Here is a 72,089-nt window from a genome sequence, read left to right on the forward strand (position 1 = left end):
ATTTGTATCCTCCAACATAGAAAATATTTGAATAGAGCATCTCGCTAATCGACGAAAAGTTGTTGATGGTACATCTAAACCGAACATAATCTGTAGGTGGAGCATTATTCCCATTATTAGATGTATTTTTTGCTTGAGCTATATATATATAAATATATATATATATAATAAAGTCAGTCAACAAATATATGTATACATGATAATGTCTTCATTGCCACTAATAGTTTTACAATACAGGAGATAAAAAGCAAATCAAATTTTCAAAAGCTTTAATACAATTATAAATAATATATTTATATAAATATTTATATATATATATAGTTACCTTCCATGAGCCAGTCGAACAAGAAAACCTCTCTAGCTATTATCGACAATGTTTGCTTTGTTAACAGATATATTTGTTCCTTTTATTTCGGTACTAATGTATATATTTATATATTCCAAGAATTGGGAGAGAACTGAGAAGGCAGGGGTTTATCAATAAATGAGAGTGTACAATGACCAAATAAGCTTGTTTCGAAATATGAACGGACGATTATTACATATTTCGCCATCTTCATTAAATATGGTCAATAACAAAATAAGCTAGTTTTCCTATATTTGCTGTGGGAAATCGAAACGACCTTCTTTTATATGGATTACTAGGAAATATAACAGCTTGAGTGTGGGGAATTTAAATGTTTCATGGTTATTGAATATTTCTCCTTGAAATAAAAAAAAAAAAATGAAATTATGTATTTTAATATATACAAGTGATTAAATTATACAACTTAATAGATTGTGAAAGAGTGATTAAGTTTTTGACAGAATCAAAATAGATTATTACATGAATAAAAAATAAGTATATAAAAAAAATCAACACTAGAGATATTTTACGTAGTTTGAAAAACCTAGCCCACAAGCCACGTCGAGAGATGAAACTTAATAGTAAGGTATCACAAAGTACAAAATCACAATTTACATATACATAGATAGATTCCCTCTATACTTATGCCGCAAGCTTTTGTACAACTTTCAACAAATCCAGTTTCTTGATGAGACACCAACGCTCTTGAACTCCCTTCAAAGGTTGATAGTGATTTCTTCTTCCCGAAGAAAGTCTTAATAAGATCTTCTCCCAAAGATGGTTGAACTCATTATCAATAGATGAAACATGCTTCCACACGAAATAGATAAATACAAAAGGAAGCTACACAACTCCTAAACATTAGATTAATGTATCAACTCTCAATCTCACAAAAAGAACTCTCTCAAAAATACAAATGATATTAAAAAATGAGAAATGAAAGAGCTTAGATTTGTGGTTACTTGGTCCTCTATTTATAGTTGAAATAGTATTTCAAAGCATTCCACGAAATCTGCAAACATCAAAGAAAGATTTGCACAAATTTTTAATTTAGAGAATTCTGTCGGTTTGTTAGATTCTGTTATAACAGATTGAAAAATTGACTCAATGAATAATGTATATGGACAAACTAACAATCCAGATTCATTCCAAAGAATTTTTTGATTAATTGAAATTCGAATCATTTCATAGTTTAGCTCATGATCTGCAATAAATGATTAGAATACAATAAAATATTATTAAAATGAAGAAAGTTGAAATTTTTTTTTATATTACACAAAGTTTCATTTCGTCAAAAAAGAAACTACATTTTTTTAATCTTTCTTTTCACCCATTAATCAATTGACAAAAAGTCTCAAAGTCTAATTTTATTTAAAGAAAAATCTTCTTATAAATAAAATAATATTTTCTCAGTGAATATCAACATATATGAACGAAATATCAAGTAGAAAATTATCATAAACAGATATGATGATTTCTAGAGAATTAAGACTTAAGAAAACAAATCTAGAAAAATCAAGTTGTCGTGACAGATCATAAATCTGTCGGGACAACTGCTTAAACTTGTTAAAAAATATTTGTGAGTTATAAAATATATTGTCTATTTAAGATAGCCAATTTAGGAATTTACATTCTCTCCCTTTGGCATCTTTTTAGACAAAAATATCCTCACTCAAAAGTATGTGTAAAACACACATTAGTTGAAGCATAGAGTTTACTCAAAACTCCCTATGCACAAGATATAAAAAAAAAAAACAGGATACATAATAAAAAAAAAACATGTTCCAAACTCTATCAATTAGCACAAGAACATGCAAATTTTTCTACTCCCCCTAAATAACTCTTATCCCCCTTTTTTTCGATTAAAAGGGCCAAAGGAACATTGCCAGGGGCCAAACACACTTCCACCACAGTTCATCACCATAGTTGCCTGCACACATGTTAGATGAAAAACGAAACAAAGAAATAAGAAGAAGAAGAGAAAACGTAGTGGAAGAAAAAAAGAATAGGTAACAACCAAAACAACACAAAATTAGGAAAATAAAAAATGCAAACTTTTTCTTGTCTAAGAATATAATTTTCAATGCACAAAAGAAATTATCAATATTTCCACTTTTCCTACAAACGGTCAATCATTTTTTGTTTTTACTTTTATTTTTTGTATAATAACACAAAGGTATATATATAAATATAAAAATACCAAAATATCATTTTGTGACCAAAATCTTTCATGATTTGTCCATTGAGAAAGAACCAAACATTAGTACATTTTAACATATCATGCTTTTATTTGTCTTAAAAAAAAATAGTTAGTTTTATCTCATGAAATATTTAAAGTAAATGAGAGTTGACAATGACCAAATAAGCTTGTTTCAAAATATGAACGGACGATTATTACATATTTCGCCATCTTCATTAAATATGATTAATAACAAAATAAGCTAGTTTTCCTATATTTGCTGTTACATATTTCGCCATCTTCATTAAATATGGTCAATAACAAAATAAGCTAGTTTTCCTATATTTGCTGTGGGAAATCGAAACGACCTTCTTTTATATGGATTACTAGGAAATATAACAGCTTGAGTGTGGGGAATTTAAATGTTTCATGGTTATTGAATATTTCTCCTTAATGAGTGAAATAAAAAAAAAATGAAATTATGTATTTTAATATTTACAAGTGATTAAATTATACAACTTAATAGATTGTGAAAGAGTGATTAAGTTGTTTTGACAGAATCAAAATAGATTATTACATAAATAAAAAATGAGTATATAAAAAAATCAACACTAGAGATATTTTATGTGGTTTGAAAAACCTAGTCCACAAGCCACATCGAGAGATGAAACTGAATAGTAAGGTATCACAAAGTACAAAATCACAATTGACATATACATAAATAGATTCCCTCTATACTTATGCCGCAAGCTTTTGTACAACCTTCAACAAATCCGGTTTTTTGATAAGACACCAACGCTCTTGAACTCCTTTTAAAGGTTGATAATGATTTCTTCATCCCGAAGAAAGTCTTAATAAGATCTTCTCCCGAAGATGGTTGAACTCATTATCAATAGATGAAACCTGCTTTTACACGAAATAGATAAATACAAAAGGAAGCTACACAACTCCTAAATACTAGATTAATGTATCAACTCTCAAATACAAATGATATTAAAAAAATGAGAAATGAAAGAGCTAAGATTTGTGGTTGCTTGGTCCTCTATTTATAGTTGAAATAGTCTTTCAAAGCATTCCACGAAATCTGCAAACATCAAAGAAAGAATTGCACAAATTTTTTATTTAGAAAATTCTGTCAGTCTGTTATAACAGATTGAAAAATTGACTCAATGAATAATGTATATGGACAAACTAACAATCCAGATTCATTCCAAAGAATTTTTTGATTAATTGAAATTTGAATCATTTCATAGTTTAGCTTATGATCTGCAGTAAATGATTAGAATACAATAAAATATTATTAAAATGAAGAAAGTTGAAAATATTTTCTATATTACACAAAGTTTCATTTTCCCAAAAAAGAAACTACATTTTTTTGAATCTTTCTTTTCACCCATTACCACGAATTTTGTCGATAAAAATATTACTAAATATTATTTAATCAATTGACAAAAAGTCTCAAAGTCTAATTTTATTTAAAGAAAAATCTTCTTATAAATAAAATAATATTTTCTCAGTGAATATCAACATATATGAACGAAATATAAAGTAGAAAATTGTCATAAACAGATATGATGATTTCTAGAGAATTAAAACTTAAGAAAACAAATCTAGAAAAATCAAGTTGTCGTGACAGATCATAAATCTGTCGGGACAACTGCTTAAACTTGTCAAAAAATATTTGTGAGTTATAAAATATATTGTCCATTTAAGATAGTCAATTTAGGAATTTATATTCTCTCCCTTTGGCATCTTTTTAGACAAAAATATCCTCACTCAAAAGTATGTGCAAAACACACATTAGTTGAAGCATAGAGTTTACTCAAAACTCCCCATGCACAATATATATAAAAAAAAATAGGATACATAATAAAAAAAACATGTTCCAAACTCTATCAATTAGCACAAGAACATGCAAATTTTTCTACTCCCCCTAAATAACTCTTATCCCCCTTTTTTTCGATTAAAAGGGCCAAAGGAACATTGCCAGGGGCCAAACACACTTCCACCACAGTTCATCACCATGGTTGCCTGCACACATGTTAGATGAAAAACGAAACAAAGAAATAAGAAGAAGAAGAGAAAACGTAGTGGAAGAAAAAAAGAATGGGTAACAACCAAAACAACACAAAATTAGGAAAATAAAAAATGCAAACTTTTTCTTGTCTAAGAATATGATATTTAATGCACAAAAGAAATTGTCAATATTTCCACTATTCCCACAAACAGTTAATTATTTTTTGTTTTTACTTTTATTTTTTTGTATAATAACACAAAGGAATATATATAAATATAAAAATGCAAAATATCATTTTGTGACCAAAATCTTTCATGACTTGTCCATTGAGAAAGAACCAAACATTAGTACATTTTAACAAACTTTTACTATAATGTTTAGTAAATTTATTTAACATGTCATGCTTTTATTTGTCTCAAGAAAAATAGTTAGTCTTATCTCATGAAATATTTAAAGTAAATCAAATGGTGTGTATGAGTTTTAATATTTTTGTTTTACCACTAAAATTAGTCTTAAGCATTTGTGTGTGCATGTGAAAGCATGTGACATTGCCATTTGGTGGCAATATTTAGCCTTTTTCGCAAGTTGCATAAAGTACCCAATGTAGACGCTTTTACACTACATCGATGGTAACCCTTCTCACAAAGTAGAGTATCTTCTACATACACATATTGATTAACAAAAATATTAAATGGATAGACCTCTCTATAAAACCATGCGGACATGTAACACGATTTCATATTGTCAATAAAAGTAGTAGAAATCATTTAGTTTGACAATTGTGTTGCTTGCTTGTTTTATTACATGATTAATGAAATAATACGAACATTTATAAAATCCCGAACATATGGACAGTTACAATTATAGTGACTAGGTCACAGTGAATTATATTTTAAATAATATGTTCAAAAGAACGAGTCCTAGGATTAGATCAGTGCATTGGATTTTCACTGATTAGGCAATCTATGATATGATCTATTTACACATTCGGGGTGTGATGTTAGACATTGACCAAGTAGATAAATCATATGTATTTGGTTACATCGGACTATGATTGATATTGATTATTGATTGATAAATAAGTATTGTTGTTATTGAATCTAATCTATGTTACAAAGTTGGCTATAGGTTAAGTTGATCTTAATTCTGAGTGATAATATTATGCTAATTATATTATTTAAATCTTTTGACTTGTTTGTTACCAGCTTACCCTACGGTCTAGCCAATACTTACATCTTGGAGATTTAGCAGTGTAATTGAGTGGGAGTATTATTCATAGATATGAAATCTAGAACTTCTGTATGAGAAGTGAAAAGATGATTTCCTTAATTGCTTTGCTCAAAATGTTAAATGATTGAGATCTCATTTATGTGATTAAGTTCACAGAAATATTATTTATAAGGAACTTAGTGGGAGTTAAGGATAATATATTGATGAGGGGTAAAACGGTAATTTGCACCCAGCTTGTAATGCCCCAAAATCCCTGATGCAGTTTAATGGCTGGATTAGTAGGCTGGGAGGGCCATAACTATTTAATTAAGCCATTAAATGATTATATGCATGTTTTTGTGAATTATATTATAATATGATGTTAAATGCATGCATGTGGGTCCATATTTGATTATTGGGGTGTTTTGGTAATTTGGCCCGTTTAGGGCATATTTGTGTATTTTGGTACATATTGTGAGTTATGGATGAGATCTCATTATTATGGAGATATATTCGAGCTATTTGGCATGAGACGGTCTTATATTGTGAATTAGCGGTTTTGTCATAACGGGGTCATTTATTGAGATATGGAGCAATGAGAAATGTTTATTTGATGATAAATTGAGAGTTATTGAGATCAGGAGGAAATTTTGGAAGTTTTGACTATAATGTTCCTAGAGGTTTTTTCGGGACCCCGAGCACTAGGTTTTATTTGAGGTTACTTAAGTTTGAAGTAGCTTGTTAGATAGAACAGTACGTTAGAAAATACTTTTTCTCTTCCTGTTAGTTCCTTTTACCGTTTGAGACAATTTCAAAGGAATCTCGAGTTCTAGGAGTCGGAATCAAGCGAGGATCGAGACATAGCGATCCTAGGAAAGATTAGAAGCTTCTTGATCGAAGGATTAACAAGAAACAACCCAATCAAAGGTAATCTAAGTCTTAAGTTTTGAGTTTTTAGAGTTTCTAAGCTTAGAATTGGGTTTTGTGAATCATTGAGTTTTTGGTTCGTTTGAGCCTCGAAATTTGATGGTTTTGGATCATAGGGAAGTTTGGGAACTTTGATTTCTGGGTTTAGAAGTGTTTAGGTATGTTTTTGGAAGGTTTGGGATGAAGGACATTGGGTTTATGGCTGGTTCTGGGTGGGGGGCTGCGGCCTTAGCTCGAAGAAGCAGGTGGAGGCATTTTGGCCTTGATGGGCGCCGCGACCCTTGCTCCTGGTGTGGCTGAGGGCCGCGACTCAAGATGCTAGGGTCGCAGCTCTTGGGTAGTTTTGAGCCTGTTTGAGTGTTTTGACCTTGGGAACTTGGTTTTAGGCCTCGAGATTGTTCCTACTACCCGGATTAGTGGGGATTGATGTCCCAGAGGATAGATCTTGGTACAGGAACCTTTGTTATTCATTTTATTGATGGTGTCCCATTTTTGGTTATGACTAGGTGACTGTTAAGGAACTTAAAGGTTGGCCGTTCTCAATGGTCGTTCTTTTATTCATTCTCGCTCGAATCAGAGGTAAGAAAACTGCACCCTGTGTATATGTGACATGCATGGTTATTCTTGATGCATGTTGGATGCTTAAATGTGACACGCATGGTTATTGTTGAGGCATGTCAAGTGATTAAATGTGATGCATGTGTTGCTTGAGAAATATGTGATTAGGGCATGCTATGAGTATTGAATATGAGATTGTTCAGAGCTTGAGCCTCTGTGTTTATGCATGGTCCTAATTATGCTAGCAGTTGTTAAGTAAGCATGCTGAATGTCCTATATTCGGATATTTGACATATGATATATGTTTGGTAGCATTGCTTGCTTGTGTGTGGCACCAACTGTTCAGGATCGACACTGGTCGCGTATTACTGACCTGAGAGTTAGAAACGGCATAAGCGTCAAGGATGCAGAGCCGATAAAAGATTAGATCTAATCGATATCTGCATTGAATGACTCATATGGGGTATTAATGCTGGACCGACCTGAAGGTCGATGAAAATTATAAGCGCTTGTCTAGTCTAAGACTAGTTACTCAGAGCCAGGGCCAAAGGTCTAGGTGATTGTTTTGTCACATGGCTGAGGGAGCGGAATCCCATGTTAGTGACTTGGTAATTAGTGACTTGTTTAAAGGTATTGACCCCTTGTTAGTGACTTGATGATTAGTCACTCGTTTAAATGTACTGACCTCCTGTTAGTGACTTGATAATTAGTCACTTGTTAAAGGTATTGACCCCCTGTTAGTGACTTGATAATTAGTCGTTAAAGGTATTGACTCCCTGTTAGTGTAACGCCCTACTACCTTAGAGCCGTTACTAAGTGAGTTTAAAATAGAAATCGTGCTTTTGACTGACTCGAAGTGGTTTCTAAAACCAAAGTTGTGAATAAACCAGAGTTTAAGGCTGTACTCTTTAAAATGTTTAGTTTCATTGAAACGTTAAGTATAAAACATCTGGGATCCCAAAATAAGGTTTACAAAATATTTACAACTCAAAAATAGATTTACACTTGATCAACTATCAAAAGAATAGTTTAATACAGCCATATACAAAATGCCCCCAACCAAAGCAGTCGGGCAGGCCGAACATGTACGCGCCGCCCCCACGCTCTCCATACTCATGGCCGGTTGATTGATTCCTTGCTTTTACCTGCCACACGGAGCACCCGTGAGCCGAAGCCCAGCAAGAAAACCCAAATAGCACATAACATATGCAATTATTATAGCTGGCATAATTTGCTGATAAATAGAAAAACCATCAGATTAAACAAGCACGACCATGCCGCCCCAGAGGCCTTACCAAAGCTTGGGGTCTCGGTCCTCACCGTAGGATAACTCATGTATCCCTTGGGTCCCACCCTAGCTATAGCATCCCATGTGATGAGCGTTACTTCCGGCCCCACTGCCGTACCCGGCCTACGCCGCTCTCGGCCTTAGCCGTTCATTCCATTATAATCACACATATAATGCATTCAGAAATAACCATTCAAACATACAATAGTTCATCTAAGTTTACACACTTGCACACAATACAATCTAGGGCCGTGCCCTGCAATCACACAGTGGGCCCATGCCCTATTCTCGGGTGTTACGGTTTTCTTACCTTTAGATTCTGTAGCCTTGATCACCCGACTCCTTGAGCACGATCCTACCCGAGCCCTAGCGCTTACCTAAGCAAAATCCACAAGTCAAAGTCATCACCAACCTCAAGTCACAAACCTAGCCTCGGGACTAATCCCGAGCCCCCCGGGAAGTCCTAGATCCCCAAAACAAAGTGGCGGAATCAAGCCCCGAACCCTAGGTCAAAATCCCTTCACAAAAGCCCAAAAATCCCCTCTGTGAACAGTGCAGCGCTACAGCGCTCAAAAGAGGGCGCTGTAGCGCTACAAGCAGAACCACCCCATCAGAACAGGGGCTAGCGCTACAGCGCCCCCTGACCAGCGCTGTAGCGCTAGTTGCAGCCAGACCAAAACCAAAAATCGCATCTTGCGATTTTCTTCTCCCATTTCAACTCCAAACTTGCCCAAACCTTTTCCAAACCCAAAAACACACATATACACACCACACACTCATCCCAAGCATCCCATGAACTCAATCCCAAGCTCAAGCAACCCAAAACTCAAAATCTAACACAATGAACCCAAAAACCCGAAATTCACTCAAACAACAAAGATAGGGTCTTAGAAATCATACCGTGAGTGGAATTTCGACCTTGAATCAAACCCTAGACCTCCTTAGCTTGCACCTTCACAACCTTGACCTGTTTTCCCCAAAAACCCCATCCATTTAGCTCAAAAACACAATCCAAACCAGTCAAACCCTAAAACAGAAAATCCCCAAGAACTTACCTCAATTTCTGATGTGATCTTGCTAACCCCTTGCCAATCCTCAAGCCTAGCTTAGGATTCTTGATGCTCAGCCTACCCTAGCTCTCCACTGAGTTTGACTCCAAGAAAAATGAAGGAATTTGGTTGGGAGAGCCGCAAACCGATCTTTTGGAGAAAAAACCCCTTAAGCTCTTCTCTTTCTTTTTTTTCTTTTCAGCCTATAACTTTAACTCTACAAAATCCACTAAGTATAAAGCCCTTATTTAATTATCTCTTACAAGCCTAATGACCAAAATGCCCTCCCTTAATAACTCTAAACCTTTATGCCCATAAAGGGGCATTTTAGTCATATTACCCAAGTTCCCACTAATTCCTCAAGTGTTCCTAATAATTCCCGCTCGCTACCCAATACCTGAATAATCGTCAAATATACATTCCTCATCATCAAGATTAACATCAATATATTTCCAAATTCTCATTAAAACTCCCCGGGCTTAACCCAAGCCGGGTATAGATTCCCGCTTTGACTTTTCCGCTAACCCGCTCACTCTAGGATCGTCTCGAGTCATAGATCACAGGTATCAACATAGTGATGCCCAACATGGCCAAATTACAAGTATGCTCAATCAGGTCTACATGCATACTAATTCACATAGTCATGCACCACAATTAATCAAATAGTCATATAACGTGCATTAAATCATAATCATGCATTAAACTCATAAAAGTCACACACATAATCCCATTATGCCCTCCAAGCACACTACTCCAGGCCCTTAAGCCTTAATAGCGAATTTGGGGTCGTTACAGTTAGTGACTTGGTAATTAGTCACTTATTAAAAGGTACATGCCCCCTGTTAGTGACTTGTTGATCAGTCACTCGTTCATTGTTGGAACTTATTTGCCTGCTTGAATAGGGGTATATATGCTAGGCATGTGCCTTATGATTCGATGACATGTTATTACTGTTCATGAGCATATTGAGTTTTCTTGTTGGGCTTCGGCTCACGGGTGCTATGTGGTGCAGGTAAAGGCAAAAGAAAGCTGGACCATCCTTGAGTTGGAGAGCTTAGGTAACGATGTGTACATATGCGGCTGCTCATCTGCCACGGCCGAGGGTTGAAAGAGGAACTAGGGTTGAACCCTGTTTTGCTGCTTAGATCGGCTGGTTGTAAATATTTCCTTGTAATAGACCTTTAAATTATATTTTTGGGATCCCAATATATACAGTAAACGTTCTAATGAAATGTTATATCTTAACCAAAATTTTTAATTCCTAAATCGCTAATCATACTTAGTTACACGATTTTGGTCAAATGACTCGATTAGCAAGTTTAGCACACTTTACAAGGTACGCCGTAACGGTCCTTGGAGTTTAGGGCGTTACACAGCTCGATAGTAAGTCATCAATAGAGGATTGAATAATTGTAATGGTTATAATAATGGATAACATATTTATGATTTGGAAAATACGTTCTATGAATTCAAGAGTTCAATTCTCAGTCTATAGTGGAGTCACGGGGAATTAATAAGATAGTGAAATTATTCGTAAATAAATTCACGGTAACTTGTTGGAGCTTGATTTCATGGATCTATGGTCCCCGTATCACCTTTGTGTAAATCATCTAGAATGTCTCAATTAATTTATTTAATTATTGTTGACGGTGAGAACTCGTCAACCAAGTTAAGTTAGAAAAATTGAAATATAGAACTTATCAATGAAAAACTTCAAATATCTAATAAAAAACTCAAAGAACAGTTGCAGAAAGAAAATGGTGAAATGAACTTGTATTTCTTATGGTGTAGTGCTACAGTGTTTTTTCCAACCCCCTTCCATGTGGAAGCGTGGTTCCTTTTATAGTGGGCTCTAATGGCCCCTGATACATTGTGGTCTAGGGGACCAGATGGTACACAAGTACACTATTAGGAGAGTGGTGTCAGGGGTAGTGGTGATGGCTCAGTACATAGTCAGGTTTTGTGGGGATGTCTCCACTACTTAGCTAGTACGAGTGTCAGAGGAGTGGCTCCAGGCGTAGTGGTGTTGGTGGAGGTGTCGACTCTGACATCTGGTTAGAAACTCATAGGCCACATCCCTTCTCCTAGTGCTCCCACTACTTGCCCGGCATGAATATTTGGATCAGATGTACGGGGCCTTAAAGGTCGTACCTAGTACAATATCGTACTAGTACGATCCTTTTGAATTACTCTTGGGCTTTTACCTCTAAATGTTAGGGTCTCTATAGGTCTTCATAGGAGACACCCTCTTGAGGTGTAGGGTGTGAGACACCTGGTGCATGCATGGGTCATGGTGTGAGACAAAGCTCTTAGATCCTTGGCACAAGGCGCTCGGAGCACCTCAGGGCCACCCACGAGACGTAGATGGTAGGTGCGCGAGACGCCCTTTGCGAGGCCCTGCACGCACGCCACCGAAGGGGCGAGATGCCTCTCGCGAGGCCCTGCGTGTACAACACTAGTGGAGCGAGACGCCTCTCGCGAGGCCCTGCTGGTGCGAGGCGCTGATGGCGCGAGGTGCCTCTCGCGAGGCCCTACACGTGCGCCATTGATGGGGCGAGACACCTCTCGCGAGGCCCTGCACGCGCGACACTGGTGGAGTGAGACGCCTCTCGCAAGGCCCTACTGGTGCGAGGCGCTGATGGTGCAAGGTGCCTCTCGTGAGGCCCTATGCGCGCACCACTGATGGGGCGAGACGCCTTTTGCGAGGCCCTGCGCGCACGACACTGGTGGAGCGAGACGCCTTTAGTGAGGCCCTGTTGGTGCGAGGCGTTGATGGTGCGAGGCATTGATGGTGCGAAGCGCCTCTCGCGATGCCCTGCTGGTGCGAGGCGCCTCTCGCGAGGCCCTGCACGCGTGCCACCGATGGAGTGAGACGCCTCTCGCGAGGCCCTACGCGCGCGACACTGATGGAGCGAGACGCCTCCTCGCGAGGCCTTGCGCGCTCGCCACTGATGGAGCGAGACGCCTCCCGTGAGGCCTTGCGCGCGCGCCACTGACGGAGCGAGACACCTCCCGTGAGGCCTTGCGCGCGCACAGATTCAAGCGGTGCGGCACCGATGGGCGAGGCGCCCCTCGCGGTGCCTTGGTGGCGCAGCGTGTATTTATGCATTGTACGTATTAAGGAATTTTGGGGACCTTAGCATGTGCTTTGGGTCCTTTGCAAGCATGGAATTTTGAGCATCTACACTTGCCCCCCAGTCTATGAGAGAGTCTTCAGGCTCTCTTGTAGACTTTCTCTTTGATTCTTATAAATAGGCCATCATGCCTTGCCTATTATTTACACCTTCCTTAGCTTAGTGGTTTTGGGATCCTTGCTCCTTTCAAGAGGTGAGGGGTTCAATCCCCCCACAGTCTCATTTTTGTTATCTTTTCCCTTCTCTTTACTTTTTTTTATATATATTTGAGTTCATTTATTATATGTCTGTATCCATGCAGGCGTTTGAGGACTAAAACACCATTTTCCTTTGTTTTTCCAGACGCGTACTTTCGACCATTTGACTATTTTTTATCGTGTTGGTGCTTTTGGTCCTCAACCCCCTTTTGACCACGACAGCGTCTCATTTTACCTGCTTGAGGTATATTCTCTCTCTCTCTCTCTCTCTCTCTCTCTCTCTCTCTTTTTTATGTTCATTGGGTCCAAATTAGCACTACTCAGGATGGGGTATTTTGGCCTGGGATTGTCGTGAGTTAACCTTGTTGCATGCCCCTTTATTCATACCCCGTAGTGGGTCATTTGGAGCGTTTGTGCCTAGAGGTTTTGAGCCCATTCCTTTATGTTTTGTAGCAATCCTCCCATTTATACGTGAACCCTTTTTGCTTTCGGGACGAGGTCTCATGGCAGGTGAAGGTCCGTTCGGCATTCCTCCGGGGGTTGAGCTTGTTGACTTGTCTTCAGAGTCAGAGTCCCCTGAGGAAAATCCTTACCGTGACCATGATACTTTAAGGCAGGCCCGTATTCGTCATCTCGAGCACATGGCCGAACTTAGGCATAAAATTTGGGTGGTAGAGAGCGAAATTGACTCGGTGTTGAGGGGAGACGGAGTACCTTTCCCTCCTGACCTTAGTGACCATGTAGCGAACCTTAGGGTGACCCTTTTAGATTTCCAGGGGGAGTTGGAGTTTATGGAGGGACATCTTCCGCCTGAACCTCGTAGCCCGTCCTTGCCTAATGACTGTCATGGGGCCGCTTCGTCTTCTCTTCAGCCCTTATTTTCGATCTTCCCTAGTTTAGTGCTTCCACAGCTGGTGCTTCGGTGGAAGACTCTTGCTAGGAAGAAAAAATGGAGGGTAAAGTGTTCTGTCTCCTCCTCACCTTTTTCTTTTGCTTTTACAGATATGCCGTAGAGAGGACGACGACAGGTGTCCATTGATGACCGGGACGATGCCCCCCTATTGGCATCCACCCTAGTGTCCCACGTGTCTGAAAATAAATTGATGGAAATTGTAGAGCACTACCGTATTCCCCCGGAGTACGCATTATACACCCCTTCGGACAAGTGCCGGGCAAACTGCCCTAATACTGGCTTCGTGGCCCTTAGCGAGCATATCCTGAAGGCGGATGGTACAATCCCATTACACCCGTTCTTCGTTGCGGTTCTCAACTATTTTGACCTCGCTCCACTTCAGCTGGCACCCAACAGTTGGCTGACCTTGAGCTGCCTCTTTATCACGTTTATGGAACTCGTCTGCTGTGCTCCTATGGCCCAAGAGGTGCATTTCTTGTACAATTTCATGCCCTCTCCCAAATCCAAGGGCTTTTATTTCCTGCAAAAAGCCAATACTGCAGTCCCCTTGATAAATGGCGTAGTGTCCAACCCGGGGTCCTGGAAGCAGGACTTTTTCTTTGTGCAAGGCCCCATTTCTGTTCGTGAGCACTTTCGTTCTGCTCCTAGTAAGTACTTCGAGCCACCTTTTTTTTTCTTTTTGAAACTTATTGTTTTATAACTTATATTTGTGTTGACAATGGTGTGAATCGTGCAGAGCAATTCGCCATACCTGTAGTTGTTGGATCGGAGGCGGACATTATGAACACATTCCTCAGTGCTGACCGCGCCATGAGAAAGGCTACATACCTCTTCACTGTGGAAAAACTCAACCTTCACAAGTTGTCCCCGGTTTCAGATCCCGGGTTGCTGTGGACTCTTCCCGGGTCAAAGAAAACGAAGGATGCCTCGGCTGAGCCTTGCCCGGGTGAAGGTGAGGCCGAGTGTGTGCCGGAGGGAGTCTCCCTTGGACACGGGCAACCTCACCAGCCATCTCCGTCCCCCAGGGAATGCCCTCCCTTTCCCCCATTCAACCCTGACATGGCTTCCCAATCTCAGCACCTATAGGCCATGCCGAGGCATTTTGTTTGCCCCAATCTTGTGGACTTTGACGCTTTTCCTCAGGCTCCCCTCGACCCCAGTCCATCGGAGGCTTACTTTCCCGATCTTCCTACACCCCCTCCTGATCTTCCCGTGGCTCATTTTTCGATCTTCCTACGCCCCCCCTGTTTTGGCGAGCGGGTCGTCTGTCCTCACCCAGCCAGGTACCCTTGGCTCAGAAGTGGTGCCCTGGGTGGGCCGAATGGCGGCCTTTTATGGGCAGCGGTATGTCCAAATCGCCTTAGGCCTCCCTGAAGCTGATTAGAGTGGTCTTGGGAGTTTCACTATGTCGGAACTTGGGGAGACTCTTACACGCTCTATTGCCTGGGTGAGTTCAGGCATCTTATGTCGGCCTTATATCTTTTTATTCCCTTTTTTATGTTACTTATCACTGTTGTTGTTATTTTTCTTGTGCATGCCTATAACGTGGCTTAGTGGTTTGCCGACTCAGCTCACAACCTTTCCACGTCGAATGTCGAGAGGGACTGTTTTGCGGTTCGGGTCCAGGAGCTCGAGGGGGAGCTTTCTAAAACCAGGTCTAGGCTAGAAAAGGCTTTGGCAAAAAAATTTGCCTCATCGAAAAAGAAGAAGAGGGCGATTGCCAAGGCCACGATGTTGCAGGAAAGGGTCACCAGCCTAGAGGCCGAGCTCCAGGGTGCTAAGGCTACCGCGGCTGTGTCGCAGGAGAAGGTCGCTTCCATGGAGGGCGAACTTGAGGGTGCTAAGGCTACTGCAGTCGCATCACAGGAGAGGGTCGCTTCCTTAGAGGCGGACAAGGCAGCTATTGAGTATAGGTCCATAGAGCGCGCCCTTTACGGTGTATGGAGGCAGGATCCAAACTTTGATTTCTCCTCCTTTGGCGAGCACGCCGTTGCCCGGACGGCTAGGTGGAACGCCCATAGCAGGAGGCCTTGAGATCGTCACTTCATAATTTTTTCCAGTTAGTCCACTGTGAATGTATGCTCGTTCGAGCCTTATTGTGCTTGTAATAATTTTTTTTTAAATCTTGTCATGTTACCAAGACTCTCTTTTAATATATACATATGCGGTTATTCATCTCTTATTCTTCTGTGTTTAAGGTCTTTTTGAGCCCGTATGATGGGGTTTGGTAGGTTCCCCTCTTTTATTTATCAGGCTAAAGGTCCTTTGGAGCCCATGTGAAAGGGTTCAATGGGTCCTTTTTTGGTGCCTCTTGATTATTCTTATAAGGATATATTGACCCCTTGGGTTCTAGCTATCCTTTTTAATATTTTTGCGTGCGCTTATTATTTCTTGTGAGAAGCGTCCTTCTCGTCATTATTCATAGTACTATTTTTGCAAGGGTCTCTTTTAGGACCCTTTTTGGTTAGACGGCTTGGTGGCCGTTCTAGGCTTATTGGCGGGTGCTCTTTCTGGGGCTTCTCCCTTTGAGAGAGTATCTGCCTTTATTTGGAAGCTTTTTTTTTTTTTTTTTATAAGACCTTTTGGCCTCCTTGATGTTCGTAAGGGTAGCTAATCCTTGTGAACTTCAGGAGATGCCTTGCAAGGTCTCCTCCCTGTTTGTTAGGGTTCACCACACATTTTTTTTTAAAGAATTCGTTTAAGGCCCTGATACAAGGGGTCCTTTTGAGTTCCTCCTGATAGAGGGTCCTTTTTAGGATCTTCCTGATAGAGGGTCCTTTTTAGGAACCTCTTGATACAAGGAGTCCTTTTTAGGATCCTCCTGATACAAGGAGTCATTTTTAGGATCCTCCTTTTTAGGAGCCCTTTTTAGGATATGAGGATTCCTTTAAGAAACTCGTTTAAGGCCCTGATATAAGGGGTCCTTTTGGGTTCCTCCTGATAGAGGGTCCTTTTTAGGATCCTCCTGATACGAGGAGTCCTTTTTAGGATCCTTCTTTTTAGGAGCTCTTTTTAGGATATGAGGAGTCCCTTTAAGGAGCTCGTTTAAGGCCCTGATATAAGGGGTCCTTTTGGGTTCCTCCCTTTTAGGATCCTCCTGCTTGCTGTATGCTTTGCCTCCTGTCCTACCCCCCCAATTGTCTGGTGAAATTTATTTCGGCAGGCACTTTGGTTGATGCTCGTATAGAGAAGAAAAATAACATGCGAAGATGTCAACAGTTTCATTCATAGTAGGCAGGTTACAATGATATAAATATATATGAAAAGTTTACATCTACTTGGGAGGTTATCTAGGTAACCTCTTTGATTCATGTCTACTAAGCTAACATAACACGTAACAAACTAAGCACAGACACAGCTTGCATAGGATGTGGAGATCTCACTAGTAGTACTTCTTGAGGTGTTCCGCATTCTATGCTCGAGGCACGACGGTGTCGTCCATGCGCGCTAGCTTATAGGTGTTTGGTGGTATGCACAGAGCGACCTGGTAGGGTCCTTCCTAGTTCGCCCCCAGTACCCCCACCCCTAGGTCTCGCGTGTTGGGGAGTACCTTCTTCAATACTAAGTCTCCTACCCTGAACTTTCTCTCTCGCACCCTTGAATTGTAATACCTCGCTGCCCGTTGCTGATATGTGGCCAACCTTAGTTGTACCCTTTCTCTCTTGGCTTCCAGCAGGTCCAAGTTCCCGACCAATGCTGTGATGTTAGCCTGGTCATCGTATGCTTGCATGTGGAAGGAGTTAACCTTCATTTCTACCAGAAGGACAACTTCAAAGCCGTGGGCCAAGGCGAAAGGTGTCTCCCCAGTGGTGGAACGGAGGGTGGTCTTGTAGGCCCAAAGCACATTTGGGAGTTCCTCAGCCCAGACCCCTTTCAACTTTTCCAACTTAGTTTTCAAGTTCTTTTTCAAGATCTTGTTGATGGCCTCTACTTGCCCATTGACTTGGGGGTGTACTACTGTGGAGAAACTCCTCCTGATCCCTTTTGCCTTGCAGTAGTCCTAGAACACCCCTCCTTCAAATTGCGTTCCATTGTCGGAGATGATCTTGTAAGGTACTCCGAACCTGGAAACAATATATTTGTTGACGAAGGTGGTGATTTGCTTAGTCGTTATGTTGACTAAAGGCCCCGCTTCCACCCACTTAGTGAAATAGTCGACCGCTACCACCGCATACTTAGCTCCTCCTCTTCTGGTTGGCAGTTCCCCTATCAAATCAATCCCCCACACAGTGAAGGGCCACGGGCTGGTCATGGTCACTAGCTCATTTGGTGACTGTCATGGGTAAGTCGCATGCCTCTGGCACTTGTCACACCTTCTCGCGAGTCACTCGCGTCCTTCTCCATGGTAGGCCAATAATACCCTTGGCGGACGGCCTTTTTTGCTGTGGACTGCCCCCCAGCATGGTTTCCACATTCCCCTTCATGTATCTCTTGTAAAAAAATTTACGCCTCTCCCTTATCAATGCACCGCAGGAGTGGGGTAGAGAAGCCTCTCTTATACAAGATTCCATCTACTAGGGTGTACTGGGCGACTCTGTAAACCAGTATGCGGGCCTCTTTCTTATCCAAGGGCAAGGTCCCATCATTTAGGTACCTCCTAATGGGTGCAAACCATGGCTCCTCGGAGCTATTGACTTTGTTGATCCTCTCTTCGGATATGCTTGGCTTGGGGAGATATTCGACCGGTATAGACTCAAGCGTATCTTCGTCTCGTGTGGAGGCGAGTTTCATGAGTGCATCGGCGTTCTATCGTGTATTTTTTGAACTGATCCAAATACTCCTTCACCTTGGTAAGGTATGCAGCCATTTTTGGACCTCTAGCTTGGTATTCGCCCTTCACCTGAAACACTACCAGCTGTGAGTCACTAAAGACATGCAAGTGGGATACCTTTAACTCCTTAGCTAGCCGCAAGCCGGCCAACAGCATCTCATATTCTGCCTCATTATTGGAAGCCTCGAATCCAAATCTCAAGGCACAAAACATCTTGTGCCCTTCAGGTCCTGTCATCACTATGCCAGCGCCGGCTCCCCCTTCGTTAGATGCCCCATCTACATGGAGGCTCCATTCTTCGGGGTGCCTTTCCTCTTCGTGCGCCGGTTCATTCTCCTCTATTTCCCCCTCCTCTTGGGGTCGGTAGGCAAACTCGACTACAAAGTCTACAAGTACCTGCCCGTTGATTGAGGTCCTTGGGGTGTAAATGATGTCGTACTGACTCAATTCAATCGACCACTTTAACAATCTTCCTGAAGTTTCCGGCTTGTGCAAGACTTGACGCAGGGGGGTGTTGGTGAGCACCTCAATCGCATGAGCATGAAAATAGGGCCTCAATTTTTGAGAAGCCACTATCAGGGCATATGCTAACTTCTCTATTTCTGGGTACCGAGTTTTTGCGTCTACCAACCGCTTACTCACATAGTAGATAGGTTGTTGGTGCTTCTTTTCCCCCTTGACCAAGGCGGCGCTTATGGCATGCTCTGATACAGCTAGATACAGGTACAACTTATCCCCTTTTTTTGGCTTGGCCAAAAGGGGTGGCCTTCCAAGGTGTTCCTTCAGCTTGGTGAAGGCATCCTGGCCTTCGTTATCCCAAGCGAACTTTTTGCTCCCTTTTAGGATGTTAAAGAAATGGAGGCATTTGCCAGTCGACCTGGAGATGAATCTATCGAGGGCTTCCACTCTCCCCGTCAGGCATTGCACCTCTTTTTTGCTTCGTGGTGGGCTCATTTCCAGCAAGGCCTTGATTTTTTCAGGATTAGCCTCGATACCTCGGGAATTCACCATGAAACCCAAGAATTTTCCTGACGAAACTCCGAAGGTGCATTTGAGTGGATTCAGCTTCATTCTATATCTGCGAAGGGTGTTGAACATCTCCATGAGGTCGCTAGTGAGCTCTTCCACTTTCTTTGTCTTCACCAGCATATCGTCCACGCACACTTCCATGTTCCAACCTCTGATAAGTGGCACTTGCACTTTTTAAACCAAAGAGCATCACTTCATAGCAGTACAACCCCTTGTCCGTTACGAACGAAGTGTGCTCCTCGTCAGTAGGGTTCATGGGTATTTGGTTATACCCTGAATATGCATCCATGAAGCTAAGTAGCTCGTGTCCCGCTGTGGCATCTACCAATTGGTCTATCCTAGGAAGCGGGAAGTCGTCCTTAGGGTAGGCCTTGTTGAGGCTGGTAAAATCCACACAAGTCCTCCATTTTCCGTTGGGCTTCGGGACCAACACTGAGTTCGACACCCATAGTGGGTAAAATGCCTCTCGAATGAACCCGTTTGCCTTCAGCTTGTCAACCTCCTCTTTTAGGGCCGTGTATCTCTCTGGGTCTAGTGCTCTCCTTTTCTACCTCACCGGCCTTGCTTTCGGGTCGATGTTCAGATGGTGGCACATGACCGCTGGGTCTATCCCTACCATATCCTCGTGACTCCAGGCGAATACTTTGAGGTTGGCTTTTAGGAACTCTACTAGTTTCTCCTTCATGTCACCAACAAGGATTTTTCCTACCTTCAACTTCCTCAATGGCTCATTCATGACCGTTATTTCCTCCAATTCCTCTACCGGTTCAGCTCTGGGCTCTTCTGTGACTCATGGGTCCAACTCGCTTGGGTTTGCACCTTCATGCACAACCATCGCCATAGGTGCTGTCGGCTTTGTGGCTATGCAGAGGGATGTGTTATAGCATTCCCTCGCTTCCTTCTGCTTTCCTTTCATGCATGTTATTCCCCCGGGAGTTGGGAATTTCATAGCTAAATGGTATACAGAAGTTATCGCCTTCAATTCTCTTAGGAAAGGTTTCCCTAATACCTCGTTGAAGGCTGAGGCGCAATCTACCACAATGAAGTTTGCCATTATGGTGGTTTGTCTGGGCTGCTCTCCCATAGTAAGGGCTAACTCGATTGCCCCCAGGGGCTGTATCGAATCTCCCGTAAATCCATACAAAGAAGTAGTGCAAGGCTTTAGGTGGCGGAGGTTTAGTCCCATCTTCTCCAGCGCTGGGCGATACAAGATGTTCATAGAGCTTCCGTTATCTACCAAGGCTCGAAGCACCCTCATGTTGGCAAGCTGGACAGTCAACACTAGGGGGTCATTGTGGGGGAAGTGTACACCCCGAGCATCTTCTTCGGTGAAGGTTATTGACTCATTTTCACCCTTAAAACTCTTCGGGGGGCGTTGCTCTAGACTCAAGATGCACGGTGGAGGACTTCGTCTGGCCTCCCTGGCATATCTGTCTCGTCCCTTCCTTAATTCGCCCTCGAATCCTGGTCCTCCAATGATGGTCCTGACCTCTCCTTGCACTTCTAGGGCTACCTCTCGCGCCCGCGGTGAGGATGCTCCTTCTTCTGGCCTATGGTTCTCCTTGCACACATATCTGCCCAAATGCCCTCTGCGGATGAGCTCCTCAATTTCCACCTTCAAATGGTTGCATTCCGCAGTTGTGTGGCCTATATCTTTGTGATACTGGCAATACTTGCTGGGGTCTCTTTTAGACTGGTCTTTTTTCATTGGCGGGGGCCTTCTAAAAGGGACCTGGTTTTCGTTTGTAACGAAAATATGCTCTCTCGCATGGGTGAGGTCAGTATAAAAGGTCTAGGGGCCTTGTCTGCGCTCGTCAGAGCGCTGATGCTTCCGGGGTCGATCATCTCTTGCCCCCTCATAGACCCTTTTTTTCTTTGCATTACCTTGGCTCTCCTGTATTGAGGGCTTCGGTAAATTCTGATCTTTTCCGGCCTTGAGGCTTTCGTGACCATCTTCCAACGTGACCTACCTCTTGAGCATGTTATCCCATAACTTGCTTCCTGGGTGCACTCCAGCTGTGATGGACATTTTCAGCTCTCTGCAAGTCAAGCTCCCTACTTTAGCTGCCTCGATATTGAACCTGTGAATGTAGCTCTTTAGACTCTCATTTTCTCCTTGCTTCACATTGGCGAGGCTGGTGCCTGGCATTGTGTAGTCCCTCATGGCATGGTGTTGCTGGAGGAATTCATCACAAAACTGTTGCCAAGATCTGATGGACCCCGGTCTAAGTCTTTTGAACCATTTGTACACAGGTCCTTTCAATGTGACAGCGAACCAATGACATCTGGCCCCATACTAATTCCCCTCAGCTTCATCAGGTCGTTAAATGCATCTAGATGGTATTTCAGATCTGTGCTTCCTTCGTAGAGGGTCATATGGGGCTCCTTGAAGTTGGCCAGGAGCCGCATGGCTTGGATCTCCTTGATGAAGGGCGAGTCATGATCGAACTCATCCTCAAAAGCTTGACCTCCAGAGGCGGTGATGATTTTGCTTCGTAGGCTCCTCATTTCGGTGTCCAGGTCTTGTCTCCTCTTGCTTAGGGAGTCTCTTAGAGTGGATGGGTTAGGATCCCCCTTTCCTTTGCCTTCCTGGGGCGCCATAGGGGGTGTGGTCCTTTTACCCGCCCCCTTTTTGTTGAGTTCTTCTCGTAAATCTGAGGGTGTTCTCCTTCAGGTGACCTCATCATCATTATGAGGGGCAGCATTGGCCTTCGGCTCTGGCTTCTAAGGCTGTTTCGGTGGTCCGGGACGTTCGTACTGCTTCATCCGGGAGGTGTTATTAGTGGAGAGTCAGGTCCTTCCGACATCTAATGGGATGGTGGTTTCTACCCCCCTCTGGTCTCCCTCTTTCCGCTTAGGGAGTGTCACATTTGATCTCCCTTGCAACAGCCCATTTAGCACCTCTTGCATGTTTTCCAGGGTGGTTTCTAGCCTCTGATTCTTGCGGTGAAGTTCTCGTATCTTGTCTTTGTAGAATTGAGACTTCGAACTCGAGATGACGGAGTGGACCCGAGGGTGCTTGTCAGCCCGGTGCTTCGACGGGCCTGGATCCTGCCGACCGGGGTTTGGCACCTACGGCGGCCTTGGAGGCAGGAACTCATCGGCACCCCTTGCTGGGGCAGCCACCGACCTTGGGCAATCCTCCTTCGGTGGGACCACTGGGGATGAGGCCTCCCTTTCTTCTCTGGGAACCTCAGGCTCCCTTGGGACCTCTATGTTTGCAGGTGGAGGAGGATCCCTCATGGAGGCTTTTAGCTGATCTCCGTCAAGATGGACTTCCACCTCGCGCGGCTCTCTCAACCGTTTCGAACGTCATGACATTTTTTCCTATTAGAATCAACGGATAAACAGTGACTTGCAATCTATCCTTCCCACAGACGGTGTAAAACTGTTGACGGTGAGAAATCGTCAACCAAGTTAAGTTCGAAAAATTGAAATATAGAACTTATCAATGAAAAACTTCAAATATCTAATCAGAAACTCAAAGTACAGTTGTAGAAAGAAAATGGTGAAATGAACTTGTATTTCTTATGGTGTAGTGCTACAGTGTTTTTTCCAACCCCCTTCCATGTGGAAGTGTGGTTCCTTTTATAGTGGGCTCTAATGGCCCCTGATACATTATGGTCCAGGGGACCAGATGGTACGCAAGTACACTGTCAGAAGAGTGGTCTCAGGGGCAGTGGTGTTGGCTCCAGTACATAGTCAGGTTCTGTGGGGATGTCTCCACTACTTAGCTAGTACGAGAATCAGAGGAGTGGCTCCAGGTGTAGTGGTGTTGGCTCTGACATCTGGTTAGAAACTCACAGGCCACATCCCCTCTCCTAGTGCTCCTCTACTTACCCGTCATGAATATTTGGATCAGACGTACGGAGCCTTAAAGGTCGTACCCCGTACAATATCGTACTAGTACGATCCTTTTGAATTACGCTTGGGCTTTTACCTCTAAATGTTAGGGTCTCCATAGGTCTTCATAGGAGACACCCTCTTGAGGTGTAGGGTGTGAGACACCTGGTGCATGCAGGGGTCATGGTGCAAGACGAAGCTCTTGGATCCTTGGCACAAGGCACCCAAAGCACCTCAGGGCCACCCATGAGACGTAGATGGTAGGCACGCGAGACGCCCCTTGCGAGACCCTATGCGCACCACCGATGGGGCGAGACGCCTCTTGCGAGGCCCTGCGCCCACAGCACTGGTGGAGCGAGACGCCTCTCGCGAGGCCCTGCTGGTGCGAGGCGCTGATGGAGCGAGACGCCTCTCGCAAGGCCATGATGGTGTGAGGCGCTGATGGTACGAGGTACCTCTCGTGAGGCCCTACCCGCGTGCCACTGATGGGGCGAGACGCCTCTCACGAGGTCCTGCGTACACGACACTGGTGGAGCGAGACGCCTCTCGCGAGGTCCTGCTGGTGCAAGGCGTTGATGGTGCCAGGCGCCTCTCGCGAGGCCCTGTTGGTGCGAGGTGTCACGGGCTGACATTTTGACAGCGGAAATGCCTGTGCGGCACCTTGACTCCTCTGAGCCAAGGCCAGCCTTCCAACCATTCGAATAACAATGGGCACATTTTTCGCACGGTCGTGTGCCTTTGCACACTTCCGTCTCTCAAACAACTATCGCTGAGTCATGCTCTCAAGTATCTATGAGTGCAATCATGCATCAAGGCTATCTAGTCAAGAACCTTGTTGTCAACGTTACTAGCCTAGATTGTTTAACATCATCAGTTCCTTCAAATTGAGTTTGAAGGATTTCCCAAGCATCTTGGCAGACTCACAAGATGAAATCAATTTTATATAACTCTCACCAAAACCATTGAAATTTCATGTAAAGCTTTGTTATTATAAATTGACAATTTATCTTCTTTATTAGACCATTGAAGTTCAGATTTACCTGTGTCTTACCAGATTTTCAATCTGTCTCGACAGGTGGTGTCCAACTTGCCAATATTGATCTCCAAGTCTTTTCATGAAGAGATTTGAAAAAATCTTTCATCCTTACTTTCTAGTATGAATAGTTAGTATCATTCAGCAATGGAGGGCGAGTTATAGATCCATCTTCTGTAAAGAAAGACATTTCACAAGAAACAAAACAAACGGAAAACCACAAAATCTCACTAAGAGTTTAGTGACCCGCTCTAATACCAATTGAAATTATGTTTTTAGTAATTACCAAATTAATTAAATCAAGTAAATTAATGGCAATTAAATGTTTAAACATATTTCAGATCTGTCGGGACAGAATACAACCTTGTCACGACAGAAACTGAACACAATAAAAAGACAGTGCAAAAACAATAAAGAATACAATGAATTTTTACGAGGTTCAAAATCCCTTTCGGATAACCTACTCCTTGGGCCCACGCCTAGAGAATAAAACCAATTAATAAAGAATCGCAAGTGCAAAATATTGACTTAAACAAAACAAGACTCCCTCTTGAGATTTGCCACAACTTTGTTGTACTTCTCTTTACTAATTTGATCTTGATTGAAATGTTCAACCACTTGAACTCCCTTCAATGGTCAGCGAGTGCTTGCACCCTTCCGACACAAGACTTGCAAAAATCATCTCCCGAAGACTATAAGAATTGTGTTCAAATTATAACATGTATTCACTCATGAAAGTGGTATAAACTCACCACAAAAACTAAACACTCATTTTACTACAGGATCACATGAATACTATGATCTTGAATATAAACAAGGAACTCTCACAAATATTACAATTCACTCACGAACTATGCACCAAAGAGTTCACTTTTTCTCCCTGGAAAGTTCATGAAGGGATGAGCACATGGACGTATGAGTGATAAGCGAGGAAAATGGGAAAACAAAAGATCTAGTGGAGGTGGTGTGTGAGGTATCATTGGTTTTATCATAAGGAATATTTGGTTCAAGCTCTTAAGCTACCAATGATTTCAATAAGACTTTGTGGTATTTTCACTAAGGTAAAGTTCAAGTCGAAAGACACTTTACTTTAGGCACCAAAACTATTTGAGCTAGAGGTTAAGACTTGTATTTAACCAAGCGGGGGAATGTTATGATTGGTTAAATACAAAGGATAAGTGTTGTTATACAAGCTTGGTATAAAACACCTAATTATTCCACATAGTGAAGATGTGAAATTTGGTAACATTTTGAGCATTTTTACGACCCTTAGAGGGGGCCTTGGGCAGAGAGGGTTGTGATGCATCACCTAAACTCGAAGGGGTTATACAACCCCAGTAGGCGACACATCAGACACGTGTTTTAAGCTCCAAATGACAAGTTTTGAGGTTCTAATCCTATTGGTTAGACCTAATGATGGTGCCTAAACTATAAAAAAGGTTCTCTTAGAGTTTTGGTTGACTTGATCATTCTCTCAAATCTCTCTCTAAACTTTTGCTCTCTCTAACCTTTCGCTCTCTCTACCTTTTAAGAATCTCAAGTTTTCTCCAAGAAACTCATAAATAAAGTGCTTGATGAAATTCCATTTTTAGTAATTACCAAATTAATTAAATCAAGTAAATTAATTAAGGTGCATAATGGTAATTAAATGTTGAAACAAATTTCAGATCTGTCGGGACAGAATACAATGTTGTCACAACAGAAATTGAACACAATAAAAAGATAGTGCAAAAACAATACAGAACACAATGAATTTTTACAAGGTTCAGAAACCCTTTCAAATAACCTACTCCTCGAGGCCACACCCAGAGAATAAAATCAATTAATAAGGAATCACAAGTACAAAATATTGACTTAAACAAAATAAGACTCCCTCTTGAGATTTGCCGCAACTTTGTTGTACTTCTCTTCACTAATCTGATCTTGATTGAAACTCTCAACCACTTGAACTCCCTTTAATGGTCAGCGAGTGCTTGCATCCTCCCGACACAAGGCTTGTAAAAATCCTCTCCCGAAGACTATAAGAATTGTGTTCACATTACAACATGTATTCACTCATGAAAGTGGTATAAACTCACCACAAAAACTAAACACTCATTTTACTACAAGATCACATGAATACTATGATCTTGAATACAAACAAGGAACTCTCACAAATATTACAATTCACTCATGAACTATGTACCAAAGAGTTCACTTTTTCTCAATGCCTTAGAAGCCTATTTATAGAGTCCATTTCGTGCTCAGAAAGGCTGAGAAAGAATCTCCTAATAAAAGCAAGAATATTTGAAGATATTCTTGATTAATGAAGAATTGTATTTTTTAAAAGATTTAGATCCGACAGATACGAATTTGGTGGGGACAGATAATACCTGTGTCAGATCAAATTTCTCAAGATAGAAATAATGTAACGACCCAAATTTGCTAATAAGGCTTAGGGCCTTGATTAGCGTGCCTGGAAGGCAATAAGTGAATTATTGTTATAATATGTGAATTTGTTTGACTATGTGATTAGTGATGCATGTTTAGGTGAATTAAATATGCATGTGGGCCCGGTCCGGTTATTAGGGGCATGATTGTAATTTTAGCCCGTTGAGGGTATAAATATGATAATTGTGATATACTTGTGATATATTTGTGTTGGACGATCCGAGACAGTCCTAGGGAGCGGTTAGCTAGAAAGTCACAACGGGGTCGAAAATCCGAGTCGGGGTGAGTCGAGGGGTAATTCTGGTGTCAGTCATTTTATGGGGTTATCGAGTTATGGAAATAAATATTTGGAGATATATTTGAGGTTAGAATGTCTAGGAGGGAATATTGGGGAAATTTACCATTTTCCCATCGGGGACATTTGTGTACCCCGAGCCTTGAGGTAACCTTAGAGACTAAGTTTAATAAAGCAAAACATTAGAAGCTGTCAGAACATTGTGAACCAACCCAAACCTCTCCTCCTTCTCTCTTGTTTTCTCTCAACCATACCAAGGGGAGGCTTTGCAAATCAAGCTAGGATTTGAGCTTTAAACTTGGAGAATTGCTGAGCATCACTTAGAGGTGCAACCAAGCAAAGGTAAGCTCTTAAGTTGATGAGTTATATTGAATTTTTGCTGATGTTTCAGGGTATGCATGTGAGCTAAGTTTAGATTTGTTCTTGATTGTTTGGTTGAGTTTTGGGGCTAGTCTCTATTAGGTTTTGATGCTGAGGCTGTGTTAGAACTTCTATGATGAATGCTTGGATTATTAGGTTGATTTCTATGGATAATTGGCTTGGTTTTAGGAGAGAAAATGGAGGAATTTTCTGGGTTTGAAGGGTCAGGTCGCAGCCCTGTTCTTGCTGAGCCGCGACCCCTTAGAAATTGGGGCGTTTGGAAATGGAGGCGCGGCGCGGCGCCCTTCAGGAATGGCCGCGGCGCGTGTAGCCTGTTTTAAGGCAGGGCCTCAGGTTGAGCTGGGGGGCTGCGGCATGAGTCCTTAGGGCCATGACGCTTAGTGCATTTGTGGGTTCTAGAGAGGTTTTAAGCTCGGGAATTCAATAGTTAAGGCTCGGGATGGATTTTATCACCCAGATTGATAGAATTCAATGTCTCAGAGACTAGAACCATAATCTAAAGCTATTTAATGGATTAGAACTTAATGGGTGGAAATTGTTAATGCGACGTGACTAGGGTTTTGGTGAGGCTCGGACTAGGGAACTGTGCTCGGGACATCGGTGCTTGGAAAGCTCGGGACACAAGTAAGAAAACTATTGTTCCCATATAGCTTGTGTTTCAGGGCTCGACCCTATATGATTGAGTTGTAAGGCTCGGCCCTATATGACTGTGTTGTAGGGCGTGGCCCTTTGACTGAATTTATATGTGTTAAAATATTTGTTTAGTTATATTATGTGTGTATATAAATGATGGAACGGCGAAGGCCGAGAATGGCAAGGGGCCCAGAGCAGTGTTTAGCACGCGGAGTGCGAGTTGCCAGGGCAAGACCCCAAGGGATACTTGGGATATCCTTACGGTATAGACCGTGAACCCAGGGTTTGGTAATGTGCCTGGGACGGCATGGCCGTATGTGTATAGCCTAATTAAGGCTTGATTTTATGTTAAGTGTTTGATGTGTATATATTACCTGCTTGTGAGGGTTTTCTTGCTGGGCTTTGGCTCACAGGTGCTCTATGTTGGAGGTAAAGGCAAGGGGAAAGTCGATCAACCTTAAGTATGGTATGCAAAATAAGCAGCGCGTACATGTCTGGTTTGCCTGGCTGCCACGGTCGGGGGTGCTTTTGGGGGATGATTGTACTAAACTTAAATTTTATCGTTTAGTCGACTCTGATTATATTTTGAGTTGTAAATATTTCTAAACAATGTTTTTGGGATCCTAAATGATAAATGCTTTAAAATTTTCAATGAAAGGTTTAATTTCAAATTTATGACTCTAATTATGGTTTAATTACACTTTTGTCCTAAAACCTCGATTAGCGAGTTAATTGCACATTTTAAACTCACTTAGTAATGGCTCTAAGGTAGTAGGGCATTACAAATAACAATTAATTACTTCAAGATTTAGTTTCCTGAAGTTTATTACCTTGAGCAGCATAAAAAATAAAAGACAAATATTCCAGAATTGATTTTGAGTAAGTACATAATATTTGCTTTATATAACTAAGATACACTTCCCTTTATAATCATATTGTGATAAAATCAAGCTAAATAAGAAATATTATGAAACTTAGTATTCCAAAAATCATAATAATGGGAAAGTAATATTATGAAAATCACAATAATGGGAAAGTAAAATTATCTTTTAAATAAAAAGATATTTCTATAAAATTTGCCAATTTTAGGATTTACGCTTGGCTTTGTGAGTCTAAGGCTTGTTCAATCTCAATTCTCATTTCCTCTTAGAAAAAGCCTCAAGCATCAATGGAGGGCTAGGAAATAGAGAATTAGGATAGTGATACATCTTGTGTATAAGCCTTTGGTTGTGTTTTACATAGAAGAAGAAGAAGTTCAAGGTGGTGGTTATACAAAGGAGTTTACCCAAAAACGGCTGCTTATGACGTGGCAAGAATTCCTCACATGTGGATGACACGTGGAAGAGTCAAAATAAGGCGGTGCTGTTCGATTATCGACCAGCTATACATTGCTTCATCAAGCCTGACTATTAAATACGACCAGGTTGGTCGTATGATTTAGTTTATTTCCTTCTAAGATTGTAGTCTTGTAATAATTATGTTGATTATTTCCTATTTATTGCCTTGATACACGGATATTAAGGATAATTAAGGCCCATTGACCCATGTAACCCCCTTGAGCCTATAAATATGCAGGAAATAACTCAAGGATGGGACTTTTGATCTTTGAAGCTTTTTTCTGAATATTGAAAGAGAGAGCATATAGTGCAATTATCTATCGTCTTGTTGTATTTCTCCCAAGGTTTGTGAAACTCAAGAACCTCGGTTCTTTGATCACGACATTGTGATTCAATATTAATAATATCACTAAGTGGACGTAGGTCATTACCATTTATTAGGGCCGAACCACTATAAATCGTTTGTGTTTATTCTTTACCATTAGATTAAACTCTTAATTTTCATCTCATTTCCTGTCGTATTTTTGACTCTGTGTCGTTGGCCAAATCAATGGTCAACAAAAGGGTTTTGGAACTTCATCATGGTTGAAGAAGATTATTCTAAAACTTGGGTTTGCATCATCTAACTTAATCTTTCTTTGATCTCTGTCAAAGATAATTTTGTGTAGATTCTTAATATTGTGGTAGTGTAATCTCACTCTCTCTCAATAAGTTATTTTTTTACTTTTTTTTAATCTATAATCTTTTGCATCTCTATTCTCTTATCGTTACGATAGGTCTGGGCTATTGCGGTGACATAATAAAAGTTGTCTTAATAGCTTTGTTTGCTTGTAGTGTAAGTAGGATTAAACATGTTTTAGTTTAACTGGTTAGAGACATTAATTATCACACACTTATTGGATATAAAATTTAAATCATATTAGCTAAATGCCTCTTTAATTACTTTTTTTTTAAATGATAATAATTAATAATAAGTAAATAAAATCTTGTAGCACGTGACCTCTTTTAGTGGAAAAACTACTCATTATATGAATTCGCGATTTTCCTTGTATATATCTTGAATTCCACCTCTGGGTTTGGGGTACTTCTATTTTATTTTTACTTTAATATCACAAGAAATACTTTGTTTTTACAGATTTATTTCTGATGATAAATATGTAAGGATTTTGTTTATTTGGACAAATATTATTTGTGTTTGTTAAAAATATAAGGGTGTGATTTGCATCCAGTTAGGAATCAATTTTATGTTTTCAAAAACTAAAAGTAAGTAGGACCTACAATAATCACGTGATTGGTTAGTTATTTCCAAAAACAAAATCAAAATCTGATTTTAAAATTTTGCTTATATAGTTGAAAACGATAAAACATCGTTTTATGTTTTATATCTATATGTTTTCTCTATTTTCTGATTTTTTTAGTAAGACTTGATTCTATTGTGTTCGAGTATATATATATATTAGATATATATATATATATATATGAATATATGAGTTTACTTTTAATAGTTACTACTATTGATGGTTACTTTAATATTAACTATTGAATTAAAATCAATGATCTATATTTATAGTTGTTAATTAATATTTCTAAAAATAAATTTTGGTTACATGATGAAAAACGTGTATTTATTATAAAATATAATATTGTAAAATTTTTATTTTTTAAATGCATGTCAATTACTAAATATAGGTAGGGTCTCTCATCAATTGGAAACAACATTAATTATGACAAAAAATAACTAAATTCGAAATTAATATAGAAAAAAAATATTTACCTGTTAGTGACTTGCTATACCAAGTCACTGTATTGCAACATCTCATAATTGTTAGTACCATAATCATTGATAAGTCTTTCATATATATATTCCACATATATATATACTGAAGCAATAAACCACCTATATACTGAAGCAATTTTATGAAATAATCAATGCACTATTATTAAATTTTACTTAATTAAATCTATTGATAAATCAAAATTTAATATCATAGAACCTATGTATATAGAATATATAAAATTAAAATAATATTCAGATTCACTTGAACCAATCACATATTCAGTTCCAATTATATTTTCAAATTTAACACCAATCACAAATTCAGTTTTTTAAAACTAAAAAGTAGTTTACAGACATTAAACCAATCACATTTTCAGAAACATATTTTTAGTCACTAAATTCAGATTTCCATTTCAGAATCTCACTTTTAAAAAATACAGTTTTCTAATCGCGAAGCAATTAGGCTCTAAACCTCAACAGAGCAAATCAGAATTCGGAAAAATTATGTCATAAAAGAATTCCGTATGTCTCTTATAGTGGGATTATCTCTCTCGTTTACTACATTTCAATGATCATTTTTAGTTAATGATATTCCCCCATTAATTCATGATAAATTCTAACTTCATTGATAAACAAAAAAAAGTCATGCTATTAAAAACAAATAATTTATTCATTTGGTTAGAGTTGAATTCCAATGTGATTCATATTTGAATATTTATTCGGGTACACTGGAAGAAATGATATTATATTATTGAAAATAACAAGTCTTCCCTCAAATATGATATAGCTATAGCAGATACATATATATAACCCCATTGACAAAGCAAGAGGACTAATCAAGACCATATATCACAAAAGCTTTTACCTTATAACAATGAACAATCCTACGTAACGATTTTAATTTGGTAAATAATTCTCCACTCGTCAGATAATTAATTACTATAGCACTAGGCAATTAATAATTAATAAATCAAACCATAAGTCAGTACTAACTACTAAACAAACAATATTTTTCAAAACCCTATATCTCTTTTTCAACTCTAATAAACTAATCAAAACCGAAACACCCCAAAACGTGCATACCACAAAAACAAATTCCACCACAAAAACGTTTACACATATATATAGTACATAGGGTTGGTCGTAACTGATGTGATCATCCTCATCATCTGAATTGCATAACAACAATTGATCGAGAGGTCTCCCATGGCGGTGGATCATCAACAACAACAACCACAGCCACCACTATCATCACCCCACAGGCATAGGCCACCCATCTCTCTCCAGCCATCCCACAAATCATCATCAAGACCACCCTCCAAGCCAGCCAAGCTCCTCCGCCGCGTCCGCTCCGTCTTCAGATCATTCCCCATCATCACCCCGGCCTCATGCAAGATGCCTGGTTCGCTCCAAGGCATCACCCGCCACCATGGTGGCATGGACGGCCACATTCATGGTGGCACACGCATGACCGGAACCTTATTCGGGTTCCGAAAAGCGAGAGTGAACCTTGCTCTCCAAGAAAACCCTAGGTGCCTTCCTAGCCTGGTGCTGGAGCTGGCCATCCCCACAGGGAAGCTGCTCCAGGACATGGGGACGGGTATGGTGCGGATTGCGCTAGAGTGCGAGAGACACCCTTCGGAGAAGACGAGAATCGCCCAAGAGCCGATATGGGCGCTGTACTGCAATGGGAGGAAGTCAGGATATGCGGTGCGGAGAGAGGCGACGGAGGATGACCTTGTGGTGATGCAGTTGCTGAATGCGGTGTCGATGGGGGCCGGAGTGCTGCCTACGGACCACGCTCATGATCATCAGGACGGAGAGTTGACGTATATGAGAGCCTTTTTTGAGAGAGTTGTTGGGTCTAGAGACTCTGAGACTTACCACATGATGAGCCCTGATCAGAGCAGTCATAATGGCACTACTGAACTAAGCATTTTCTTTGTTAGAATCTGATCCTTCATCCTGTATAATCCAATCCAATTTAGCACTCAATTAATTTATGTATACCACATAATTAATATATGTAAAATTAATTAATCTTTGTTTTTCTTTTTTCCATCTCGATCGGTTGATTAATTTGTAAATGGAAAAATTATTATTCCCAACAAACAATGTCTCGATTCCATCGCGTAATTAATTATTTTGTATATGGAAATTTACTGTTTTTCAGTGTATAAATACAATATATAAGAATTAAACTAATAAAAAATCAATCAACAACAGCACGATTCCAAATTTCAAATACAACATCTTGATTATAGATGGAAAAAAGAAATATGAAGTCATTCATCATCAAGAAAATTTTCTTTTCTAGGTCAATCCAGAATATAACTATATGCTTCTCACGTTTCTTGAATAGCAACGATATTGACAAAACAAAAAGATATTTCTTTTAGTTGGGTGGAAATTCATCATATTTTGAAATATTTGAACGTCACAAATTTATCATATTATAAGTAGTCTCCCCCTGCTAAAGTAAATTAATTATGTAAATGAAAAAAAATTATGTATGTAGTTATATTTATATATATATATATATTTACAAAATGTATATAAATATATTTGAACATAAAGTTTAATAAATTTTTTTTAAAAATAGAGGTGTTGCTTAACAAAAATGATTATTGCAATTGGCATGCATGATTAAAGTGACTTGTACCATACTACTCTCTTATATATATTACAAAGAAAATTTTTTGGTTTCATTATTGGTAGGATTAATAGGCGATACCAAAAAAGATTTGAATATAAAAGGGTGTAGATAATGAAAAAATTTTGTTTTAAAGTTTCTTTGGTTAACTTTAACAACAGAAAATTCTTATATTTAACAAAATATTTTTATATTTAATTATAAATTGTAAACATACACTACAACAAATTCCATTATTAGCGGCGGGGGACTCCGCCGCTAATAATGGCCACATCCGCCGCTAATACACTTTAGCGGCAGGCCTCCGCCGTTAATACCCCGCGCCTAAAAAGGTGTCGCTAATAATGATTTTTAGCGGCGGACTGACACACCTGCGCTAATAATCAATTATTAGCGGCGGACATTAGCGGCGGAACCCGTCGCTAATAACTATGTCCGAGGCATTAGTATTAGCCGCGGGGTCCGCCGCTAATATTGTATTTATAATTTTTTTTAAATTAAATTTTAAATAAATTAATATTTCTTAAATTTAATTATTTTTAAAAATAATTTATAATATAATTTAACAAAAATAAACATTTAATTAATTTAAACATAACTAACATTAAAATTAATATAAATAGTTTTAATATTTATCAACCTAGTAAATATCACTATAGTCATTAAAAATAAATAAAGTATTAATTCAGTCCAAATATATAAACTAGTAACTAAAGAAAGTCATTAAGATTAATATTGAAATTGTCCTCATCTTCAACATTTTGGTCTGGCTTTGAGGACGACGGCTGTGACAGTGGCGGTGGCTGTGGCGGCGGTGGCGGTGAAGGAATATAAGGTGGTTGTGATGATCGTCCGAGCTTGAGGTCCCCAAACAGATCTCGAGGCTGTGGCTGTGGCGGAGGCTGCATCGATCCTCCTGGAAAATCAGTAAAACTAAAATATTGTGGAGGAGACTGGGAAGGGGGTCCAAAAATGTATTGTTTTGATACTGAGGAGGTTGTTGCGATGACATATGTGGCAGATACATTGGGTGAGGCTGGTACAGCTGCTGCGGCGGATACTGTGAAGGAGGCTGGAACTGCTGCTGTGAAGGAGGCTGATACTGCTGATGTGAAGGAGGCTGATACTGCTGTGAAGGAGGCTGATACTGCTGTGAAGGAGACTGAGAAGACGAACCACCTTCGGATTGTGGTGGCAAATGCCTCTGCAGAAAACTGTCAAACATTGGGTTATACAGTTTATTGGGATGCACAATTGTCGAAGTCTCAAACGTCTCACGAATTGCCTTCATTAGCAAAGCCATAACTCTCATATCTTCATTAGGCGAAGCAGCAGTATTTGCTTGGGACTGACTTTGATCTGTAGAGCTAGAGGATGTCTTTTTTGCCTTCCCTTTCGCCCTATAACCCACTCCTCTTTGGTAGTCAGATCTCTCCCCGAGTACTTTACTTAGTATCTCGTATTGATCGACCAGGGACGAATCAACACCAGATACATTTAGAGATGCCTCACTCTGCTGTTGACTTTGCCTCTCATTCTGTGACCTCTCAACCTCAGCCGCCATTTTTTCCTGTATAAAGATAACATTATAAACAAAAATTAGAAACATTATAAACATTAGAAACAAGAAAACAATACTATTCACTTACATAATCTTGTTGAGCTGCCTCATTGACAAAAGATTTTGTCGATTTTCTCATATGACCATCCCTCCAAGTATCAACAACATGCGCATCCGGTTTCTCCTATACAAATGTAAACAAAATGTTTCAGAATGTGTTATTTTATAAAATTAAATTAACATCTTCACTTACATATTGGTGACGCTTAGCTGCCAACGACTTTGTGCCTTGTGTTGTTACATACTTCATTTGTCTTCTGTTTGCTTGATTTTTAGCGGAACGAGCCAAAAATCTTTCGCTCAAAAACATTTCACAAATAAGCTGCCAAGCCTCCTTAGTGCAATGGTTAGGTGGCTTAGAGAGGACATTCTCCAAATCTTCTGGTCCAGCATAATGATTTTTGAAGTGTCTATGTCTATAGTTCTTTATCTCGCGATATCTTTCCCCCATCTCCTTGTTGAGAGTTGCCAGAACTGACTCACGTTGTGGATGACCGTCTATATTATAGTAATATTGCATTAAGAAAAAAAAAATTAGATAACTTGTAAATAATGGAATTAAATAATGAAAAGTACAAGATTTGTAATTTTTTTACCCTCATACGATCAAGCACTTGATCCTTAAACTGTTGAGGTACATCAGCAAAATCCAAATAATGCCCCAGACACAAAATGGAAACTAGAGTTCCCAACATGCGAATAAAAGCTTGATCCTCCTGCCCAACCACTTTGTTGGTCACATGATCAAGCTCTAGATCCAATGGTTTCCCAGCTTTTTCCTTCGTTCTTCAAGAACATTATTACTAGCAGGGCCACGACCTTTTCTTCTCGTCGGCGGGGCTTTAAAATTTATTAACAATAATCGGTATTAGTATTGATGTTATATTTATCTAACAATATAATTTCTAAAAATAATTTTGATATGCAATATTTAACCTGACTCGCAAGATGTTGGTACCCTAGAAGGATCTGGCGGGTCTTGACCCCTATCATCTCCGCCATGATAAGTAGCTATATCAGCTGACATTATACTTCAGTTTAAAATTTATTAGTTAGTAATTAGCATTAAATAGAAGTATATCACATTGAATTCATAATAATAATAATTACAAAAAAAAACTTCATTATATTTAAATATATAGTTCTGTTACACAAATAGAAAAAACTAAACAGACTAATCACTATCATTTCCATCAGTAATTGGAGATACATTTTCATCTTCACAAAGCTCAAATATCTTATATTATAATTACAAAAAAATACTTCATTATATTTAAATACATAGTTCTATTACACAAATAGAAAAAAACTAAACAGAGTAATCACTATCATTTCCATCAGTAATCGGAGATACATTTTCATCTTCACAAAGCTCAAATATCTTATATTATAATTACAAAAAAACACTTCATTATATTTAAATATATAGTTTTGTTACACCCCTTCATCTTTTGATTTCCCGGCGTGATGTCATATCATGTGTTTTGCTGTAATCCTTGAACTGTATAATCTTTTCAACCGAGGGGTCAACGAAAAGTAACGCATCACCTTCTGTGGCACTTTTTTTCCTTTCGTCATTTTTGAAGTAATCCATCTACTACTTCCGCATACTGGACATGTCTCTTTAGATGCATGCTCATTGTAAAATAAGCAGCAATCATGCTGACACACATGAATGGACTCGTATCCCAACCCTAATTTTTTCAATCTCTTTTTCGCCTCGTAGTACGATCTGGGGATTTTGTTTTCCTTAGGAAATGCAAGCTTTAACAACTTCAGCAATTCATCAAATATGTTGTTAGGCATCTTCCCTCTAACTTTTAGATGCAATAACTTTGCTAAAAAGTTCAGGGATGAAATCCAATCACAGCCAGGATACAATTCCGCTTCAATCTCCTCAAATAACTCGTCATAATACTGACTCCCACCGGGATCCCTTTCTACTTCCTCAGTTGTCGGTAAAAGGAAGTCTTCCACAATGTGAATCATCTCATCGTCTTCATTCTCATCAATCACCTCATCAGCAACAATTTCTTCCACCTCACCATGAAAAATCCACTTATCATAAGCTTGATGAAAACCCCTATCAAATACGTGTGTGTACGCCCTGATTTTCCGCGGGCTGATTAGCAGGCCGAGCTTCGAACTAATCATCCTTAGTCCATAAGCATCCCCCAGGTCGGAGGTCCTGTCTTGAGGTCGCCCCCCATTAGCTCGAGTAATCCTCAAGGATTCGCCAAGACTCCCAAGACTTGAGCAAGGAATCGGAAGGCCGAAGGTCGGGTCAGATGCACAGCTAGTGGTACGAGCTAGATATGGAGGCTACGGCCCCTTGTAAAGTCAACACACGCAAGATAAACGTGCATATATCTGACATCACGTGTCCGATATTTCCCTGACTTCTCGGACACGCTGCAGGAACGTGCGCATTCAGACACCCACGGCTAGGTTGGGCCGTGAGGCCCATTATCTCCTTACCTATCGATTTGACCATATTTACGTGTCAGGTTTAGGAATTAATCATGAATGTCACAGAGTTGATATGACAAATAAGAAGGTCACGGGATGACCTCCTCACCAACTTCCAGGTGCCTTCTCCTATAAATATGGAGACCCTGGGAGTTGGTAAGGGTTGGGAAAACAATAGTCTCTAGAGAGAGATACTTTGTAACCGAATACCCAGAATATATCAATAATATTGACTAGTGGAGTAGAAGGATTTTAACCTTTGAACCACTAAAAAACGTGCCTTGAGTCACCTATTTCATCCTCTAAGATCTTATATCTGTTACGGTTCTACATTCAGCACTAATCCCCTTCTCTCCTTCTCTTAATTACCTGTTGGCGAAGAACCGCGTCAACAGTTTGGTGCTTTCATTGAGAGCGAGTTCGATTAGTGCTGCTACAAACATCCAACTATGGTGACTACTCGATCCAGGCATGGCAACGAGACAGAACAGCATGATGGGCAGGAGGCTCATCATACCGCCATCCCTGATGAACAAATTCCTGAAGTCCAGCAGTGGCCAAGAAAGCAGCCGGCGGGCCAAGACGATATTGGTAGTTCGGCGCCCCGGCCACCTAATCCGAACCCGTGTTATTATACTGCGGTGGAGATGGAGAACGCTCAGCTGAGGGGCCAGTTAGCAACTGCTAGTTGGCAAATCTAGGATATCCTGGCCCGATTACCCCCTCTCACAACCAACGTTAACGTTGGAGAGAGGCAAGGTGAGGCTCCTAAGTCTCGCCGGGGTAGTCGGTCCAGGCATAGCCGTTCGGATAGACTTCCAGCAGCCAACTCCACCCCTTCATCGCACTATCGAGACGCAAACTTCGGGGAAATGCCTGGGACCAGACAGCAGCAATACAGTCGTTCGGTTAGGACGTCGACTCCTAGCTCTCAACCATCCACGAGGACGCCCAGAAGAGCTTGAGGAAATTCCCGGAGGAGATCCAAGGAGGGCCCAAGACGTCAGCCCGTCCCCGAAGACCGTCCTGCGCCTCGTCCAGATCGCCCGGTGCGGGACCAGCAAGTTGGCAGGGCCAAAAGGTCCCCACCAAATTTGATCCGTCCAGCCAGAACCAGGATCGCTTCTCCAGTCAGGCATCCTCCATCTCCGATCAGATATCTGTCTCCTCCTCGGCCCTTCCGAGACATCCCAGCTTACGGTAGTAGGAGAAACCCACCATCAGCGGGACCTTCCCGGCGTAGCAGGGCGCCAGAAGAAAGCCTAGGTCCTCACCACCAAAGACGGACTCCAAGTCTATCCAGCAGGAGTCATTGGATCGGTGGTCGCCGGAGTGATCTCTCTGGAGGAGACCTACGTCAGCGACTAAGTTCGGCACAAAGCCACCAGACCACCCAGGGAGGCGACCTTCGGGATCACCTCAACTCTCACAGAGAGGATCGGGCTAGAGATGGTGGTCAGGCTCGCTCGAGGGGAGCCCGATCCGAAGTACGTAACGGAGGGAATGTCCCAAATAACCTATCTCAAGATAGGAGGGGCAATGACCCACCTAATATGTACAATGGATCCGGAGCTGTTGAACAGCCCCGGAATAACCAAGGATCTCAGGATCAAACCCTCGAGCGCCTCACTCAGATGGAGGAACTGATGAGGAAGCTCCTGTCAGAAAAGGAAAAAGACGAATATGATTCGGGAGACGAGATGGAACTCTTCGCCCCCAATATAGCAGCGACGGCATACCCGTCTGGTTTTCGTATGCCTCACTTATCAAAGTTCAACGGGGACGGAGATCCGTTGGACCATTTAGGGATGTTCAACACCCTAATGATGGCCCATAACATTGGCCTGGAGCTGAGATGCTTGATCTTCCCTTCCACACTGACCGGACCTGCCAGACAGTGGTTCAAGCAAAGTAAAAGACAGTCAATCAGCTCCTGGAAGACCTTCTCAGCTGACTTCAAAAGGACATTCCGCGCCTCCCAGGCCGCCCGTGTTCAGGCTGACTCCCTGGCCAATGTGAGACAGCAGCCCGGCGAGACGCTGAAGGCCTACCTGAGCAGATTCGCGAACTTCACTGCCCGAGCTAGGGACGCGGATGATAGCTCCAAGCTCATGGCCATGAGAACCAGAATCCTTGTCGGAGGAGACCTATGGAAGGATATACAGAGGAAGGGAGTCAGCTCGGTTAACGAATTCCTTAACAGAGCCCAAGAATGGATAAACTTGGAAGAAGCAGAAGCCTCAGCCGCAAGAACCAGCCAGGTTCCCAAGCAGCCTGCTGGAGTAGGGACGGAGGTCGTGGCGGCGACCCCAGGCGTCATACAGAACAACCAGCCGGGTGGAGGCAAAATAAAGGGAAATGGCGAAAACAATCATCACGGCCAAAAGAAGAATAAGTCTGCAGACAAGTTTAAGCCCGTGTTCGCGACATATACCGAACTCACCCAGTCCAGGGTAGGGATGCACAAAAGCTCCACGGGGACGGGGACCGGCGGGGATCCGCCCCCAATGGGGCGGGGATTCCCCGGCTTGGCGGGGATCGGGGCGGGGACGGGGCTAATATTCTTTACCCGATTCGGGGACGGGGCGGAGTCGGGGATAGTACTCCCCGCCCCATTTCGTCCCCGATTATGTATATATATATAGTATTAGGAATTATATGTAGTATGTATAACGGTATAACTCTATTTCTATATATATAATATTAATTATAATTAAGCTAATTTCCTCTTTGATATATCGTTTAATGCATTAAATTTCTGGTTTTATAACAATTAATGCATTAATTCAAATTACACTATTTCATATATATTAAATACTCTAGTTGTTATAGAATATGGATGGACTCCAGCCACTCCACCGATTATGCTATTGCTAACTGTTTTATATGAATATGAAAAGTCTTTTTGAAGAGTGCACTTCAGAGACTAACCATAAATAATTATTTCATATATATTTGATATTAGCCTTTCTATCTAGTCCACTCTCCAATCTTTAGTCCAACTACATTATATTTTTTCTGTAAAACAACAACCTGTTCATAACTTGTGAGTTATGAGTCCTCGTGATCGTGAGTCTTAAACAGAGTAGGAAGCACTATATTTCTTAACAACTCGTGGCTGCATCAATAAGGAGGAGTAGACAAAGGAGATTATTCATTGACTAGAATGGTAAGTATTAAACTATTAGTATTATTATTGTATAAGGTACTCTGTTTATGTATATTATTTAATGATAAAAACAAAGCTTTTTATCTTTTACGGTCAATATACAATGCTCAATATAGACATTGATAAATTATATACTTGAAAAAGGATTTGTTTATTTATTTATTTATTGGCAAGTAACTACTATTCATCTTATATGTATGTGTGCATGAAGTTTTGACCACGTAATTTTATACATAATCAACGAAAAGAATGAATTTTTATATATACTCATATAGGTTTTGTACTTTGGTGGATGAGGGTAAGTCTACAAAGATTGTCATATGACTATATGAGCCTAGAAAATTGCATATTGTTATTAAATAATTTATTTAATAAATATATTATAAACTAGATAATGAATTGATATGCAAAACCTGATATATATATATGTATATTATATTTTTATACAAAACCTAATATATATTATTACATAGACGTATATGACACACTTGACACACTTTTTATTGGAGTATTCTAGTTTATCTGTATATGCAAATAATATAGTGTATGTGAATATAAATGTACATCTTTTTAAGTTTTCGTAATTAATTTTATATGTTTAAAAGTGTATACTTTGAATTTTTATAGGAAAAAATGACTGAGATTGGAAGTCCAAAAGAAGACACTCCATCAACATATGGACAAAATGAAGGAATAATACCCACAGGACCTATTGACCTTGATTCATCAATTCCTTCATCTCCAAAAAATGATGAATCAATGACAGCAACCCAATCAAATGTTGATAGCGAGAAAACTGAGACAAAGAGAAAACTGACTTCCTTTGTTTGGAATCATTTCAAGAAGCAAAAAATTAATGGAGTTGACAAAGCTGTTTGCAACTATTGTCAAAAAATATTAGGAGGATCAAGCAAAAATGGAACAACACATTTGCGTGATCATTTTAACATATGTCCTCTTAGGAAGCATCGAGATATAAAACAATCAATCTTAAATCCAAGTAAGAAGAAGGATGGAAGTACTTCACTAGCTGCTCACAACTTTGATCAAGAGTGTTCAAGACACAAACTTGCTAAAATGATTGTTTTGCATGAGTATCCACTCAATATGGTTGAACATCATGGATTTAGAGATTTTTTCAACTCTCTTCAACCATTTTTCAAGAATGTATCTCGAAGTACTATTAGGAGGGATATATTGAAGATATATGAGAATGAGAAGACCAAGACAAAGAACTCAATTAGTGACAATTGTAGTAGAGTTGCAATCACAACTGACATGTGGACATCAAATAATCAAAAGAGAGGGTATATGGTGGTGACTGCACATTATATTGATGATTCATGGAATTTGCACAATCGAATTATCAGGTAATAAGATAATTTGTATAATATTTTTTATTTTATGTGTATATTTAATATGAGTGTGTGCTAATTAATTACTTTTTATTATATGCATTCAGGTTTATATATGTGCCTGCCCCTCATACTGCTAAGTTATTAGCAAAAGTGTTGATGGAGTGTTTGGTTGAATGGTCTCTTGAACGTAAGTTGTCTACTCTTACTTTAGATAACTGTACTGTGAATATTGCCATGATGGATCAAATGAAAGAAAAATTGAGAAATGCTTCTTTACTAATGAAAGGTGAATTAGTTCATATGAAATGTTCTGCTCATATCTTGAACTTGATTGTCCAACAAGGATTAGGAGCAATTCAAGGTGCCATAGAAACTATACGTGAGAGTGTAGTTTTTTGGACTGGTACTCCAAAAAGAGTTGAAAAGTTTGAAGAGGCTAAGAAAGGATTATCATGTGCAAGCAATAAAAAGCTAGTGCTTGATTGTAAGACTAGGTGGAATTCTACTTATTTGATGCTTACTAGTGCCATTGTTTATAAAGATGTGTTCAGTCGCTTAATACACACTGAGAAAAATTACAAAAAAGAACCTAGTGAGCGAGATTGGCTTTTGGCAAAAGTTATGTGTGAGAAACTGAAGTTGTTTTACCATGTCACTGAGATGTTTTCTGGGACCAAATATCCTACTACTAATCTATTCTTCTCTAAGATTTGTGATATTTGGTTGTTGCTTAAGGAGTGTCTTAAGTCTTCATACGATGAGATTAGGATAATGGCATCAAATATGATGGAAAAATTTGAGCAGTATTGGACTTCCATTCATGGCATATTAGCCATAGCAACTGTTATGGATAGGCTTAAGATGAAATTGATTGAGTATTATTTTCCTAAAATTTATGTTGGTGAATATCAAAATGAAGTTGAACGAATTAGAATGTTGTGCTATGATTTGGTGAAAGAATACAAACCAAATGATGGAAAATAAAATCTTCCTGATCCTTTATCCAATGCTTCTGGAGTTGGAGGGGATAGTGATGGATGTGTGGATCATTTAGCTGGTTATGACTTGTTCGTTAGTAGTACTTCTAAGGTGGATACTTTCAAGTCTGAGTTAGAGTTCTACTTGGAGGAAGCAGTTTTGCCTAGGAGTGAAGAGTTTGATATTTTAGCTTGGTGGAAGACAAATGGTCTTAAGTATCCAACATTACAACAAGTTGCTAGAGATGTTTTGGCTATCCCAGTGTCTACAGTAGTTTCTGAGTCTGCTTTCAGTACTAGTGGAAGACATGTGACTCCTTGTCGTAATAGGCTTCACCCGAGTATGTTGGAGGCATTAGTATGTACTCAAGATTGGCTATGGGATGAGAAACTAGGTATGTTTATTATAAATTACTCTTATTATTTATTTTTCTTTTATACCCAAAGCAAAGAGCTTATAAAATGACATATTTTATTTTTTTTCTTTGATGACAACAACCAGTAATGCAATTTTTTTATCCATAAATATATATATGTACATTCCTTTTATTGAAACGTGGTAAAATTCCACTTTGGTCAAAAAAGAAAAACAAAATTGGTGAAAGCTGTATATTGGAGATAATCTCTTTGAAACATGGATAGTATTAGTAATATACATATATAATTCTTTTTGAATCATCCAGATTTCTATAATCAGATTTCTTGTTGAATTTTTTAGATGCATCACAAAATGAGATTTCACATAGTACATTCTTTGATGATGTTGAAGATGATGAAGCGGTAAGTTTAGCATTAATTATTTTTTTTTGTTTATATTATTATTATTTTTTCTTTAAAATATATTTTTACTTATAATTGAAAATTTTCTTTTAGGGTCCAAGTTTTGTGGATTTTGATTCTTGAAGAAAGAAGGCTCTTGAATGGTGGTGATGACTATTAGTTTTCAAAGTTGAAGATGAAGATGTTATTACAATTTATTAAGTTTGTGTGTTTGTTTGGACTTCAAGTTTATGTTTATGGTCTTTAAGTTTATGTTTATTGATTTTAAGTTTATCATTGCAAAGTTTATAATTTTGGAACTTATCTATATGACTATCAATTATGGAATGACAAATTTAGTTTTATGTTGTTTTAATTTGGTGTTTACAAATATTTTTTTAATTTTGAAAATATAAAAAATTATTTGTGTTATCCAACTTTTTTTAATAAACGGGTCCCCGTTATAGTGTTCATTACCGACAGGGATTCCCCGCCCCGTTCCCCGCCGGGGAATGTGCAGAGACGGGGCGGGGACGGGGGAAAATAATAGGGGTTGGGGACGGGGACGGGGAATGCATTCCCCGCACCACCCCGTCCCCATGTGCATCCCTAGTCCAGGGAAAGTATCTTCCTGGCCAACTCTACTCGGGTCCCCTGGAAGAGGCCGGAACCATTGAAACACCACAAGGGAAAGAGAGACACTTCCAAGTTCTGCCGTTTTCATAACAACGTCAGCCACAATACCGACGATTGCAGGCATCTCAAAGATGAGATAGAGACTCTCATCCGAGCCGGCCCCTTGGCTCAATACTCACGGAACAAGGTCCCAGCGAGCCGGCCTGCTCCAGACGTCCCAGCCAGTCAGCCCGGGACTCGGATAGATCAGGACGACCCTCCTCCCGTGATCGGAGGAGAGATATCCACCATCTCTGGAGGTCCGCATATGGCTGGCACGAGCAGAGGCGCCCAGAAGAGATATGTGAATGAACTAAAAGCTCACAACGGAGTGGAGTTCGTCCCGGAGCAGCGTCAGTCAAAGCAGCAACGATTAGAGAAGCAACCGATCACTTTTATGGAGGAAGATGCAGGCCATGTCCAGCTCCCTCACAATGATCCCTTGGTTGTAACAGTCCAGCTCGCCAATCCGAAAGTGAGAAGGGTGCTGATAGACAACGGGAGTTCGGTGAACCTTTTATTCCGATCCACCTTAGAGAAGATGGGTCTGACTGTCGCCGATCTAAAGGCAACCTCCATGATGCTGTATGGCTTTTCGGGAGAAGGATCGGCAGCGATAGGGACGATTGAGCTGGTGATCACCCTAGGAGAAGAATCTCGTACAGTCTCTAAACTACTTGAGTTCGTGGTCATTGACTGCTCCGCGGCCTACAACGCCATTTTGGGCCGACCTACGCTCATAGCTTTCGAGGCTATCACTTCCATACGACACCTCGCTATGAAATTCCCCACTTCAACCGGAATCTGCACCATCAAGGGCGATCAGCTCGCTGCCAGGGAATGCTACAGCATTTCCATGAAGGGAAAATCTAAACCCGGGCAGTTGGCTATGGCCATTCTGAGTGAAGAGGAATCCCAGGAGCCCTTGGCGGCTCCTGAGATTGAAAAACCTCAAAACGCCAAAGGGGAAAGTGTCGCCCTTAGTGAGGACATTGACCCCCGAATAGGCGAAGACAGGTCCGAGCTCCAGGCTATTGAGGAGCTCGAGGAGGTGAACCTTGACCCACAAAATCCATCACGGACGGTCAAGCTCGAGAAAAACCTCTGTAGCAAGAGGAAGACGGAGGTGATCACGTTTCTCCGAGCTAACTTAGATGTATTCACATGGTCGCACGAAGACATGGTAGGGATCAGCCCGAGTGTCATCATGCACATGCTCCATCTGGACAAAAGCGTTCCTGCCAAGTCTCAGAAGCAAAGACATCTAGGAACAACCCGAGCTGAAGCCCTCGAAGAAGAAGTGGCCCGACTCAAAAAATGTGGCTTTATCCGTGAAGCCAAATTTCCAATTTGGGTCGCCAATCCCGTGCTAGATCCAAAGCCCAACGGGAAATGGAGGACCTGCATTGATTTCTCCGATCTGAATAAAGCCTGCCCCAAGGATTGTTTTCCACTACCAAGGATCGATCAGCTGGTGGATGCCACGGCGGGACACGAGCTCATGTCCTTTATGGACGCGTACTCAGGGTACAATCAGATCGCGATGAATCTGGCGGACCAAGAACACACTAGCTTCATGACCCCGACTAATGTCTATTGCTACAAGGTCATGCCGTTCGGTCTGAAGAACGCCGGAGCTACCTACCAAAGGCTAGTAAACAAAATGTTTGCGGACCAGATCGGAAAAAACATGGAAGTGTATGTCGATGACATGCTAGTCAAGTCAAATACTGCCGACAACCATGTTTCCGACCTGGAAGAATGTTTTAAAATACTACGAGAATATGGCATGAAGCTCAATCCCCAGAAATGTACTTTTGGTGTTGCATCTGGGAAATTCCTGGGGTTCATAGTTAATACCCGAGGAATCGAAGCAAACCCCGACAAGATCAGGTCACTGCTCGAGCTTCCTTCGCCTAGGTCGCGAAAAGATGTCCAGGGCCTGACAGGAAGAGTGGCCGCACTGAACCGGTTTATTTCCAAGTCAACCGATAAGTGTTTGCCCTTCTACAACCTGCTCCGCGGAAACAAGAAGTTTGAATGGACTATAGAATGCGAAAGCGCATTCCTTGACCTGAAGGCACATCTGGTTGAACCGCCCGTGCTTTCCAAGCCCAAGGCAGGAGAGCCTCTTTTCCTCTACCTGGCTGTCACTGAGGACGCGGCTAGCGCCGTACTAGTACGAGAAGAGGACCAAGTTCAGAAGCCAGTCTATTACATCAGCAAGAGACTCCTCGGGGCAGAATCACGATACCCGCTGATGGAAAAACTGGCATTCTGCCTAATTACGGCCTCGCGAAAGCTCAGGCCATATTTCCAATCTCACTCAATACACGTCATGACCGATCAACCTCTAAGGCAGGTTTTGCAAAAGCCCGAAGCATCGGGACGTTTGCTAAAGTGGGCGGTCGAACTCAGTCAGTTCGAGATTTTCTATACTCCACGAACTGCCATAAAGAGTCAGGCCTTGGCCAACTTTGTGGTAGAGTGCACGGGATTCCAGGAGAATCCAACGGAGGACTCATCTCAGCTCACCTCGCCCCAATCGTTGTGGAAGATCTTTGTAGATGGTTCATCCAACGAAAACGGCTCCGGGGCCGGAATCATTCTGATATCCCCCGAGGGACATAGGTTCCACTCGGCGCTAAGGTTCGAGTTCAAGGCCTCCAACAACGAGGCGGAATACGAAGCTTTGCTGGCTGGCCTAAGGATAGCCAAGGAGTTAAAGGCGAGCTCCGTCCAGTGCTTCAGTGACTCCCAGCTCGTGGTTAACCAGGTCTTGGACGAATATCAAGCACGAGGGCCCAAGATGGTCGCCTATCTGTCGAAGGTAAAAGCCGAGCGGTCCGTGTTTGGGCGAGGATCAATCGAACAGATACCTCGAGAACAGAACACCAATGCAGATGCCCTTGCCAAGCTCGCCACCTCGGGAGAGACAGATACCCTGGGGCTGGTACCAATAGAATTCTTGGAAAAACCAAGTATAGAAGGATATCGGGCAGAGGTCGAGATGGTCGACGCCAGGCCGACCTGGATGACCCCCATTCTTGAATATCTCGCCGAGGGTAAGCTGCCCGAGGGACGTAACGACGCACGGCGAGTCCTATATCAAGCTTCGAGATATACGACAATCGATGGAGTGTTGTACCGACGTGGGCACTCTTTACCTCTCCTCCGGTGCGTTCTTCCAAGCGAAACGAAGGCCATCATGCAGGAAATTCACGAAGGATTCTGCGGAGACCACACTGGGGGGCAGAGCCTGGTCTTAAAAGTTCTCAGGCAAGGTTATTACTGGCCGACTCTGTCCAAAGACTCGATCTCATATGTGAAAAAGTGCGACAAGTGCCAGCGATTCGCTGCAGTTGCCCGAGCTCCTCCAGTCGAGCTGAAAATGATCTCGGCCCCTTGGCCGTTCGCCGTTTGGGGGATAGACTTAGTAGGCGCCCTTCCTACCGGAAAAGGCGGGGTCCATTACGCCGTGGTCGCCATCGACTACTTCACTAAGTGGGCCGAGGTCGAGCCGTTGGCAACCATCACGTCTAAAAAGGTACTTGACTTCGTGATTAAAAGCATCATCTGTCGCTTCGGCCTGCCCAAGAAGATCGTCTCTGATAACGGCACTCAGTTCGACAGCGACCTGTTCACCGAGTTCTGTGACAAGCATGGAATTGTAAAAAGCTTCTCTTCCGTGGCCTATCCTCAGGCGAACGGCCAGGTCGAGGCTGTCAACAAAACTTTAAAGGCAAGCCTCAAGAAAATATTAGATGAAGCAAAGGGAGTCTGGCCGGAACAGCTCCCCCAGGTCCTGTGGGCATACCGGACCTCGCATCGAACTCCTACGGGTCATACTCCTTTCTCCCTAACCTTTGGGAGTGAAGCAGTCCTCCCCGTGGAAGTTAAGGTTCTGTCGCATAGAGTCCAATCCTACGACCAAGGTCGGAACCACGAGCTCCTATGCCATTCCCTAGACCTCGTTGATAAAAGGCGAGAGGATTCACAACTCTAGCTCGCCCATTATCAGCAGAAGATCACTCGCTATTTCAACTCTAAAGTCAAAAAACGCGCCTTTAGCGTTGGCGACTTGGTCCTAAGGAGAGTTTTCCTGGCCGGAAAAGATCCCGAAGATGGAGTGTTGGGACCAAACTGGGAAGGACCATACCAGGTCATCGAAGTCATCAGGGAGGGGACTTATAAGTTAGCCCAACTTGATGGAGGAGCCGTACCACGGACTTGGAACGCCATCCACCTAAAGAAATATTATCAATGATCCACTTGTAAGGCCTGGAAAGCCACTTTCTATATATTAATAATGTAATGCCCTGAATTCTCCGTTGTGTTTAACGGCGTGAACAGTAGGCCGGGAGGGCCATACTTGTTTAATTATGTTATTAATTGATAAAATGCATGTATATGTTGATTATATTATGATATGATGTGAAATGCATGCATGTGAGTCCATATTTATTGTTATAGGGGTGTGATGGTAATTTGGCCCGTTGAGGGTAAATTGATTATTTATTCGCATGTTGGTGATATAATTTGAGACCACATTATAATGTGGATTGGTTCGAGTATTTCGACATGAGACGATCTTTAATCATGATTTAACGGTTTGGTCATAACAGGTTTGAGTTCGGGGCTCGGGGTGAGTCTCGGGGTGATATTAGTGGTTATAGCGTTACCGGGGATTTTAGGGTAACGGGTTATGAATTATTGGTGTTTGAGGATATTGAGATTATCGAGAATTGGGAAGCGTTAATTATGATTAACGGGTTTAGCAGAATGTACCAATTTTGCCCTTGAGGTGGCTTTAGAGGCTTAGGATGACACAAGGGGTATTTTGGTCTTTTGGAAGGATATATGTGACTTAAGTGGCTTAGAAGGTTGTAGAATAAACAGAGTAAAAACCAGAGGTATCATCTTCTCTACCCGTACACCACTTTCTCCATTGCTTTCCTTGGTGTTTTGAGTTCAAGGTGGGATATCAAGCTAAGGAACTTCAAGGCTAAATTAGTAGACTTGGTTCTGCTTGTGTGGGAAGTTCAAAACAGGTTTCAAGGTAAGTTTTGATCATTGAACTCAAGTTATGCTCTGTTTTCGTTTTAGCTTTTAAGTCATGAGTTTTGATGTGGAAAGTGTGAATCAAAGGGGGTTTTAGTATTAGTTTGATTGGGGTTTGATGTGAGTAAGCTAAGGGTGTTGTTTGGGGGTTCAATTATATGTTTGGAAAAGGTTTTAAGATGGTTTGAGGGACTGGTTTGAGAGGGAAAATGCAGGGTTAAAATCTGGTTCGTGTGTGGCCGACTTAGCTGAACTAGGCTGGGCGCCGCGGCGCAGCAGGGGTGCGCCGCGGCCCTTGGAGTCTGTCAGGAGGGAGCCCTTCTGTCTGAAGGGCGCGTCGCGGCGCAGCAGGGGAGGGCCGCGGCCCTTAAGGCCAATTTTGCTAAAATGTGGGTTTTAGCTTGGGGATTCAAACCATAGGCCTCGGGGTTGAACCTAGTACCCGGTTGGGTAGTATTTGAGGTCTTGGGGGCTATGATTTGGTTTGGGAACCCTCAGTTGTCATTTTTATTGATGAATCCTATGATTTGGTTATGACCAGGTAACCGCTAAAGGACCAAAAAGTCGATCGTTCTCAGGGTTGTTCTTTTATTCGTTCTCGCTCGAACCAAAGGTAAGAAAACTGCACCCCAAATGTGACATGCGTGGATATTCGTGAGGCATGTTGATTGTGAGAATATGGACATGGACTGAATATAGAATGTTTAGCATATGTTGCTCATTTGTGCATGGTACTAACTTATTAGTCAGGTTTGGCAAGGGTGCTAGTATCAACTGTGAAGCTGTGACTTATTAGTCAGGTTCGGCGGTGGTACTGGGCACTGATCACGTTGAGCTGACTCATTAGTCAGGACGGCCTTAGTGTGTGTCACGCAAGCCAACAAGATTTGATCTGATCGATTATCAGCATTGAATGACTCAAAGAGCATTAATGCCAGACCGACCCCGAGGGTCGATGAATGAAATAAGCGCTTGGAGGCTAGTGGCTTACTTAGCAGCCACTCTCCCACCTGAATTAGTGACATGCATGGCAGTCACTCAGTACGGTTACCAGAACCTGTTGAAGGCTAGTGGCTTACCTATCAGCCACTCTTCCATTTGAATTAGTGACTTGCTTGTCAGTCACTCAGTGTGGTTTATCAGGACCTCATGTGGTGTTTACTCATTTGTTTGAAAGCTTTATGCTCAGTGTGATTATAATGATAATCATTTGATGATGTTTATATAAAGTGTTATGTTTTCTTGCTGGGCCTTGGCTCATGGGTGCTATGTGGTGCAGGTAAAGGGAAAGAGAAGCTCACCTAGCCTTGAGTGGAGAGCTGATGTGGTGGTGTGTACATATGCAGCCACTTGACCACCACGGTCAAGGTGTTCTCAGAGGAACTAGGGGGTTTACCCTATTTTTGCCGCTTAGGTCGGCGGAATTGTAATTTTACAACAGTAGTGACCATTTTGTACTGAGAACAGCTTGTAAACGTTTTGTTTAGCTCTGCAGAGCAGTTTGTAATGAAAATCTCCATTACCTTTTCACTAGTTTTATACCTTGACCTGTTAATTACACTTAGAGCACGTTTTTGACCAAAGGACTCAGGTAGTGAGTCAAATTTCCGGTCCACCGTTCACCGTAACTGTTCTGGGATAGCCAGGGCGTTACAAATAAAAATCAGCTTTTTGCGCACATTTGCAATTGTAATCTTAAAGTAACCACGAAAGACCCTTTCCCAGTTACTTGGGGGGCATATGGTACCTGGATATAACCAGGTCTCCTTAACGACTTAGATGTTGATCCTTATCTATGGATCGTTGCTCTCCTTAAAGAGCTCGAGATATGGATAAGGGTGAACGCTAACTAAGTCCTATCCTGGTTTTAACCGGGTCATATAAAACTTAGAAGTTGATTTAAATCTATTTCTCCTTGTTCTTCTTAAAGAGCTCGAGATATGGATAAAAAATTAACACGAACTAAGTTTTCTAAATAAGTTCCTGGTTTTAACCGGGTCATATAAAACTTAGAAGTTGATTTAAATCTATTTCTCCTTGTTCTTCTTAAAGAGCTCGAGATATGGATAAAAAATTAACACGAACTAAGTTTATCAAAAAAGATATATATTGTAGCCGAAAGCATGAAAAAATATGAGTTAAAAATGTAAGGCAAATTGTCTCGAGGTGAAAACACCTCATGCAAAGGTTACAAAAAATACTCCAAAATATATAAAGAAAAAAAAAAGAGAAGAGCGCCCTAAGCTCTGTCAGACGGCCCTTTGGAGGTCGCCGTTTCACCTTGCTCCGCCACACCAGAGGCTTCCCCAGTCTCCGAAGGCGGCGTCTCTTTGTCGAGGCGAGCCTGGAACTTCACCAACAAGCGCACCCAGAGATTCGGTGGCATGAAAGAGAAGTCAGCCTCCGGATTGTGAAGCCAACAGTGATAGAACAGATCCTGCATGGACTGCTCCGAGATGGTCCTCTCTTCCTCCAGGGCGGCCTGGGCGGCCTGGATTTCTGTCCTCGCTGCCTCAAGGTCTGCCTGTGAAGTGGCAAGGGATGTCTCGAGCTCCTGGACCTTTGAGCGGGTCTTCTCCAAGTCGACCTGGGTCCTCTCCAACTCGCCCTTCGAGGTTGTCAGGGCATCCTTAGCCGCCTTAACCTCCTGAAGGGTGGCCTGGTGCTCGGCCCTCATGTCATCGAGCTGAGTTCTGGCCCTGATAATGCTCCGGTGAAGGGCGACGACACCCTGTGAGGAATGAAAGATAAACTGTCTCAGAGGAAAAATAAGGCAGAGTATAATGGTAAAAGCTTCAAGAGAATAGGGCAGCTTACCGTTAGGGTCATGCTCATTGAAGAGTCCATAACGTCAACCGAGCTCATTGACTCAATAGTCCGGAGTTCCTTCTCGGTGAACTTGTAGATGTGGTTAACGGCGTAGCTCGCCGATTCGTACATCTGCCCCCGGAAGGCCTCTGGAATCTTCTCCATGTCCTGGGGATTGACCGGGATGCGTACATCGGAGACCGCCACAGATGGAGTCCCGATCTCCGTTCCTACATCCTGGGGGGCAGGCGGAACTCGCTGAGGTGGTGAAGGCATTTGTCCTGATCCGGTGGCAGGAAGGATCGCTCTCACGACCTGGGCTGATGGGGTTTTCTCCTTCTCCTTTGCCGGAGATTTGGTGGAGACCCCAGCAGTACTCTTGGAACCCCGGAGCCTTTTCTGTCTTGGCCCGGCTGAGGGGTTCCCCTCGAAGACCACGCCCTGCAAGCTATCCTCGGGCTGAGACATATCTTCTGTAAAACAAAAAACGTGGTTATTACAAGTTAGCAATCACACAGAGATAAAGTCAGAAGGTTAAAGCTAAAAAAGTGTACAAATGCTAAGGGAACCCTACCCCCCGAGCTGGAAGAACCTAAGACGATTATTTCCCGAACTGGCGCAGGTTCTGGCTCCGGGTCCGATTCCGGGCTAGATTCACCTACGTACTGCCTAAGCCCCGGAGCATAGGTACCCCTTTGGAGTGATGACCATGTTCGTAAGTTTGTCCCATACTCCTGGAAAAGGATCGACCTAAAGGCTAGGGTATTATCTACTACTATGGTCCCCTAGGCCGGCTCTCTTGGTGATCCAGCACGAGCCGGTCGACACAATGGAGCAGAAGTGTGTTCAAGTCCGGATCGCTCCTGTGACGATGGACGATCTGCCTAGGATTGAACCTAGCCAGCCGGGGGTCTGCAGCGGCCCTATCTAGACTCCTAAACAAGTAAGGGTTACCTTGGCCAAAAGGACCCGCAGCTGCTCCGGATTGGATCCTCTCCTCACCCATCCTCTGGGCGACCTCCAAGGTCCTCTTCCTGCTCCTCACGAGCAGAACTTCGTCGCCCTCGTCCTCCTCGTCTTCATCTTCCGTGACCTCCTCCACATTGACAGGTCTGGTGTCCTGGGCTGGGGGCGCCCCCCGGGGCCTCTTGAGGTTCAAGGTCTGATTTGGAAAAATCAGCTTGCAGAACACCATCGTCTCGTCCGTCACGAGCGCGCGATGGTCCTTCTCACTGGGGGGCAAGCCCGCCAGTGTTTCATATTGTGCCCCGAGGGTCACAGATTTCTCTGTTCTCGCGAAGATGGCTGCGTAATGAATTTAAGTCAGAAAGGGGTGCAGGAGGAGTTAAAGTGATAATTAAACACACGGGCTGGGGTCAGGGAGCACTTACGAGGACGAGTGAAGTAGTGGTGCTCGCAGTTCCGGAAACCAGTCGACATGAAAAACTGGTCCTTGAAGTCATTAGGATGGCTGTGCAGCTCGATGACCGCCGCCGTGTTGGGAAAACGGGTTAAATAGTAAAACCCGTCACCTCGCCCCCGCTGGTCCGGGCTGGCTTTGAGGCAAAAGAAATATAGAATATCCGCAGGAGTGGGGACCTCCCACTCATGCTTCTGAAATAAGTACCTCAACCCTGCCAGCAGACGGTAGGAGTTGGGGGGGAGCTGAAATGGGGCCAACCCCACGAAGTTTAGGAAATCAGCAAAGTACTGATCCAGGGGAAGGAAGGCCCCTGCCTTAAAGTGTTCTCCACTCCAGGCCGTGAACGACTCTTCGAGCGGCGAGCAGCTCCGCTCGCCCTCCACAACAGGTCGGGCAATGATGGAGGCTTTCCCCAGCGCGATGTTGTGAGTGAGGAAGAGTTTATTAATCTTCGTCTGGTCGGTTATCTTTGAGACGATTCTCTCTGCCTCAAAGAATGCGTCGGGGGCCACCTCGACCTCCTTCTCCACTGCCGGCCCGAAGCGGGGAATTGGAGAGCTAGTCATCACCACCTTTCCTTTTTCTTGCTGGGAGGCCGAGCTTCCAACGATCTTCTGGGGGAGGTTCTTTTTTGGAGCCATCTGGTCGCCTAGCGAACAACAGAAAACACTTCAAAAAAGGCAACCCAAGCAGGAGGAAGCAATTATTATTTTCCGAGCTGAGGTAAGCCCAGCTCGTGGAGAGTGGAACCACGCGATTCAGTGAACATGCGCGTATACTCCCAACAAATCCCAGATTACTCAGAATCCGTGTGTCAGGAGGTTCAGAATAGAATTTTCCTTGGCGGAAAAATTTCAATACGCCGAAAATTACAAAACAGCTTAAGAGGCGTGTTCCCTAAGCTACCCGGTTTTGAACCCAAAATTCCCAAAACTCCTACCCAGAAATTTTCCCCAAAAAATATCCTGAAACCCATACTCTAAAGAGATTTCCTATGGTAAATATACCCTAACCTAAAAAAAAAAAAAAGGGCTGTCACCCTCCATATCCACAAAACCCAGAAAACCCTTGCGTGCGGCTACAGTGAAATTTTTTGCCTAAGCTACAGTAGCATGTTATCAAAATGCATGGGGTCAGAAAACTTACTGTGTGTGACTGGGAGATAGACGAGGGTGTTGCGTTGGTAGGGGCTTCGTCGGTGTAGTAGCTTCCAAAGCTTCGGAGAAATCCGTGCACCTGAGCTTCTTGAACGGTGAAAATGGCAGCAACAATTTCGAATGAGGAAAAGGGGTTTCGTTCTTCTGGAATATGGAGAGGAAAGAGGAAAAGAGGTTTGAAAATTTTCGAATGAAAGGGTGGCCCGTGCGTAGGGTAGCCACCCCCTTTTTATATGCATAAAGGATCACGTGTAGAAGGCCCTTGGATGGCCCTGATGAGGGATCCGAGGCCTTCCACTCGAAATACGAAACGACGGCTGGGCATAGGCTAGGCCATTAAATGCAGTTCTCGTAAGACGTACCGTCACCACCCACGATGTGCCATGTACCAGGCGGCTGCGTAAAGAGTGGAATGCGAAGAGTTGTGGGGAAGTCTAAAAGCCCCTACTATGGTCTTATATATGACGTCATGTACCACGAGCAGGAGCTTGGGGGCAGATGTACGCCTTGATTTTCCGTGGGCTGATTAGCAGGCCGAGCTTCGGACTAATCATGGTTAGTCCATAAGCATCCCCCAGGTCGGAGGTCCTGTCTTGAGGTCGCCCCCCATTAGCTCGAGTAATCCTCAAGGACTCGCCAAGACTCCCAAGACTGGAGCAAGGAATCGGAAGGCCGAAGGTCGGGTTAGATGCACAGCTAGTGGTACGAGCTAGATATGGAGGCTACGGCCCCTTGTAAAGTCAACACACGCAAGATAAACGTGCATATATCTGACATCACGTGTCCGATATTTCCCTGACTTCTCGGACACGCTGCAGGAACGTGCGCATTCAGACACCCACGGCTGGGTTGGGCCGTGCGACCCATTATCTCCTTACCTATCGATTTGACCATACTTACGTGTCAGGTTTAGGAATTAATCATGAATGTCATAGAGTTGATATGACAAATAAGAAGGTCACGGGATGACCTCCTTACCAACTTCCAGGTGCCTTCTCCTATAAATATGGAGACCCTGGGAGTTGGTAAGGGTTGGGAAAACAATAGTCTCTAGAGAGAGATACTTTGTAACCGAATACCCAGAATATATCAATAATATTGACTAGTGGAGTAGAAGGATTTTAACCTTTGAACCACTTAAAAACGTGCCTTGAGTCACCTATTTCATCCTCTAAGATCTTATATCTATTACGGTTCTACATTCAGCACTAATCCCCTTCTCTCCTTCTCTTAATTACCTGTTGGCGAAGAACCGCGTCAACAATGTGCCCGAACTACATCCAAAGATTCAAATCTATTATTATTGCATCTCACACACGGGCACCTAATTCTTCCATCAGAATCTTTATGTTCCGACGCCATCCTCAAAAAAGCTTGCAGACCATTCCAATATTCTTGACAACCACGATTTCTCAATGTTGTCCAAGTCTTGTCAATCGTCATCTAAAGTGTTATAAGAGTGTGAGTTTTAGTAATGTGAATAGAAATTGATAACAAAGGATATTTGTTATCATTTTTGAAATCTTATGCAATATTATAATATCTTATGCTATTTTATGATGTTTTATTTGATAATGTTATTTATAATTATTCATAATTTTTTAATTTGTAATAATAATAATAATAATTGTATAAATTAATTATTATTTGACTTTAAGACTAATTTATATTTTTAAATAATTAGATAAATTTTATTAATAATATTTTAAACTTATCATTTCTGTGCCGATATCCATATAATTGATAGTTGTAGTCAACAACCACCAATCACAAACATACCGAGACTAAGAAAATAAATTAACTACTAATTAATTTTTTGTTCTATTTTTACAAATTATAATAATAATAATAACATATGTTCAAGCAAAAAGGAGAAAAAAGAACAAAATAACATGATAATATGCACTTATTGTTGTTTTTTTTTTTTTCTATACTCACTTTTTTTATTAAATAAACTATCTTAAATTTTTTTCAAAAAATTTCACAATCTAAACAAAATTAGTTTCCCTATTAAAAATATCAAGTTGCGATGAAAGTTAGTTAGTAGTATAAAAGTTTTCACTTATTTGACTAAATATTTTTTTTTGACAAAAATTAATAAGTAGTTCAAAAAATTTGGTGTTGCCGGTAATAATGGCAATGGAGAAACACAGACGTGATATAATTAGTTTGTTTCAATTTTAATTTAAAAAATAATTACAAATTTTTTTAAAATAAAAAATAATTCAAAATTTATTATTAAAATTTAAAAATGATTCAAACATTAAAAAAATATTTTAAAATTTAAATTAATTTTAATTGAATTTGTATATTTTTCTAGCACTTAGTTTAATTAATATTATATAATTAAGAAAATGGTGATAAAGAAAATATGGGTGCTAATAATCTGATTGATCAAGTTTAAATCCTCTTTATTCAATATTAACAAAAACACTATATTTTACTTAATACTAAACCATCTATCATTATATTTTATAAATTAATTTAAATTATCACTTAAATTTTGTTTTTAACCAAAATAGTCCTATAATTATTTACATACCAAGATTAAAAAATAAAGTAAGAGCAAACATATATCTTAACAATAGATGTCAAGATTTACATACCAAGAATACTAACTAAAGGACTCAAAACTCAAATATTATACACTAAACAAATACAAAATAAATTATTCAAAAAATACAAAAGATATTAATTACAAAAAATATATCCACACCTGTTCAGGGTGTGCCAAGGTCGTGTGTGTGTGTCGGGGTCGTGGGTGTGTCGCTGTCCTGATAAAAAAAAATTAATACCAAAAGATACACGAAAAAAATTCAAACCAAAATAATATAAAACTAAGTATAAAAAAATGCAATATGTTGGTTAGGCATTACATTGCAAATAAGTATAAAATACACCATTATTCACCAATGAAGATGATTAAAGCAGAGAGCACAAAAGTAACTAGTATAAAACAAGTGTTTCTATACCACTTACAACAATGACCTACACAAGTATATTTATTTTAGTCAATTTATTAATCTAACTTTTGCAAGTGCTTAAAATGCATGCACTTGTTTGATTTAAATTAAAATAATAAAATCAATTACATTGAGTAACTAAATTCTAGGAATTAAGTTTATGAAAGTATAAAATATGATATGGATAAGTTACATAAAAAAAATAAAGCAATTTATTATTGCTGATATAAATGAAAGCTACCAACAAATATATGAAATAAAAACTCGACATGAATAGAAATTGATAACAAAGGAGATTTGTTATCATTTTTGAAATCTTATGCAATATTATAATATCTTATGCTATTTTATGATGTTTTATTAGATAATATTATTCAATAAACAAATTAAATTAAATTATTTATTTAGATAATATTATATCAAACTTTTATTATTTAATTCATTAAATTATTAAAAATTAATCAAAAATTAAATTATTATTTATATAATTATTTATTCTTAATTTTTTATACTTTTATTAAATATTATTATCAATTTCTATATTCATGTAATTTATAACTATTTAATATTAGATAATATTATTCAATAAAAAAATTAAATTATATAATTTAATTAGATAATATTATATCAAACTTTTATTATTTAATTAAATAAATTAATAAAAAATAATTAAAAATAAATTATTATTTATTCTTAATTTTTTATACTTTTATTAAATATTATTATCAATTTCTATATTCATGTAATTTATATTAAACAATATTATTCAATAAAAAAATTAAATTAAATTATTTATTTAGATAATATTATATCAAACTTTTATTATTTAATTCATTAAATTATTAAAAATTAATCAAAAAATAATTTATTATTTATTCTTAATTTTTTATACTTTTATGAAATATAATTATCAATTTCTATATTTATTCTTAATTTTTTATACTTTTATGAAATATAATTAATATTTCCACAATACAATATTTAAAACCTTATACACAAAATTTACAGATAATAATCTAATACACATAAAGTCTAAAATAGAAGAAACAAATAACTTTCATCTATATTTTTCATTTCTCTCTTTTTCAATTTCTTGGTCTTCAATGAAACCTTCCATGTCATGTATGGATGCAAAATAAAAAAAATCACAAACTTAAACAAATTAAGCATAAAATCAAGTCACAAACTTAAACAACTAATTGCTAAATTTTTAAATAATTTGACACAGTTACATAGTTAAAAAATTATCTACAATCACAAAATAAAATTAATGTCATAAAAAATCATTATATTATATTTTATGTATAAAACAAGTTCAATACAGAGACTCAGAAAATTGCTACAAAAAATGCCCCAACCCCAACCGCAAACCCTACCAACCTCATCACTCAGCCACAACCCCAACCTCGAAACCTCCTGACATCACAACCCCAAACCCATGCCCCCGGTCCACCCACAATCTCAATCCCCCCGACCTTAAACAACACACACACACAATCTCAATCCAAAAGCTTTTTTTTCCTGTCTTCATTTTGTAAATATAGTGCAAGAGATAGGAGAATAAGACCTTTCCTAAATCTCTCAATAGCTGTTTCACTAACATATATGAGCAAAATTTTAAAAAAAATCTAAGAAGCACCAAATAAAAAATCTAACACTAATACGTGGAACAAGGAATATGAACGTAAAAAGTAGGCAAATATCAACACATTTTCCATGGCAAAAGCAATCATTATTAATAATATCAATCAATATTAGCATTTTTTACAAAAAATAATAATAATAATAATAATAATAAAAGAATATGTTCAAATAATAATCTCAGTCGCCTTAAATAGTCTCAGAGATTTAAAATCTAAATTAATAAATTAATCTGAGAATTAGAATATGAAAATGGAGTTTGCTTGCTTACCTTTGTAGAAAGCAGCTAAACCAGAGAGAATCAGATTGTAGTGCGAGCAGAGAGCCCTGAACCTGGACATATTTGACAGAGAAAGCAAGAATAGAGACAATGAGACTAAGAATGATTAAGAGAAGATGTAAGACTTAGAATCATATTGAAGAACTCAACGAAGAAGAAAATGGTTTAAGTTTTCTCAAGAAACTTACTTGTCTCAGATGTTTTTCTCTGCAACTGTGAAGAAATGTTGGAGATGAAGAAGAGAGAACGGTTGAAGAAGGGATGCGAGAGGCGAGGAAGAAGAAGGGATGCATGGAAAATTTAAACTGCTCAAGAGAATTAGCGGCGGGGCCCGCCGCTATTATTAGTCCCTGCGGCTAATATTATTAGCGGTGGGCCGTCCGCGGCTAATAATAGTAAATACCTGCCGCTAATAATATTAGCGGCGGGTAATCCGCGACCAATAATAGTAATTACCCGCCGCTAATAATAAATGAAAATTACCCGGGCTTTTTTATTATGGATATTGGCGGCGGACTGTCCGCCGCTAATAAATATAAATATGGATATTTTATATTTTACGATACTCAAATATTATTAGCGGCAGAATCTCCTAGTCCGCCGCTAATAATCTCTATAATGGCGGCGGACTGAGCCCGCCGCTAATGACCTCGCCGCAACTACGTGCATTTGTTGTAGTGATAACTTAAACTTAAATAAAAATAAATAAATAAACAATTAAAATATGATGTTTTTAAGATATTTTAGAATAATAATTATTTAAAAATAATAAAACCATATATTTAATAACTTAAATAAAATTTAATTAAACTTAAACTTAATATTATAATAAATATATAAGATATAATCTTTTGTTACCACTGTCTTAAAAAACTAGAACAAACATAAACTTAAACAAAAATAAATAAATAAATAAATTAAAATAGAATATTTTAAAAATATTTTATGATAATTTAAATAATTAAATCATATTTATTTCAAAATAATAAAAGCATACATTTTTTTTTATCTTATAAATTTATGTGATAGTGATTGTAGCTTTTTTTCTTCGTCAAACTCAATAAAGGACTGTGAGATACATTAGAATCTAAAATTAGTTTCTGCATGTATATTATTTTTCTCTACACTATGACTTTTTATATTCTTATTTTATTTCTATTATTAATTTCTTTTTAAATATTATTGTGATTTATAAATATATGTCATGTAGTCATATAAATATATATTTATGTCAACGTTATGTTTAGATGTCATATATGTAGAGATTATTGATATAAATATTTATATATAGAACTATAATTCATTCTATTATATATAAAAATATATATATTTTTAAAACAGTGAACCAATTCTTATTAAAATTATAGACAATATTTACAACTTTTAAACTAAGCAAACGTGTATTGCATGTTATTTCTACCTAGTATATATATATAACAATTTAATGTTTAAAGGGGAGATTTTGCTGTTAGGGAATGTATGGAAATATTAAATATATATACTAGATATAAGTAACGTTCAATGCACATTTGTTTAGTTTTATTCAAATGATTTATTAATTATTTTTATTAAATTTATATTATTGTCGTATAAATTTTTAAAAAATAAACAATATTATATATAAAAGAATGAAATAAACATATTAAATAAAAAATTAAGCTAAAACATTGTTTATGATTTTTTTAAAAATATAATGTATGTATATAATATGATAACCATGATAATTTTTTTTAATAAAAATTAAAATTATGTGATAATATAAGTATTAAATATCTAGTATTGTATTAAATATTATTATAATAATGTTTTATAATATTTGAATTTATATATATATATAAATGAGAGCTTCAATGAGATTATGTGGCACTTTAAAATCTTTTCAAAACATTATTTTTATTTTCTCCTTTAATCTAATTTTTTTATTCAATTTCTATTTTCTAAAACATCTTAACAATAAAAAATTTCAATATATATAAATATATTAATTTGATTAAAAATTTATTTAACTTAAATATCTTAACTACTTAATCAATGAAAAATACTGAAAAAAAATTAATATATATATGTTACACCCAGATTTCGAGCTATGTTAATTATGACCTCGAAAGTTGGATTCGCAAATAAGTGGACTCATAAGGTTGGAAACATGCTCCAGGATTGTATGTCGAGCTTGCAGAATATAGACGACCTCGAAGCATTCATGATCTCGAAAGATAGCTTCGGGAACACATTCATCTTCAGGGACGACTTCGGATCAGGGGTCCCGAGCTCGACGCACGTACGATCTCGAAAGCCATGTGGCCTCGGGAGATGTTCCTAGCTCGATAGATGACGGGAAACCTGGGAGGCTAAAACCTTAGAGATACGCGATAACTGCCTTGAATATCTACAAGTGTTAATATGAGATGTAATCCTCATTTATTATTGTAAATCCCCTATAATCGTGGGATATTATTTGGACAGTTATACGTCTCCTGGTCTTCAGGGGACGTTTCCTTTTATATCTGAATATAGGCATTTAAAGCCTTTTATTTTATTTATACAAAAAGAGTAACTACCCAAAATATGTGGGATAGTATTCTGCAGCCTTCTCTATAAATAGAGAGGCCATGCATCATTGTAAATGACCGAAATTCTGATCCTTGAGAGAAAACTCTAGAGAATTCATTCTTGAAGAATTCCTAGAGATAATCTTGAGTTTAATAAAAAAGACTCGTGGACTAGGCAGATTTAACTGCTGAACCACGTAAAAATCGTATGTTTACATTGTTTTATTTCAATTGGCCATTATTAACTATTGTTTATGTGCTCTTCTTTCACTGTTTGACGAAAAACGGCGTCAACAGTTTGGTGCTTTCATTGAGAGCCTTAAGCGTCCATCCCTGAGAAAATCATGGCCACAAACAATCAGAACACCCCTGATGAAAACTACCCAAGGCGTCCTGGAAAACAACCAATGGAGAACCCGGATGCTGAGGAGAGAAGTGGGTCCTCTGATTCCCGGGGACCACCGCCTCCACCAAGGGATGAGGATATGTACTAAAATCCTGAGCGTTACGTTCCTATTGTAGAACTGGAAAACCGGCAGTTGAAACAACTGTTGGCAGAGGCCAACAAACGGAATGAGGAGTTGACTAGGATAGCCGCAGAGGCGCAGGTGGCTCAGCCCCCGCCTCCGCGCGAAAACCAAGTCCCTCCTCCAAGGGACGTGCATGTTCCTCCCCGGAGACCCTGTGGGCGTCCACGAAAGGATGCTGCCACAAGGAGGTCGACTCAACCTTCGGCGCCAGCAGAGCCATCTGCTCCTCCTAGGCCTCAGAGGAGTACCCGAGCTCGGGTCCCGCCTAACCCGCCTGTGGAAGTGCCTGCAGGAACTGAGAATAACCGAACCCCTGCAGAGGCTCGGACTCAGGTACCTGGGAGCGCACCGAATGCGACTGACCTATCTCGGGAAAATTCAGGACCCTCTAGGCCGCGACAAGGGTGGCAGCCACCGTCGCCTATACGGTTCCCTCCGTCACCCATAAGATATCCTTCGCCGCCCCGCATAAACGCTCAACCTGTTCGAGATCAGGATCAAGGGCGTGCAGGGAATGGACAAGGAAACAGGGAGACTTTCCAGGAGCGGAGAGGCGCTCCATCTGAGAAAAGTCAGACGTCACGGTCTCGCACCGCTGAGATGAGGCGACGTGGAAAGGATCCATCTCGAAATAACCGCGCAATGAGTTTTACCAGTGAAGATTCTGGATATACCAGGTCGGTCAGTAAGCATGACCGAGGTCGTAAGAATACTGGAAGTCGCAAGAATCGTCCCGACCTGCGCAATCATCTGAATCATAGTCGGGGGAATGGAGATCAAAAAAATCCGGACCTGAGGGATTGCTTGAATAGGCGTAGAGATCCCTCGCGGAGACGCGAGCCTGGAATCACGATCAATGACAGTCAATTCCAAACAGTACCTCCTGACCCAGTCCAAGAAAGAATCGATCAGCTCGAAAGAGCTTTTAGGCTTTTAAAGAATGAACGAGGAAATGGTCGATATGAAGACTCTGATGAGGAGCTTGAGCCGTTTGCTCCCCATATTTTTGACACTCAATTTCCTCAAGGGTTTCGGATTCCTCACGTCCCTACGTTTGAAGGAAAGACCGACCAGTGTAGTCACCTGAGCACGTTCAACACTATCATGAGAGCCAGCAACGTGGGTTACGAGCTCAGGTGCATGTTGTTTCCAACATCATTGGCAGGACCTGCCAAAAGTTGGTTCGGAAAGTATAAGAGACACTCAATAACCTCATGGGAGCAGTTTTCCAAAGACTTTAAGAAGCAATTCAGAGCAATGGTAGGGGTCAGACCAGAAGCATCCACCTTAACTAACATCCGGCAGCAACCAGGTGAAACATTGAAGAGTTACTTAACAAGATTCAATCTGGAAGTAGCCCGAGCTCGGGATGTGGATGACAGTGGACACCTCATGGCTATCCGAGCTGGTGTATTACCGGGAAGTGCCCTTTGGGAAGACATGCAAGGGAAACCGGTAAGGTCGATAACCGAGTTTAACAGACGAGCGCAGAGGTTTGTCAATGTAGAGGAAGCGAGGTCGACGCTCAAAGCGACCTCCCAGTCCAAAACTACAACGATAAACATCAACTCTGCCTCAACCTCGGCGGACCCAGCGACATCAAAGCCTGCCTCGGAGAACCCATCCAAGAGGAAAAAGAACGAAGGAAGTAATCCCGAGGCTGAGGGAGGAAAGAAAAAGAAAGGAGAGAGGTATTTCTCCGTGTATAAAGTGCACACCGAGCTCAACGAGTCTCGGGAAAACATATACCTGGCTAATGAAAACCAGGTCCCCTTCAGGCGTCCGGACCCAATGAGAAATCAAAAATCCAAGAGGGATTCCAGTAAGTATTGCCGGTTCCACAGAGACACCGGGCACACAACTGATGAATGTCGACAACTGAAGGACGAGATCGAAGGGTTGATCTCGAGAGGTTACTTCCGACAGTATGTCAAAAACCAGAATACTGGTCAGACGGCCGCAAGCCAGAGAGTAGCCGCGCCTCCGACGACACAAAATAATAACTCTCGATCTCGGGAAGAGGACAGCCCCCCCCCCCCCCCCCCGATAGATGGAGAGGACGTAATAACCATCTCGGGAGGGCCTCATCTCGCAGGAGGGGGCAGGAATGCCCAAAAGAGATATGTTAACGAGCTTAAAATAGGGGAAGGGTCTCCTTATGAACCCGAACCTAGGGCACCTAAAAGCCAGAGGATTGAATCACAACCCATAACCTTCACTGAGGAGGACGCCTCCCATGTTCAGTTCCCACATCATGATCCGCTGGTTATTACTCTTCAGCTCGCCAACAAAAAAGTCCACCGAGTTCTCATAGATAATGGGAGCTCAGTCAACATTCTTTACAAAGCAACCCTCGAGAAAATGGGACTCTCCCTTCGCGACCTGAAGGCATGTGCAACTACTTTGTACGGCTTTTCAGGAGAAGGAACTGCCTGCATGGGATCCATTGAGCTCCCCGTGACCTTGGGAGACTATCCAGTCTCGGTGACCAAGATTGTAATGCCCCAAATTTCCTAATAAGGTTTAGGACCTTGATTAGGAGGCCGGGAGGGCCATAATTGATTTATTATAGTATTTAATGATTATATGCATGTTTACGTGACTTATATTATTATATGATGGTGAATGCATGCATATGGGAGAATTTATTATTGTGAGGGTATTTTGGTAATTTGGCCACTGTGGGTGTAATTGTATATTTTGGGTGCATGATTGTGATTAGTTAATATAGCCACATTATAAGGTGGATTGGTTCGAGCTAGTCGACATGAGACGATCGTGAGATGCGAGTGTTCGGTCTAGTCATAGCGGGTTTAAGTTCGGGGCTCGGGGTGAGTCTCGGGGTGAATTTAATGATTAGAGCATTACCAGGAATTAAAGGGTAATGGGATATGGATTATCGGTGTTTGAGGTTATTGAGAATAGCGGGAATTGGAGGGTGTTAATTGTGATTAATGAAATAGGTGCGAAAGGACGGTTTTGCCCTTGGTGACTATTAAGGTTTTATTTTAGACCTAAGGGTATTTAGGTCTTTTTACCTTAAGAGATATATATCAGCCATTGAGGCTGTAGAAGAGTAACAAAAACAGAGCCTCTCCTTCTTCACTTCCGATAGATTTTCTTACTCTTTTCTCTTTGGATTTTCAAGCTTAGTTTGAGGAATCGAGCCAAGGAACCAAGATTAGCCAAGCCAGGGTTGTGCTCCACCATTGAAGAGGGTGTGTTGCTGAGATTAAGGTGAGTTTTTAGCCACTAGAACTCTTGGTTTTGCTCTGTTTTCTAAGCTAAGTTTCAGCTGGTTTTTAGGTTGGAAACTTGGGAATTGGTTGGAGTTTTGGCTAGGGTTCTTGGGGTTGTGGTCCCTAGGACATGTGGGGATGGTTTTTGGGTTCATTTGGCACCAAAAATGGGATTTGGAAGCAGTGGAATCGAGTTAGAATTGAGAAAGTCGAAGAAGGAAGTTTCAGGGGTGGTGCTGTCTGGGGGTAGCGCTACAGCGCCCATCAGAGGGCGCTATAGCGCTACACAGGGCTCAGTTGGGCGGTTTGTGTTTCTGTCTTGAGCGCTGGGGCGCTAGAAGGGCAGCGCTATAGCGCTACCCTGTTTCTTCAGAACCCTGTTTTGGGTGTTTTTAAGGGCTTTTGGCTTGGGGTTTCAATCCTTAAGGCCCGGGATCAAATCTACTCACTATGTGGGCATGTTTCGAGGTCCCGAGAGTGGGGTTTAGGTTAAGACCCTATTTTTTTTTGGTGATTTTCATTAATTGGAGGTTGTTTTGGTTATGACTAGGTGACCGTTAAAGGATTAAGGATCGATTGTTCTCAGGGGTCGTTCTTGTTCTAACTCTCACTCGAACCGGAGGTAAGAAAACTGCACCCTGTGTATATGAGACATGCATGGTTATTATGATGCATGTTGGTTGATTAATGAGTATGGCACACATGGTTATTATTGATGCTTGACGGTTGATTATTATGTATGACATGCATGGCTATTCCTGATGCATGTTGGTTGGCTATTAAACGTGACATGCATGGCCGTTATTGGTGCATGATGGATTGTTGAATATATCGCATATGAAGCATAAGAAACATGTGATTAGGACATGCTTTGTATACTGGGTATGACATTGTTCAGATCTTGAGCCTCTGTGGTTGTGCATGGTCCTAATTGTACTGGTATCTATTAGTAAGCATGCTGAATACCTTGTTTATGGATATGGAACATGTGATATATGATTGCTGGCATGACTTACTTGTGTATGACACTGACTAGTCAGGGACCGACTCTAAAGTCGAGAATCACGCATTGAATGGCTCTATGGCATTAATGCTAGACCGACCCTAAGGTCGAGAATCACGCATTGAATAGCTCTATGGCATTAATGCTAGACCGACCCTAGGGTCGAAGAACTTATAAGCGCTTGCCTGGTCTACGACCAGATGACTATAGCCAAGGTATATGACCCCGGTGACTGTTTGTCACATGGCTAAGGGACGTTGTCCATAGTTTCGACTCTAGAGTCGTGAGGAAGGTTATGTTGGTGACTAATCACCTTGCACCTGTCCTAATCAAACTTAAGAGAGAATCACCTATCAGTTAAGCCCTGGTGACCCTATCGTCACATGGCTAAGAGGAGCGATGCTCATTATTGTGACTTTTGGCTATTGTCACCTATTTGCTTGGACTGATAGTCCTGAATGGTTATTATGATCGTTGTTGATATTATATCATGCTTTATTGTGTTTTCTTGCTGGGCTTCGGCTCACGGGTGCTACGTGGTGCAGGTAAAGGCAAGAGGAAGCTGGACCATCCTTGAGTTGGAGAGCTTAGGTGATGATGTGTACATATGCAGCTGCTCGTCCGCCACGGCCGAGGTCTAAAGTGGAACTAGGGTTGAACCCTGTTTTGCCGCTTAGAACGGCATGTTGTAAATATTTTCTGTAATAAACTCTAAGACTTTATTTTCGGGATCCCAGTGTATATAGTAAATGTTCTAGTGAAACGTTACATCTTAACCAAAGTTTTTAATCCTTAAACCGCCAATCATACTTAGTTCACGATTTTGGCCAAATGACTCGATTAGCGAGTTTAGCACTGTTTACAAGGCACACCGTAACGGTCCCTGGAGTTTGGGGCGTTACAAAGATAATGGAGTTCGTGGTGGTAGACTTGCCATCTGCCTACAATGTGCTACTCGGGAGACCCGCCCTGGTCGGGCTGGGGGCAGTTTCATCAGTAAGGCATCTGGCCCTTAAGTTCCCGACCCCTAGCGGTGTCGGGACATTAAAAGGAGACCAACTGGCGGGGAGGGAGTGCTATAGCATCTCTTTGAGGGGAAAGAAGCAAACGAGCGCTCAGGCACTCGTTATCATACAAAATAAAGATGGAACAGTCTTAGAAATCGATGAGGAGATTGATCCGAGGATTGAGGAGAAAATTGACCTCGAATCTCTAGAGGAGCTCGAAGAAATTCAGCTCGAGGAAGCTGAACCCTTGAGAAAGGTGAAGGTCGGGAAACACCTCCCAGATGAGACAAAATAGCAATTAATTTGCTTTCTGAAGAAAAACCAGGATGTCTTCGCATGGTCGCATTCCGACATGGTGGGAATAAGCCTGAATGTAGCAAGCCACGCTCTAAACATAGACAAAAGCTTTCCCCCAAAGCAACAAAAGCAAAGGCAGCTGGACGAAAACAGGAAGAAGGCACTGAAGGAGGAGGTTGACAGGTTAAAGGCAAACCATTTCATTAGGGACGCCTTTTACCCTGACTGGGTAGCCAATCCGGTGTTGGTCCCAAAGCCCAATGGGACGTGGAGAACCTGTATTGACTACTCAGATCTCAACAAAGCTTGCCCAAAAGACTGTTTTCCGTTACCAAGGATTGACCAGCTCGTAGATGCCACGGCGGGGCACGGCTTGATGTCGTTCATGGATGCCTATTCTGGATATAACCAAATTCCCATGCATGCCCCCGACCAAGAACATACGAGCTTCATCACGGATAAAGGGCTATACTGCTACAATGTCATGCCATTCGGGCTCAAGAATGCTGGAGCCACATACCAGCGGCTCGTAAACATGATGTTTTCAAAGCAAATAAGGAATAACATGGAGGTTTATGTTGATGACATGCTTGTCAAGTCTCAACTTAACAAGAACCATGTTGATGACCTCGAAGAGTGCTTCGGCGTGCTCAGGAAGTATAACATGAAGCTAAATCCTCAGAAGTGCACTTTTGGGGTATCTTCAGGAAAGTTTCTGGGCTTTATTGTAAACTCTCGTGGAATCGAGGCTAACCCCGACAAGATCAAGGCCCTAATCGATATGCCCTCACCTCGAAGGCATAAGGATGTCCAAAGTCTGACTGGCAGGATGGCGGCCCTAAGCAGATTCATCTCGAAATCTACAGATCGTGGTCTTCCATTTTTCAACTTATTGAGAGGAGGCAAGAAGTTTGAATGGACGGAAGAATGCGAGCTGGCCTTTCAGGAGCTCAAAAAGCACCTTGCGAAACCACCCATCCTGTCAAAACCTGAAACGGGGGAAATACTGTACCTATACCTTTCAACTACCGAACACGTAATAAGCGCAGTGCTCGTCCGAGAAGAAGAGAGGGTGCAGAGACCCGTTTACTACATCAGTAAAAGATTACTGGGGGCAGAGTCAAGATACCCATTGATGGAGAAACTCGCGCTCAGTCTAATTCATTCATCCCGTAAGCTCTGCCCCTACTTTCAGGCACATCCCATCCATGTGCTTACTGATCAACCACTTAGACAAGTCCTATCTAAACCAGAGGCTTCAGGTCGACTTCTTAAATGGGCGGTTGAGCTCGGACAGTTCGAGATCACCTACCACCCGAGAACGACCATTAAAGCACAGGCATTGGCAGACTTTATAGTGGAATGTATGGATATAGCCGACGACGAGGTAATAACCACAGCCCACGAGCTGTGGAAACTCTACGTCGACGGCTCGTCAAATGAAAACAGAGCAGGGGCAGGGGTCATTTTGGTTACCCCCGCAGGAAGCAGATTTCATTCAGCCCTAAGATTTGACTTTAAAGCATCGAATAACGAGGCCGAATATGAGGCTTTACTCACGGGACTTCGTATAGCTAGCGAGCTCAAAGCTAAAGCTATACATTGCTACAGTGACTCCCAGCTCGTGGTTAATCAAATCTTGGGAGAATATCAGGCTCGCGGCACGAGAATGGCAGCTTATTTAGAAAAGGCAAAATCTGCGTTAGAGTGTTTCGAATTCTATACAATCGAACAAGTTCCCCGTGAGCAGAACTCGAATGCAGATGCCTTAGCTCGACTCGCCATGTCCCTCGAAAACGAAAAGCTGAATGTTGTGCCCGTAGAACATCTATCAGCACCTAGCATTAACGAGCCAGAAGAGAAAGATGTGTGTATGATCGAAACAGAGCTGACCTGGATGACCCCCATAGTTGATTATCTCGAAAATGGAGTTCTTCCAAAAGATCGGAGCCAAGCTCGAAAGTTGATGTATCAACTTCCCCGTTACACAATTATGGATGGAAGGCTATACCGAAGGGGATATTCCATGCCGCTACTCAGGTGCATAGCCCCTCCCGAAGCTAAGAAAATCATTAAAGAAATCCATGAAGGATTCTGCAGAGATCACACCGGGGGGCATAGCCTATCCAAGAAGATAATACGCCAGGGATATTTCTGGCCAACCATTAAAACAGATTCTTTCAATTATGTGAAGAAATGCGACAAATGCCAGAGATTCGCCACGATACCCCGAGCCCCACCATCCGAGCTGACCATGTTGACATCCCCATGGCCTTTCGCGGTATGGGGCATCGACCTCATTGGCTCTCTCCCAACTGGCAAAGGCGGAGTGAAATATGCTGTAGTCGCCGTGGATTACTTCACAAAGTGGACAGAGGCTGAACCATTGGCAACCATAACCTCGAAGAAGATCCTTGATTTCGTTGTAAAGAGCATCGTGTGCCGATATGGAGTACCGAGGAAGATCGTATCCGACAACGGAACTCAGTTCGATTGCGACCTATTCACCAATTTTTGTGAGAAGAACGGTATAATAAAAAGTTTTTCATCAGTGGCTCACCCTCAAGCGAATGGCCAGGTCGAAGCTGTGAACAAAAATCTCAAGAGTTCTCTGAAGAAAAAGTTGGAGGAAGCAAAGGGATGGTGGCCCGAGGAATTGCCACAAGTCCTTTGGGGATACAGGACAACGGCTCGGACCTCGACAGGACATACCCCGTTCTCTCTAGCATACGGCTGCGAGGCAATGTTGCCCATAGAAGTCGAAATCCCAACGATCCGAACTCAGACCTACGACCAAAGTTCAAACCATACTCATCTCGAGGAGACCTTAGACTTGATTGAAGAAAAAAGAGAAGAGGCCCAGCTGAGAAACACTGCCTACCAACAACGAACTACCAGATATTTCAACAAGAGGGTTCGAGATCGAAAATTCGGAATGGGAGATCTGGTGTTAAGACGCGTTTTCTTGGCAACTCGAGATCCCGCAGCCGGGGTGCTCGAGCCGAACTGGGAAGGACCATACCAGATAGAGTCAGTCATCCGACCTGGCGTGTACAAACTTGCGAGATTGGACGGGAGCCTAGTACCGCGAGCATGGAATGGCG

General features: G+C 41.1%; 2 protein-coding genes across 2 annotated transcripts; both read left to right on the forward strand.

Annotated features, from left to right (window-relative positions):
* The first annotated feature begins 32,422 nt into the window (after positions 1-32,422).
* Positions 32,423-33,392, forward strand: LOC133794840 (protein MIZU-KUSSEI 1). Its single transcript, XM_062232266.1, has one exon. It carries the CDS (start codon positions 32,553-32,555, stop codon positions 33,300-33,302), a length of 750 nt encoding a protein of 249 aa, XP_062088250.1. The 5' UTR covers positions 32,423-32,552; the 3' UTR covers positions 33,303-33,392.
* A 9,461-nt stretch (positions 33,393-42,853) lies between these two features.
* Positions 42,854-44,496, forward strand: LOC133796316 (zinc finger BED domain-containing protein RICESLEEPER 2-like). The gene is made up of 4 exons (XM_062233786.1): positions 42,854-43,517; positions 43,635-43,988; positions 44,312-44,373; positions 44,467-44,496. Exons 1-4 carry the CDS (start codon positions 42,854-42,856, stop codon positions 44,494-44,496), a joined length of 1,110 nt encoding a protein of 369 aa, XP_062089770.1.
* Positions 44,497-72,089: the final 27,593 nt, after the last annotated feature.

This window comes from Humulus lupulus, chromosome 8, assembly GCF_963169125.1.
Source record: "Humulus lupulus chromosome 8, drHumLupu1.1, whole genome shotgun sequence".
NCBI classification, from domain to species: Eukaryota; Viridiplantae; Streptophyta; class Magnoliopsida; order Rosales; family Cannabaceae; genus Humulus; species Humulus lupulus.

Bases quoted from the DNA above. Each gene is read 5' to 3' on its own strand.
- LOC133794840 (XM_062232266.1), top strand. From the start codon at position 32,553: ATGGCGGTGGATCATCAACAACAACAACCACAGCCACCACTATCATCA.
- LOC133796316 (XM_062233786.1), top strand. From the start codon at position 42,854: ATGGATCAAATGAAAGAAAAATTGAGAAATGCTTCTTTACTAATGAAA. The intron at 43,518-43,634 runs GTGAATATCAAA...ATGCTTCTGGAG, and splicing joins TTTTCCTAAAATTTATGTTG to TTGGAGGGGATAGTGATGGA. The intron at 43,989-44,311 runs GTATGTTTATTA...TGAATTTTTTAG, and splicing joins GCTATGGGATGAGAAACTAG to ATGCATCACAAAATGAGATT.